The 72,089-nt window shown below is 36.3% G+C and overlaps 3 protein-coding genes across 3 annotated transcripts; 1 reads left to right on the top strand and 2 right to left on the bottom strand.

Annotated features, from left to right (window-relative positions):
• Positions 1 to 35,044: 35,044 nt before the first annotated feature.
• Positions 35,045 to 35,707, bottom strand: LOC141660441 (uncharacterized). The gene has a single exon (XM_074467423.1). The coding sequence runs from the start codon at positions 35,705 to 35,707 to the stop codon at positions 35,045 to 35,047; it is 663 nt and encodes a 220-aa protein (XP_074323524.1).
• Positions 35,708 to 38,475: 2,768 nt separating this feature from the next.
• Positions 38,476 to 39,366, top strand: LOC141660440 (uncharacterized). Its single transcript, XM_074467421.1, has one exon. It carries the CDS (start codon positions 38,476 to 38,478, stop codon positions 39,364 to 39,366), a length of 891 nt encoding a protein of 296 aa, XP_074323522.1.
• A 16,817-nt stretch (positions 39,367 to 56,183) lies between these two features.
• Positions 56,184 to 60,837, bottom strand: LOC141724577 (pre-rRNA-processing protein esf1). Its single transcript, XM_074526768.1, has 7 exons — positions 60,072 to 60,837; positions 59,906 to 59,980; positions 59,224 to 59,459; positions 58,718 to 58,880; positions 57,876 to 58,004; positions 56,827 to 57,530; positions 56,184 to 56,714 (listed from the first exon to the last, which is right to left on the bottom strand). Exons 1-7 carry the CDS (start codon positions 60,744 to 60,746, stop codon positions 56,414 to 56,416), a joined length of 2,283 nt encoding a protein of 760 aa, XP_074382869.1. The 5' UTR covers positions 60,747 to 60,837; the 3' UTR covers positions 56,184 to 56,413.
• Positions 60,838 to 72,089: the final 11,252 nt, after the last annotated feature.

Genomic DNA, 72,089 nt, shown 5'->3' with positions numbered 1-72,089 from the left:
CTCATCTATGTGATGAACTTTTGAAACTGATTATACCTTGAACGGTGGTAGTTCAAGTAGTATTCGGAAAAGATATAAGTATAGTGGAGTATCTTGTAACTTCATCTTTTAAACTTATATCTAGTAAATGATTATCTTATGCATGTCAAAGATTTTCAGAAAAACGTTGAGACAAGGTTAGATATATGAGATCACCTTGCAACGATATTTTTATACAGTTATAAACTGGAACTCTGTGTATATTATACATGTCAGAGGATTTCAAAGATTGTGAAAAGTATATATATACATATATACTGAATATTTTTTGACTTGGTCGCGTTAAGATATCAAAATTGGTTCATTTCTTCTTGACCAAGACTTTCATGAGTACTATGAGAATGCTCATATATAGTTAATCATTATACATATTATTTTGGTGGGCTTGTTGCTCACCCTTGCTTTCTTCTTTCATCACACAACAACAGATAGAAAAGATGAACATGACCAAGCTCCCAATTCGCGAGCGGATAGGAAACGTTCTGCAGTTTCCTATAGGCGCTGATGTCGCTGTAGCTGAGGTAGGAACTACCAATAGGCTAGGCTTTCAACTTTTGATGTACCAGACTTATGTATCTTTATCAATTGTAATAATGGAAAAGAAATGTAAATCTATTCAGAAACCCTTCTAAGGTGTAATGGCATATAATTTTGGAATAAAATGACTTGTGTTATTTTTGGTATTCATCTCTGAGACTATAACTTGTGATGTGTGTTTGTATATTGTGGGGTCACAGTAGCAGTAGTTGGTTGACTGTTAAGGTTAAGTATTGATAAGGGAAATGGAACTCGTGACAACCCGAATCCCCGACCCCGGATTTGGGGGTGTTACAGAAATGGTATCAGAGCTAAGCGTTATAAACCTCAGAGATGATATGACGTTAAAATAATAAGTTCAGTAAGATAATAAGAACTCTTGCCAAGTTCATAGTCGGGCTATCTAACGTAGTACTGACAGTTAAAACCCTTATGGGAACCCTTATAAATATCGTGATAGAAGCGTAGTTCGTTATCGTATATGGTAGCGGGACTCCGAACCCTAAGGTTGAGGAGCAACAACGCGATGATGTTTTATTACTTATTGGAGATCAGATTATGGATCCGATAGAGCGTCCTAACGCGAGATCGGATGATGTTCATATTGAGAATGTAGCGGTTGAGGATGTTGTCTTAAAAGGGATAGTTGCTGAGGAGGATCCCATGGAGGATCCTGAAAAGAATGAATAAAGGACCATTGATGAATTGATGACCATGGTTAGGTCGACTACCAGAGGTAGGATTGGTCGGTCACTACCGGAGGTTCGTTCAAGTTTGTAAAGATAGTAGCCCCCTTTAACGCGGCTTACTCGTAAGACTGAGAAGTTTGAATGGACAGAGAAATGCGAGAACAGCTTTCAAGAACTGAAGCAAAGATTGTTGATGGCCCCTATGTTGGCATTGCCGGATGGAAAAAGGAGATTTTGTGATTTGTATTGACGCTTCGCATTAGGAATTAAGGTGCTTCTTATACAGCATATCAAGGTAATCATGTACGCGTCAAGACAATTAAGGGAATATAAAATTTGATATCCTCACCCATGAGCTTGGGCTCGTGGCAATAGTTTTGCCCTAAAGATTGGAGGCACTACTTGTATGGAGAGAAGTGCGAGATTTACCTAAGCCATAAGTGCTCTAGTGCATTTTCACGTAGAAAGAGCTCATCATACGCCAGAGGAGGCGGTTAGAGCTAATCAAGAATTATGATTGAGAGATTCTTTATCATTCGGGGAAAGCCAATGTGGTGGTTGATGCCCTTATTAAAAAGGAGAGACTCAAGATGATAATGTCTTTGGGAGAGTTCATAAGAGATTTTGAGAAAAAGGAAATAGAAGTGAAGGTAACCGGAGCCGGTACCGAAAAGCTGTTTGAGATTGCAATATAGCCTGAATTATTGGAAAAGAACATATTGTGCCAGAAAAAGTGATGAATGAAGGCAGAGAGCCAACAAATAGATAAGAGATTAATACCGAGAAAGATGATAAGGGAATAATGAGGTATTCCTACAGAATTTCGGTTCAAAATGTTCAAGAGCTTAAAGATGAGATCTTAGATGAAAGCTAGTTTGAGGAATAAGATTTAGAGCAAACCCTGAACGTGATAGTCAGGGAGGTCGCCATCAAGATAGAAGGAACCCATAACATAATGAAGTGGAAAATGAGGATTTAAAACATGTAGGATGACCCCGATTATGGGGAGGAGGAGGGAACGTTCAGACTAAGGACACAGAAGTCGAGTAAGGAAAGGAGACCCGAGACAGTACTCCTATACGACAATTTATGGACCTTTCTAGACAGAATTTAGACTATTATCCCCAACCACCACCCTGAGGAAACAATGCGGTGAGAAATTCTTTCAGGACCTTTAAGTCGCTAAGCTCTCAGAGTTCCAAGGAACAAGCTGACCCAGTCGAGGCAAGAGCTTGGCTAAAGGAAATATAGGAATCATTTGAGTTTCTAAATGATTGACGAATCACAAAAGACTGTTTTTGTCATTTACCCTCCTAAGAGAGAGGCCACCCGCTGGTGAAAGGCCAGGGAAGGCACGGAGCAAGAGATTATAATAAACTGATTTAAGTTCAGTCAATTGTTTTCAGGAAAGTACTTCCCAAGGTTATGGAGATAGTGTAAAAGCTTTAGAGCCAGAATAAAGGCAGACGAGTATGATGAATTATGAATCTAAGTTGTAAAAGTTGTCAAGATTCGTTCTGAGGACACGAATCCAGAATGACGGGATGTTTGAAATCAATGCTTATATTGTGTTGGTTCATGAAATAATGATAAGAGAAAGGAAAATAAAAAGAAACTGAAGTGGAAAGGAATATAAAGGCAATAGAGTTTGAGGAATGATAAGGGAGTTGGGTATGAGGAAGCCCTAAAGACTCGTAGCAATAGAAATAGAAAAGTATGTAATCGTCAGGATGAGGGTGATTCACCATGAGTTAAAGTTGATGATTGAAGGAATAAGAGAAACATATATTTTATCCCCTGTAAGTTGGGAGGATTCAAGGAAACCTTGAGATAGTTCGAAGGATAAATAATGAGACGCGGATAGACTGAGGAGGCAAGGAATTAAGAAATTAGGAAAATTGGATGAAGGAAGTGACCTTCAAGAATGTGAAGTGTAAGACCGGTGGCTCGATACCCAGAAAGGGAGACGCCAGGTATGAAAGATATCCCAACATTGAGGTGACTGTTGAGATAAACAACAAAAGTGAATAAGGAATTATTAAGAAGAAGTTCACGTTGAACACGACCAATATCTTCCAGAATATCCTGGTTATCGTTACCAAATTAGGCAAGAAAAGCGGATAACCGTTGTTATCTTTTGGAGACCATATTGATTGACCTCATTTTGAATACAGATGTTATTGTGAAATTAGGCATATACTATCGAGGTGGGAATGATTGAATAAGACACCCTTATCAGGGATATATGACTTGATTTATCCATGGAAGGATGCATGTACCTTTTTAAAGGTGGAATTAAGGATAGGACATCGGTAACTTAAAACGAATCCTAGGGGAATGCATAAAGGTTGGCATTTTACCCTTAATAGGGATAGTATGAGTTTTGACAGTATGAATTGGAAAGGATTAAGGTAATAACAACCTTTAAGAATAAGTGGAGAAATTTTTTTTCAGAAGTATATAGACAATGATTCTGGTATTAATAAATGGTATCTTGATATGCCCTGTATCTAGGGAATACAGGAGGAACGATTCAAGGATAACCTTAGAGGTTTTACAAGGAGAAAGGTAATATTCAAAATTCTCAAGAATAGAAATGTTGATAAAGGAAATGTGACGTAATTATAATGATGCCAAGTGGGGCACGTGTTAAACCACGAGAAAGTATGGATCGAACCAGTAATGGTCGAAATTGTTTAGGGCAATTAGGACTTAAGATAAAAGATGTTCTAAGTATGATTGTCATGACAGTGATTAACCTCTAAAGACTGAGGCAATAACTTATGGAAAAATGGTGATATTTTTTTTTACTCATCAGATTTTAAGGAAAACATCTTCACATAAGCTGTGATTGAAATGAGGTAGAAAATTTATTTGGAGGTGGTTAAAATGACATTGACTGTAAGGAAATTTTACTATCAGGAAAGGCCAAAGAGGTGGTCGACACTTTAAAGGTAAGAGGATAATTATAGGCGCTTGTGCCAAAGGAATACAGTGATGAAGGTTAAAGCTATGAAGGTTGTATTATGGTTTGGAAGATTGACATTCCTTCTGATGACTGTGCAATACCCAACCGTAATAGTAGTTGGTAAAGGTTTAATTCGTGTAATCGCCATGAGCGGGCTATCTATCTCAGAAGATACTATCTTGAGATAAGCCAGGACCATGTTTCAAAAAGGACTAGATGAACCCTTGAGTTAAGTCTTCTATTTAAGGCATACGATTGAGAATGGTATTAACCTGCTATCGTTGCTTTGACTGAAACTCTTCTGCAATTTTATCTACTTCATGTCATGAAAGTACGTCAGAGTTTGGAGTGTTCTTCATGAATTATGATTGGTGATTATGTTAACTCCTTAGAAGTATTCTATACGACATGTATGGACTCCGTATGGTTAGATATTAAGATTCCATGGAAAGTGAATGATGACAGTAGGTCAGTGGTGGACCATAGTAATGCAGCAATGATTCTGCGAGTAATGAGCTGATTACAACCGTGAGAGTTGTATTGGAATGGATGTTGAGATTGAGTACCACTAATTGGGTCGTGGTAGTGTATAAGTTATCATTGATAGACTAATTAAGTAGAGTATCTACCTATTGAATATTTATTCCCTCTTATGAAAAGAGAGTCGTATTACTATATGAGGAAGGTTGCGGTGCAAGCATAGAATTCTAGTAACGATGATGTCTAGAATGAGATCCCAGATTCGATTTTCGATATCAAGGGAGTTTCAAAGGTGATTGTGTATAAACTCGAGGAAGAGCATGGGTCCATAGAATGATGGACAGAATAGCAAAAATATTTAGGCATGTGAAATACGATGCTATAATACTCGATGTTGATATAAATACATATATGTTTTGTTCTCCTATGACAAACCTCTATAGTTCAGAGGTAGATTCCAAGCCAGATATTTTATGGCAATAAATTTTTTTTTTTACGAATATACAATTCTCTTCAGTTCGTTCTTTTCTCTTCTTTTCATTTCATGTAAGCTGAGAAGAACAACCCTTCCAGAAGGGGAGGTATTACCGAATGACTATCTATCTGTGTGATAGAAGCCTAGTAGGATACCATCTATTGTTTAATTGCTTGTCAAGTACTAAAGGCTGGCCACCTTCTGTACTAACTATGCGATATAACAAGTGTTCATGATCATAGTGATCTCTCAACAAATTCCTTTACTTCTATATGATTGATCAAACTTTGGGAAATAGAAACAGCTGAAAAAGGAGTAGTAAAGTTATGGCGTTATTCGGAATGGAAACACATTCGTGATACTAAGGTTGACGTGGTTATTAAAAGGTTATAGAACGCTAACGAGCAAAAGTATAACCAGTATAATATTAGGAACGGAAGGTAGTAGCGATTACGAACTGGAAAAGAATGGGTATTGAGAAGCAAAAGCTCTAATGCTAAAAGCTATAATGAGAGTCTGTGCAATATACTTGAAAGAAATTGGAATGATCACTTAACACGGATTGAGTTTTCTTACGACAATAGATCTTATGTCATTATCAAGATGTCGCCTTATGAGATCCTTGAGGGAAGACAATGTTGATCTCCCTTATGTTAGGATGAAGTTGTAGAGCGCAAGATGCTCGGACTCGCAGTAGTCCAAAGGACCAAGGATATAATAGATCTAATCAGAGGACGGCTGGGAGTAGCTCAAGATGGACATAAGAACTATGCTGATTTGAAAAATGAAAGGACAAAGAGTATGAAGGAGGGAACCTTGTATTGTTAAAAGTATTCCCTTAAAAAGGAATTGATGAGGGTTGGAAAGAAAGGAAAGTTTAAGTCCACGAATTTTTGGACCCTTGGAAATATTAAGACGTATTGGGAAGATAGCATATGAGCTAGCCCTACCCCCGAACATGTAGCAAGTCATAACATGTTTCGTGTATCAATATTAAGGAAGTGTAATTCAGATGCCAGATAAATAGGGGCATATGAGCGCCTAGACATGCAACCAGACGTAACCTATATGGAGCAACCAGGAAGGGTTATAGAGTGAAAAGGAACAAGTGCTTAGGAGAAGGGTTATCAAACTAGGCAGAGTTTAGTGGTAGGACCACAATGTGGGAAAATTTACTCGAGAGTTAGAAAGTGCAATGCTAAGAGAGTATCCCTATTCATTTTTCTATCTGATTCCGGGACAGAATCCTTTTAAGGAGGGGAGACTGTAATAACCCCAATTTTTGGAAATTTTTGAAACCCTTATGAATAGTGATTTTGCAGATTATGCTGAATAAGAAAACTTTTCATGCCACACTATGTAGGGGTTCTGTTATTGATATTCTGAGATTTTATTAGTACTCTATATGGTATATAAGTGTATGTAAAGATCGTCAGAATCCAATTCCGAACACTTTGATTTTTTTCGAAAATCCACCAGATACCGAAAGAATTTAGTATAAGGTAACATGATTAAAAGGATTTAAATTCAAGGATTATAAGAGAGGATCATAAAAGGATAAAATGTATTGAGAAAGGTTAAGGGAACCCAAGTAATAAGATCCCGGGTATGATCCCTCAAACGATAAACGAAAACGAAAGTTAAGCGAACCGTATAACAGATCAGCGGTCATTAGCCAAATAATTAAAATCTAATCAAAGAGATTAGTGGGGATGATGTCATCAAACCAATAAGAAGAGGGCAAGTAAGGGATGATGACATCACAAGGTGACATAAGCATGACATAGGGGGGAAGGAGGTGTGGATGAATGATAACCACACAAAGTTCAAGGTTAATAAGGTAATTAACCAAAATCTAATCAAAAACAACCAAGCTAAGCAAAACAAATCACAAACATAAAATCATTTCATTTCTTCAACCATTGCTCTCGGCTTTTCTCTCCATTTCAAGAAGAAGAATTTCAAAATTCAAGTTCCAAGCTTCCTTAATTGGTAAGATAATTATCTAGTACTCCTTATGCATAGATATAGCTATCCTATAAGTTTAAGCCTCCAAATCATTCACAATCGTCTCCAAGAAATCAATGAAGAAGATAATGAATAGTGATTTCAAGATTTTTAACTTGATTTTTCTTGTTTTTCCTTTAAGATCCAAGCATCCCTAAGACATCTCAAGGCTTCTTAAGTCTTCCTGCTACTCCAATCACTTCAAGGAAGGTATAACATCTCCAAACCCTAGCTTTACTTTGTATATTAGGATGATTTTGGTTGTTATGGTAAAAGAGTAGCTTGATGCTTGTAGGTTTAGAGTTTGGGTTGGAGTTGTAGTGAATTGAATGTTGAATCTTGTTGATTAGTAAAGGACTTAAGTATAGTTTTAAATTCATGTTGAGAATAACATAAATTGGAGAACTTGAGGTGTTGGGGCTGTTGTAGTGTGATATGGATGGATTTTGGTTGTATGAATAAATGGGGGTTGATTGGTGGTTGATTTGGAATGGTATAAATTTGGGAAATCGCGTAAACATAGCCGTCGTAATGTCCGATTTACTTTAGATTTCTTTTGTTCATAACATTAGGACCCGAGAACTCCCTGCTAGGTTTTGACCATTACCATGTTTAGATAGTTCATGTTACGAGCTTCGTTTTGATATGTGGTTCGTTTGATTCCGATGTACGGTTTAGGATAAACGGTCGTTTTAAGTAACGACGTTTCCCGAACGAACCATTACCCCTTGCCTTACTTTGAAACATAGGTTAAAGATCTTAAAGGACTAATTGGAGTATGAAACAATTATGTTAAGTGTATTAGGCAGTTGGTAAGGTACTCGCGAAAGAATCGCCTTAAAACTCGTAATGGTTAATTTATTAAAAATGGTGGAGCCGAGGGTACTCGAGCGACTTAAGAGAATCAGTAAGCGCGAAAGCGAACTTTAGGACTCTAAATGGTTAAAGTCTAGTTTCTTAAGCGACCGGGGTTTAATTTCGACTTATGTTGTTGTTCATAGGTTATCGGACCCACTCTAAGCTTAAGTCTATCCGGGAGCACTCAGGCAAGTTTTCTACCCGTATAACTGTTGTTGTGATGTATATGTGTATATGCATGATCTTGTGATAAATGCATATTTGTTATTAGCAAATTCTTGCGATATATTGTAGCATGTGATATGGTATATATGCATGCCTGTTTCGTATTCTTGATTTATATATCTGTTGGTTTAAATGCTTATTAGTTGCATAATACCTATGCTAGAGATAAGTGGTATTTGAGTATACCCTTAGTATAGGGGATCAAAAGGTGAACATTTTCTAAACCGGGAGTCGATGTTCCCGAGTATAATATATATATTAATATATATATATATTGATATAGTTTTCAAAACTATTAATCGAATAAGGTTTATTCGATAACTTTATATTATTTAATGAATATTACTTGAATATTCATTCGAGGACTTATGACTCACTTTATATTATTTAATGAATATTACTTGAATATTCATTCGAGGACAGATGACTCAGTTTATATTATTTAATAAATATTATTTGAATATTCATATGAGGACCTATGACTTTGATTATTTTCTGAGATATATTCTTTATTTTATTAAAGAATAAGGTGTCGATAATCAAACTTATTTTTTATTATTCAAATAAAGATAATACTTTCGTATAAGTATATCTTTGGTTATTTAATACTCATTTCAAGTATAAGTTTTACAACTTCTACTTCAATCATTTGTATAAAGATTATTCTTTAAGGGAATATTATTTAAATGATAATATTCAGATATTTTCTAATTTATTGGGACTGATTTACTTTATTAAATCAGCATTACTCCAAACACTCTTTAAAGTGTTTTCGAGTCTTTAAAATGATTTTTAAAAAGTTAGAGCGGATCCCAAAACTCATTTCTTATATATTTAAGATCTTCCTTTTTAAAGGGAATTTAAATACTCGCTCAAAACTAGAGGGATCCGGCTCTGTGGGGTATTTTATATTCGCAACAAGGTTGCGGTTTTGGGTAAATGAATTGATTACTTACCCAACGTTCGGGAAGTAAGTCCATCTATTGAGTCGGCATAAGCAACATGGGCTCAGTGGGCGTCCATGAAAGTGTAAATAGCTCAGTGGGAGTCCATCAAATGCGTAAGTGGCTGAGTGGCAGTCCAGCATAAGGTCCTATTACGACCAGGGTGATGACCAGTGGGGAATTCGTCCATCTACTAGTAGAAAAGGTTACTTATTGGTATCTTTGCCTGATCAGCAAGATATCAGGTTTATGCTAAGGTTTTCTCCTTTCCAAATTCATTGGATATTGCAACTCTGTTTATTATTTTTATAACAGAGCTTTTAAAGGAGTGTATGAATGTATATATATAGGTGTATATATATATATCGGGACTTAATAAAGTATCTCGTAACTTCATTATTTATAATGATATTTCAAGGATTGAATCTATTCAAGTCTTATCTTGTAGTCTCATCTATGTGATGAACTTTTGAAACTGATTATACCTTGAACGGTGGTAGTTCAAGTAGTATTCGGAATAGATATAAGTATAGTGGAGTATCTTGTAACTTCATCTTTTAAACTTATATCTAGTAAATGATTATCTTATGCATGTCAAAGATTTTCAGAAAAACGTTGAGACAAGGTTAGATATATGAGATCACCTTGCAACGATATTTTTATACAGTTATAAACTGGAACTCTGTGTATATTATACATGTCAGAGGATTTCAAAGATTGCGAAAAATATATATATACATATATACTGAATATTTTGCGACTTGGTCGCGTTAAGATATCAAACTTGGTTCATTTCTTCTTGACCAAGACTTTCATGAGTACTATGAGAATGCTCATATATAGTTAATCATTATACATATTATTTTGGTGGGCTTGTTGCTCACCCTTGCTTTCTTCTTTCATCACACAACAACAGATAGAAAAGATGAACAGGACCAAGCTCCCAATTCGCGAGCGGATAGGAAACGTTCCGCAGTTTCCTATAGGCGCTGATGTCGTTGTAGCTGAGGTAGGAACTACCAATAGGCTAGACTTTCAACTTTTGATGTACCAGACTTATGTATCTTTATCAATTGTAATAATGGCAAAGAAATGTAAATCTATTCAGAAACCCTTCTAAGGTGTAATGGCATATAATTTTGGAATAAAATGACTTGTGTTATTTTTGGTATTCATCTCTAAGACTATAACTTGTGGTGTGTGTGTGTATATTGTGGGGTCACAGTAGCAGTAGTTGGTTGACTGTTAAGATTAAGTATTGATAAGGGAAATGGAACTCGTGACAACCCGAATCCCCGACCCCGGATTTGGGGGTGTTATATTCAGCCAGGCTTTTTTCGGAAGACTTATACGATAAGCGACGTCCTGCATCGCTTTTCTCGTTTATTATGTCATCATTTCTTACCTTTTGATCACTCTTCTTTTTCATTTTCGGTGTTCTTTTAGCGAGGTACTTGCTAGCGCGAACCAGGTAGACTCACGACCTGGTGTGGCAGGTGACCTTTTTCCAATAAAAGAATATGAGAAGTGCTCAGTTTCATTCACATCTTCATTTCTCAACTTCTCAAATTCTCAAACTCTCTCAAGCTTTTATCTTTCTCCAAGCACTTCAAGAATTTCTGGAGGACAAGGTCCTAGTAAGTCCTCTTTTTCTCAGAAGGAAGCTCTGCACAAGAGGGCCACTATCCGCTCCCTCCAAGGTATAGCTCTTGTTTCCCCTTCTCAATTAACCGTTATTCGAACAGTCTGAAGAGTATGTTGGATGAGAGGGCGGACGAATACCCTAGTACCGTCTATTTTGATGCGTTTCATCACAGAAGTATGCTCCGTGAGAGGGATGTCGAGGAGATTAAGTCGATTTACTCCTGGCCCGACTGCTTGCGGGTTCGTAAGGCTAAACCAAGCGAGGGGGCTTGTAACCTTTACCACCAAAGGCTATTGTGTTCAAGGGGGCCCTTAAGTCTGGGCTAAGGTTTCCCCTGCACCCTTTCATTCCGAGGCTTCTAGCTAAACTCAAGATTCATCCATGCCAGATTTACCCTAACGGGTGGTCTTTCATCATTCTATTCATAGTGAGATGTCATGACTTAGGCATCCCCTTGAGTGTGACGATGTTCCGTAGTATCTTCATGATGAAGGCTTCTCCTTTGAATCGACCTGGTTGGGTTGTGATACAACACAGAGCCCATGTTCCTCATATGTTGAACACCAGTTCTCTCAATGACTCAAACCATAAGTGGAACAAGAAGTTTGTGGTTGTTGAGTGGAAGGATGGAGATTGAGGGCATACTTCAGATGTGACTTTAGTAGCCCAGTTGATAGTTCTCACTTCATTCTCAACCTTTATAATGCCAGCTTCTTGCCCGAGATCTCCTTATTGATGACGATGAGAGGACCCCTTATTGGTAGTTCGTGACAGAAGTCAAACTTGTCGAGGTTGGCCTTAGCTGCCTCTCTATAGGGGGTATTTATCTTTGTTTCCCTGTACTTTGCGCAAGTTTATTCTTATATCTATTTTCTTTCCTTCTAATTTCAGCTGTTGAGGCTCTTGATGCCAAAGCCAAGTCGAGCGATGCTGTTACGGGCAGGATGGCCAGATATGTGACTAAAAAGGCCAACCATATTCCCAAGGTTCCTGCCTTCCTTGAGGCGTCAGGATCTGGTCAGAAGAGGACCAAAGACTTTTACGGGAGTGCTAGGACCCCTTTCGAGCCGGGATGAGGTATCTCTTCCAATGACTCCGTATTCGGCAGCCCGAGCATCACCCTTGAGTGGTCAAGGACTTGCATTCTATAAATGCTCGTACTTCGAGACTTTGGTCCTTCGGGACTTGCATTCTATAAATGCTCGTACTTAAATAAATTGGTAGACAAGATGATAGAAATAAACTTGCATAAATAGATAATATCTCTAAGAAAAGGGTTCAACCCTTACATAAGATGGTTTCGTCAACCTTATTTATAAACTTAATACTAAATACTAGGAACATGTAGTGAATGTCCTAAACATAATAAACCTTCAGGTTCGAAGCATGCCAAGTGTGGGGCACTTCATCACCATTTAGGGTCTCTAACTTGTAGGATCCTCATCCCAATGTCCTCCTGACCTTATAAGGTCCTTCCCAGTTAGGGGCTAGCTTTCCTCTCTCCCCCACTCCTGATGCCTCAATCTTCCTCAGAACCAAATCTCCCTATTGAAAGAACCTTTCTTTAACCCGTCTATTGTAATAGATGGAGGCTCTTCGTTGATGCTCTCCATTACGGGCGTTGGCCTCATCCCGGACCTCATAAATGAGATCAAGAGCGAGCCTCATGCCTTCTTCGTTGGTCTCTGGCTCGTAAGCTTCGATCCTAGGGGATCCATGAGTGATTTCAAGGGGCACCACTGCCTCGGCTCCGTAAGCCAACATGAAAGGGGTAGCTTTACTTGTCACTTTGCAGGTGGTACGATATGCCCATAGTATAGGCAGCAACTCATCTGCCCAAGTGTTTCTCGAGTGTTCAACCCTTTTCTTAAGTCCATGAAGGATGATTCTGTTAGCAACTTCCACTTGCCCGTTTTCCCGAGGATGTGCAACCAAGGTGAAGCGAAGTTTTATGTTGTTATCGTCGCAGTACTCCCTGAACTTTGTATTATCAAATTGTTTCCCATTATCTGTGATAAGGATTCGTGGGATTCCATATCGGCATATCACATTCTCCCAGAAGAATTAGGTAATTTGCTTGTGGTTATCTTGGATAGTGCCTTAGCCTCAATCCACTTTATAAATTAGTATATGGCTATGAACTTCCTTTATCCCTGTGCTACAGGAAATGGTCCAAGTATGTCCATTCCTCATATTGCAAAAGGGATGGGTGTGTTGATCGACGTAAGCCTCTCTAGGGGATGTCGTACTATTGGAGTGTGCCTATGGCATCTGTCACATTTCTTCACATAAGCCTTTGCATCGGCTAGCATAGTTGGCCAGTAGAATCCCAACCGAGTTATCTTGTGAGCGAGGGCCCTGCCCCCCAAGTGTTGTCCATAAATCCCTTCATGGGCTTCTTTAAGTGCCTGCTCTGCTTCAAGAGGTCTTAAGCACTTCAAGTACGGAATAACAAATGACCTTTTATAAAGAAGGCCTTCAATCAATGAATACCTCAATGCTCTAACCGACAGCTTGCGTGCCTCTTGGGCATTGTTGGGGAGCCACCCAATTTCTAAGTGGGTTTTGATCGGGTCTATCCAACAGCTTGCCACACCAATCGGTGTTATCAGATTTATGACATGAATAGTAGGGGTCTTCAAGACCTGGAAGTAAATACTTCTCGGATAGTTCTCGATTTCAGACGGGGCGAACTGAGACAAGGCATCCGCCGTAGTGTTCTCCTCTCTCGGAACATGTTCTGCGTACCATTCATCAAACTGAGTCAGTATTCCCCTTACGACTCTCAGGTACTTGGCCATAGTATCATCCTTGACCTCAAACTCTCCATTAACTTGAGCAACTACAAGTCTTTAATCTCCACAGACCTTTAGGTATGTGGCCCTCATGGCTTTAGCCAAGCCCAAGCAAGCTATCAATGCTTCATATTCTGCTTCATTGTTCGTAGTTGGGAAATATAACTTCAAAGCATACTCAATCATAAACCCATCAGGGCTTTGCAATACTAGGCCTGCGTCACTAGATTTTATTTTGGAAGCTCCGTCAAAATGGAGAACCCAATATTCTTTCAGGGTTGTTTCCTTTTCCTTCTCTCCTTCTTCCGGGGTTACTATCTCTTGCCCCCCGACTTCTTGGTCGTTAATGGTGCATTCGACCACGAAGTCTGCTAAGGCCTGAGCCTTGATGGCCGTTCGAGACTTGTACTTGATATCAAGTTCTCCTAACTCAATCGCCCACTTGATGAGCCTTCCACTGGCCTTCAGGCTATGAAGAATATTCCTCAAGGGTTGGTCCGTCAGGACTTCAATCTTGTGATCCTCAAAGTATGATCTCAACTTCCTCGAGGCTGTGATGAGAGCAAGCGCGAACTTCTCTGTGGTGGAGTAATTTAACTCTACTCCATGGAGCACCTTGCTTACATAGTATACAGGTTTCTGGAGTTTCTGCTTTTCCTTCACGAGGACCACACTCACGGCTTGTTTAGATACCATGAGGTACAAATAAAGAGTGTCCTCCGGACTTGGTTTAGCCAACAATGGGGCTTTATTCATGTACTTCTTCAGCTGTTCAAATGCCTCTCTGAGGTGGCTAATATGATCGGGCTTACTTAGACTTTTGACTAACATGTCATCAACATAGACCTCCATGGTCTTCCCAATTAGATGGGAAATATCTTGTTTACCGGTCTTTGGTAAGTAGCTCATGCATTCTTAAGTCCAAAAGCCATAACAAGATAACAAAATACACCAAAGTCAGTTATGAAAGATACCTTGGGGGTGTCATCCTTATGCATTCTAAGCTGATTGTAACCACTAAAGCCATCCATGAAGCTTAGCATCTCGTGTCTGAAGGGTTTTTAGCATCAAAACGCAACGAAAACATAAATTTAAATCTTAAAAAAAAACAAAACCCTCCGCAGGATTCATGCGAAAAATAATATTTAATTCGTAGTTCAGTATGTTTACCTTAAGAAGCTTTACGTTAATGGAAAGATGGAGGTCTTTAATGGCGATCCAAAAATGATGAACGGAGATCCTTAACAGCTGCTCCTCAAGTGTGAAGCACTCAACTGGTATCCACCAAGAAAACGATGTAATGAAGGAGGAGGAGATGGAGAGAATTAGGGTTTTGTAAATCTTTTTGGTTGAGGCAAAAATGGGGTCTATAATAGTATATTTATAGGCAAAATTTTCAGCTGAAAATTTTCCCATAAAATATTATTATTAATAACCCTTTATTATTCTCACTAATAATTAAAACACCTTTTAATTATTAATCCTTTTTCTAAACACTTTAGAAATAATTCTCTCACTTGATTTAATTTCCAAAAATTAAATTCTTAATTAATAATATTAAGAACTTTTTCTAAATTAATTTATAATCAATTAAATCTCATTTAATCAATTATTAAATTTGCCAATTAATTATTTATTTCATAAATAAATAATTATCAGCCATTATTAATTAATTTCTCCAACATTAAATCATTCTCTTTTATGGTGTGACCCTGTAGGTTCAATATTAAGTCGGTAGTAGAAATAAATAATAATAAAACTATTTTATCATTATTTATATAAATTCTCTAATTCATTAAATATGATTAATTAATTAATCATATTTATTCTACATCGTGAGGGATACTTCTCAGCATATCGCGACTATCCGGATAATACGAATTCACTGCTTAGAATACCAAGAACCTATTCAGTGAGTAGTTACCGTACAATTAATTCCTTCTACCCTGCAATGTCATGATTAAATACAAAGCATGGAACTTGTGTCAAGCCTATCTTATTTAATCACTTGCTTTCCCATTCACTATGCTTAGTTCTATTTAATGTAAATTAGAAACTCCTTTCTAATTTCATTCACTCTGGCCAGAGATTCCTGAACTAACATAAGTGGATCAGCATTGAACATTCTCTTCCTACACTGGAAGGGGTAGATCCTTTATTGATCATACACTATCTTCGTGTACAAATTCCTATACCCAGTAGAGCCCTTATAATTGTCCCTTGAGACTAAGAACTAAACCAAAGCATAGTTCAGTGTACACAAGATGACTATGATGACCTCAAGTCTTAGGATACTTGTACAACTATCACTATGTGAACAACTGCTAACACGTGAGTGAACTCCATCAGCTGTTCAGCTGTGTGAGTCATGTTCAGTGAACTTATTCTATAATAAGCACCTACATACTAGCTATAGTGTCACCACACAAATGTCTATGAGAACAGACATCCTTCATAATGAAGCAAGCATAGTATGTACCGATCTTTGCGGATTATTAATTACCAGTTAGTAATCCTGCGACCAGGAACTATTTAAATTTAGAGTTATCATCTTTTAGGTCTCATTATTATGATCTCATCACAATCCATAAAAAACTTTACTCTAAATTATGGTATATCTTATTTAAACATTTAAATAGATAGAGCCCGCAATAAAAACAAAATAAGTCTTTTATTAATATCAATGAAATCAAAACAGATTACATAAAAGTTATTCCTAAATCCCCATACATGATTCGACTTAGGACATATCTCTTTCAATCTCCCACTTGTACTAAAGCCAATCACTTCGGTATCTAATACCCATCTTGTCTTTATGACGATCAAAGTGACTCTGAGAAAGTGGCTTTGTGAGTGGGTCTGCTACGTTGTTGACTGTTTGGAACTCTTCCAACTAATTGCACCACCATTCAGAGTAAACACGTACCCTGACATGGATTTGCTATCACTTTCTGATTGAAAACTAGACTCAGTATAACCCTCTATTTTCAACTCAGATTCACCACCAAAAACAAGAAAAATGTCCTGAGTCCTTCGTAAGTACTTAAGGATGTTTTTCACTGCTTTTCAGTGGTCTTCACCTGGATTGGACTGATATATGCTCATCACACTAATTGAAGAAGCAACATCAGGCCTTATACACAACATCGCGTACATGATAGATCCTATTGCTGAAGCATAAGGAATCTTACTCATACGCTCTCTTTCCTCAGGTGTCTTAGGAGACATTTTTTCGGAAAGGGACACTCCATGGCTCATCGGTATGAGACCTCTTTTAAAGTTTTCCATGCTAAACCTTTTAAGCACTTTCTGGATGTATGTACCCTGGGTAAGACCTTTCATTCTTCTCGATCTATCTCTATAGATCTTCATACTGAGAATGTAGGATGCTTCTCCCAAGTCCTTCATGGTGAAGTTCTTTGATAGCCATACTTTGACTGATTGTAGCATCGGTATATCATTTCCTATAAGAAGTATGTCATCCACATACAATACAAGAAATGTTACCGCGCTCCCACTAACCTTCTTGTAGACACATGGTTCATCTATATTTTAGATAAAACCAAACTCATTGATTGTCTCATCAAAATGGATGTTCCATCTACGAGAAGCTTGCCTTAAACCATATATGGTTCGCAGCAGCTTACACACTATGTGTTCATTTCTCTTGGAAAGAAAACCCTCTGGCTGTGTCATATACACTTCCTCCTCAAGTTCCCCATTGAGGAAGGCCGTTTTCACGTCCATTTTCTAGATCTCATAGTCGTAGTAAGAAGTAATCGCAAGCAAAATCCGAATTGATTTTAACAGGGCGACAGGCGAAAAAGTTTCATCAAAGTCAATCCCTTGCCTTTGTTTGAATCCTTTTGCCACGAGCCTGGCCTTATAGGTCTCCACCTGGCCATCTGCTCCAATCTTTCTTTTGAATACCCACTTGCACCCAATAGGCTTAAAACCTTCAGGCGCCTCAACCAGAGTCCATACTTGGTTGAAGCCACGATACGTTGGACCATTTGAGATTTTGAATAAAATTGGGAAGGTTGCGTACGAGTTAGCTCTACCACCCCATATGCAGCACATTCACAACGTATTTCATGTATCTATGCTTAAGAGGTATAATCCGGATACAAGACATGTAATAGAGTATGAACCAGTAGAACTTCAGGTAGATTTGTCATATGTAGAACAGCCAATAAGAATTCTAGATAGGCAAGAGAGGGTATTAAGAAATAAGTCTGTGTCATTAGTGAGAGTTTTATGGAGAAACCCAGTGGTTGAAGAATCAACCTGGGAGCTTGAAAGTGAAATGCTAGAAAAGTATCCTCAGTTATTTGCATAATTAGATTCTGAGGACAGAATCTTGTTAAGGGGGGGAGAATGTAACGACCGAGGAATTACGCTTGTATTATATTATAATAATAATAATTATGAGTATTATTATGTGATTAAATGTGTTAAGTCGTTGAACCTTAACTGCTATGTGTTATGTGTTGGTTGTTTTGATCCAAACGTGTTTTAGATATTTATTGAGCGTTCTATCGTCAGTTATATATATTATATCAAAACCTGTACAGCTCAAAACTATGTTTTAAAAGCCCGTATTTCAAACAAAATCATTGGCCCTATTTTGCCAAAAATGCCCTATACCGTATAGCTATTCTGAACCCCTAGACGTTTTACAAATTGACCTTTTTCGCGAAAAACGACTTTTCCGGACCCCTTCGGGTACCAAAAATCCCACAAAAATCACATTTTTGTTTTTATATGATTATGAAATTATCATATATCATTTTTCTTTGTATTTTTGTATTTTTCACAATTTTTGGGAATTTTTAGTATTTATTTTGTATTTATTGGATATTTAAAAATTCATTATTAATACCCAAAAAATTATAAAAATTGGGGCCAAATATTTTTATTAGGAGTGTAATTAGACCCTTAATTTTACTTAGGGGTATTATTTTCATAAATATAAATACCTGAATTACTATTAATTAAATCAGTTAATTATACTTAAAAATCAGAAAATAAAAAGAAAAAGAAAAAGGGAATTAGGGTTAGGGTTTTTGTGAAGAACAGCAGCAGAATCAATCGGACTTTTGAACGTGATTCCGGTGTCAGAAATCGAAGTGTAAGTAGTCAAATTGAAGCCCAAGAATCGTAGTTTCTGATTATGTACATGATTTTGTTGTTGGATTACTTGAATTTAATTTTATTATTTTCGGGTTTATTCTTGAATTCGGGTTTTTGTGATTGAGTAGTTGTTTGATGATTCTGTTAGTATAGACGTTTAGATCGTCGGATAGGGAGTCGAACGGCACAGGTTTCATGCGATTTGGTGTTGTCTTTGACGTCGCCGGAGAACCGCCGCCGCGGCGGTCTTCTTTGTGTTTCCGGCTGTAGAACGATGAAGGGAGAAGGAGGAAGGACGGTACGTTGCTTTGGTGTTGTTCTTGGTCGAAAACGCAAGGAAGCGAGGTCCCTTCATGGTTCGTTTGTTCGATTCAAGGCCGCCGGAATCAAACACCGGCGTCGGGTTCTGGGTTCTTGGCCGGTGTTCTTCCCGACCCGTTTGAGTTGGGGACGACCCGGTTGCAACCCGGTTTCGACCCGGGTTTGATCCCCTCAACCCTGAAACCATTTCCAGATTTTTGTTTCTGGATTTTCTATTATTTAATTTATATTTTATAAATCAGAAAATCATTTTAAAAATTCTAATAATTAATTAAAAATTAGTTTTATATTCTGAAAAATAGTATTATTAATTTCTAAATTATTTTATTGATTTATAAATTCGAATTTAATTATTTAATTAATTATTTAATTATTTATCTAATTATTTATTAGTTATCTAATTAATTAATAATTAGGTAATTAATTAATAATTAGGTAATTAATTAATAATTAGGTAATTAATTAATAAATAAGGATTAAAAATAATTAAATAATATTATTAATAATTCGATAATTAGTTATTATTACGAGTAATAATTCGATAATGAGAATTATTATTCGAGCGATGGTTATTCGAATAATATTGTAGTGATTATTTGTATCGTATAATTAAATACCGATAATTAATGGATTAACGAATCGTATAAGTTTCAGTAATAATGTAATAAGTTCGATAATTATATGAGGATTGCGAGTAGCTCGTATTTATACGAGTAATTAATCGTTGAGTTAGATTATAATTCGAGCACATAGTAGATATTCGATAAATAGCGTATCCGTTAATAAAATCGATTGATTATTTGTAAATAATCGATCTAATCGAATAAATATCGATAAGTTATAAATATTATAATAAATTGTGATTAATCCTAATAATTAGGGATTAATTATTTTAAATTAGTAAATAATTATCTATTAATTATTTATTAGTTATTTATTTATTAAATGATTAATTATTTCAATAATTAATCACATAATTTTCAATAAATCGTAACTTCTTCATTTTAACTCAAAAAATTATAAAAAAATTATTTTTGACTTTGATTTTTCTTAAATAATTATGTAAAAATTATTTTAGGATTTAAAAGGTTGTAATAATTATTTATAATGAATAATAAATTAAATTATCAGTGTTTAATTCATAACAATTCAACCGTTAGTCCGATTTGAGTGAAACGAAGACCTCTAGACTCAGAAAAATGAGACGAATCCAATAAAAATAGTTGTAAGTTATAATTTCTTCTGAAAAAGAGTGGTTTGGTGATAATTGATAGTTCATAGGTCCTAGTAGGGATATAATTGAGCCGAATAAATCCCGAAAAATTATAATAAAATCAGATACGACTAGTAATGCAGGTATAAGCCCGGAATTGATTCTAAAAATAATTATAAATATAGAAATTAATTATGTGCTTTATGTGTTACGTGTTATATGTGATTATGTGCATAAATGTGTTGTGTAAATATATGTATATATATGCGAGTCAGATAGAAACGCATGGGTAGACTGATAAGGTTGCGTGATATCAATTCAAGATACACGTATGTAGTAAATTATCTAAACACCTATCTTTCCATGATTTGTTCAGTGTTAGCAAGGCAGAGCAAGCTAGGGTCAGAAGGCAGTAAGTTAAACCAGGTTAAGTACGCGCAAGGCAAGTTTTTCCCCTATTCTAAATTCAGAATAGTGATTTATATTTCCTTTCTATCGTATCAATTCTCTTTGATAATTATTGTTCATATACACTGTTACCCATTTATCATCACTTGTTCCATTTCATTTCAATTCTTGATTTACCCAATTTATTGAAATTCCCTGTTCATATTTCAATTCCTTTACCCTTGTTACATATATTCTGGTATATCCTGGTGTTGGGATATATCAATAGCATACCGATTGTTCCGGATGCTCAGCCTTGGACTGGATGGTTACTATAAAGGCTGGGTTTTTCCCAGACCATTAATTAATAGGCCATAGTTTCCTGAGTACTCCTTATGTTGGTTGGGTCTATGCAGTTGGGTATAGATCCGCACTATATTCTGACTGATCAGCAGATTATAGTGCATATGTTGGTTCTTGTTTCCAGTCTTGTTCATTTGGCACTCGCCAGTATTGGCAAATTATTATCATATACAGATACAGATGGTTGTTCAAACCAGCAGCTTCTTGGTTCATTTATTTCTCTCTCTTTATAATATATATATATATATATATATATTGTTGCAGGCTTGTTGAGCAATTTTGGCTCATTTCTTTTATTGTCACTCCTATTGTTTTACAGTTAAGGTAGAGAATGAAACCCATCAGGACCCGCATAGTCAAGAAGCGAGTCAAGCAGCGGGACCCTCTTATACCAAGAGTGTTCCTTCCTATTCCCGAAGAGAGCTTTGAATTGCCAGATCAGGTGTAGCAGGATAAGTAGTAATGTTGGGTTGAATAAAAGTTTTGTGTAGTTTGAATAAAAGATTGCGTAGTGAAACTGTAGATAGAATAAAGTTTTGTAATAAAGAGAGTTCTTGAGACAGGTTTTATTTAGTTGGGTTTGTAATAAAGTATAGTGCATGATTCTTGTTTCCAACCTCAACCCTTAAAAGATCCTGAGTAGTGATAGTTCGGGGTAATTATTATATTAATATTCCGCTTGTGCAGGTATAGTTGGTAATTGTTGTTAATAATGCCCCAAATCTATACCCCGGATTTGGAGGGTGTTATAGTTGGCATCAGAGCTTAGGATTGACCTTAGAAAACAAGAATGTTAGGGTTAAGATAAGATAGGAAAATAAGATAGGATGAGAGTGAGAGTGTTAGGACTGTTTGTCTATGTGATTAGAAGTTATGAGTTATAGGATTGTGATTTGATTGTTTTTGTGTTATTATTTTCATGTATATTAGATGGCTTCTTTATCATCGTCTACGGAGAGGACCGAGACAGATCCAGTGGATGCACAGGTAGTAGCCCCAGTGTCAGAGCAGATCTTACCTCCATTACCACCTGAGCCAGCACCAGAGATACCACTTCCCCCGGAGGTACCAGGTTTTGCAGATTATTTTCCATACGTTGAGCCAGAGATACCAGATATTCCACCATTAGAGTTTCCGATGTTTGATATTCCTGATATGGTTGATCTTCCGCAGTGGGAGGATTTAGAGCCTCAGATTCCTATGCCACCAGTTGAGATTCCAGAGATGCCACCGATGGAGCTAGAGGCAGAACCGCCTGTGTATGCGCCTATGGAGCAGCCTGTCTTATTTCCTGCCCCATTAGCCATTTATGCACCTGTTCCTGGAGTGTATCAGTTTCCTCAGCCAGAGTTTATGGATGAGATCGTGGTAGATGGACCATTACCTTCTCGAGGTTCCAGCACTGATCTTCATGAGCATCATACCGTGACTTACCAGCGCTTTCAGGCAGAGAGGGAGGAGAGGATTAGATGGCAGAACCAGTGTAGAGAGATCCTTGGATTGTATGAGACACAGACGGATGGTCCTGTCAGAGCATTACGACCGGATTATATACTGAGAGAGAGACTACATCATATTCACCGGGTTAGTTCGCAGCAGCTTACTGATTTGAGACAGCAGGATCTTAGTGCGGAGACAGCATATCGCAGAGCATTGGGACTTACCGAGGCAGTGCTAGAGGCAGTGCAGGAGGAGTTGAGCCACGTACCACCAGGATTTTGAGACCAGCAGATCGATGAGTCTTGTATTATGTATATTTTGTAGATAGAGGCAGCATAGTATTGTATGACTAGTTTGTATGAGTGTAGCTACTGACTCTGACTGATAGTAGTAGCAGTACGACTGTTATATCATAGGGTTTTGTATCAAGCACTGACACCTGTAGCTGGTGTTCTACCTATATATATATATATGAGATAATCTTTTGCACATTTTCTTTATTTTATTTCCAGTCATTTAAGCATTTACATTTATTTCAGTACCATTGCATATTTACAAATGTAGTTTTATTCACGATCATGTTGTAAAAAAAAAAAAAAAAAATTTTTTTTTTTTTAAAACTATCATACTGTTTTATCTATTCAGTTATTTAATAAGTTATTTTATTTTCTCGAATCGACTGTTTTAATATATGTTTAATATACTGTTATTAAATAAGGTCCATTATTTAATTATCAGAAAAATGGCACCTAAGCGAAAAGCGCAGCCCGACTCATCGAATGGAAACACCGATGGCCAAAACAATAATAAACAGATGGATCAGATGTTTAATCTCATGCAACAGCAGATGTTGATGATGCAACAACAAATGCAGCAGCAGCAACAGCAGTTCCAGCAACAGATGTTACAGCAAGCCGCTCATCCAGGACATCAAATACCACCAGCAGCACCTACGACTACTTTCAAGCAATTTCAGTCGGTGAAGCCACCGGAATTTATGGGTTCCACAGATCCTACGAAAGCGAGAGCTTGGCTGAAAGAGATGGAAAAGGCTTTTTCATTGGTAAAGGTTGAGGAAGAGCAGAAGACAGATTTCGCTAGCTATTTTCTAAAAGATGAAGCCAATTACTGGTGGGAATCGAAGAAAGCTTTGGAAGAAGGTGTGGTGACCTGGAACAGATTCACTGATCTTTTCTTGGAGAAATATTTTCCTCGTTTTATGAAGAACCAGATGGAGATCAAGTTCCTGGAGCTGAAACAAGACAACTTATCGGTTGCGGATTATGAGACTAAGTTTACTGAATTGGCATGGTTTGTTCCAGAGCAGGTGGATACGGACGAAAAGCGGGCCAAGAGATTTCAGCAAGGACTAAAACCATGGATTCGTAGCAGGGTAGCTGTGTTTGAATTGACAACTTATACGGCTGTTGTTCAGAAGGCTATGATTATTGAAGGAGAAAGCGAAGCAGCTCAGAAAGAGAAAGGACCAGGGAAATTTCAGAATCGTTTCAACAAAAGGCCGGGATTTCAAGCTCGGGGAAAAGTAAATTTCAAAAGGCCAGAGCAAAACAACCAGAGGATGGGTAATCGACTACCTGCCCCAACTCAGCAAAGGCTTATTCGACCGCCTATACCTGATTGCAGAACGTGTGGTAGAAAGCATACAGGAGTTTGCAACAAGCTAAATGTTACGTGTTTCAAGTGCAAGCAAAGGGGACACTATTCTGGAGAATGTCCAATGGGAAAAGCAGAAGTTACTTGTTTCCAATGTGGGAGAAAAGGACATATCGCCAAAGACTGCAGAGGAATTGCAATGGCTGCCAGTATTCCAAGAGTTTTAGCATTACCTCCACCTCCACTACCACAGCAAAATCAGCCCAGAGCAAGGACTTTCAACATGTCAATGAAGGAAGCGGTACAAAGTCCGAATGTGGTTGCAGGTACACTTCCTGTAAATTCCGTAAATGCTTTGGTATTGATTGATTCAGGAGCTACTAGATCTTTTATTTCTGAAGCTTTTATCTCTAAGATAGATTGTGAGATTCAGTGGTTGGATGAAGTGTTAGTCATAAAATTAGCGAATAATGATCAGGTTGCAGTAGATCGAGTATGTCCGAGCTGTGATATTGAGATAGGGAGATGTCATTTTTCAGTTGATTTGATACCTTTTAGGTTAGGGGAGTTTGATATTATTTTAGGAATGGATTGGCTGTCTAGTAATAATGCTCAAATTGACTGTGCGAATAAGAGAGTGAAATTGCAAACTGAAGAAAATGAAACGGTAATATTTAAAGGTGAGAAGCAAAAGCAGAAATTCCTATCAATAATGCAGACGAGAAGATTGCTACGTCAAGGATGTCAAGCTTATTTAGCCTATGTACGGGATGTTGATAAGGGAGATTTGAAGATTGAAGATATTCCTGTAGTTTGTGAATTTCTTGATGTTTTTCCGGACGAATTACCAGGACTTCCACCAGATCGAGAAATCGAATTCACTATTGACTTGACGCCAGGGACTGAACCAATTTCGAAAGCTCCATATAGAATGGCACCTGTTGAAATGAGGGAATTAGCAAAGCAGTTGCAAGAACTTCTTGACAAAGGAATTATAAGACCAAGTGTATCCCCATGGGGTGCGCCAGTATTGTTCGTGAAAAAGAAGGATGGTAGTATGCGACTGTGTATCGATTATCGTGAGCTGAACAAGTTAACTATCAAGAATAAATATCCTTTACCTCGCATTGATGATTTATTTGATCAACTAAAAGGAGCAGCATGGTTTTCGAAAATCGACTTACGATCAGGCTATCATCAGTTAAAGATCAAGGCCGAAGATATTCCAAAGACAGCGTTTAGAACAAGGTACGGACACTATGAATTTCTTGTGATGGCTTTTGGATTGACGAATGCACCTGCAGCGTTTATGGATTTGATGAATCGAATATTCAAGAAGTATTTGGATAAGTTTATCATTATATTTATTGATGACATCTTTATCTATTCAAAGACGGAAGAAGAGCATGCAGAGCATTTAATAACGACATTGGAAATATTACGGAAGGAGCAGCTTTATGCAAAATTTTCCAAATGCGAATTTTGGTTGAAAGAAGTGCAGTTTTTAGGGCACATCATCAGCAGAGAAGGCATTCAAGTTGATCCAGCAAAGATTGAAGCTGTGTTGAATTGGGAAAGACCAAAGACGCCGACAGAGGTTCGAAGTTTCTTAGGTTTGGCAGGATATTATCGAAGATTTGTCAAAGATTTTGCGAAGATAGCTACACCGCTGACCAAGTTAACTCGACAAAGTGAAAAGTTTGAATGGAATAGTAAGTGTGAAGAAAGTTTTCAAGAGTTGAAGAATCGGTTGATGACGGCACCAGTATTAGTATTGCCAGACGAGCAAGGAAATTTTGTTATCTACAGTGACGCTTCATATCGTGGTTTAGGATGTGTGTTAATGCAACATGGTAACGTCATTGCATATGCGTCGAGACAACTTAAACCCCATGAACAGAAATATCCTACGCATGATCTGGAATTAGCAGCAATTGTATTTGCATTGAAGCTGTGGAGACATTATCTGTACGGTGAAAAATGTGGAATCTACACGGATCATAAAAGTCTGAAGTATATCTTCACGCAAAAGGAACTAAACATGCGACAACGTCGATGGTTGGAATTGATTAAAGATTACGATGTTACAATCAGTTATCATCCAGGAAAAGCAAATGTTGTAGCAGATGCGCTAAGCAGAAAAGAAAGATTGAATCGGTTGACTTCATGCGAAGAATTGGCCAGGGAATTCGACAAATTGGAAATCGAAATTCGTATTCCTAATGAATCGGTAGAAACTATCTACGCTATGACTTTCCAACCAGAATTGCTGGAAAAGATTCGCCATTGTCAAGAAGAAGTGATGAGTCAAGACGACAACTTAACAGGAGAAGAGATTACAACTCAGAAAGATAATGAAGGAATTTTACGTTTTGCGTCAAGAATCTGGATCCCTAACGTGGCAGAATTAAAAGAAGAAGTTATGCGAGATGCGCACAATTTGAAGTATTCCATTCATCCAGGAAGCACGAAAATGTATCACGATTTGAAGAAAAACTTTTGGTGGCCGAATATGAAGAAGGAGATAGCAGAATGGGTGAGTAAATGCTACACATGCCAGCGAGTTAAAGCAGAACACCAACGTTCGAGTGGGTTATTGCAACCATTAGACATTCCAGAATGGAAATGGGAACATCTAGCGATGGATTTTGTGGTAGGACTACCGAGGACTAGGGCAAATCATGATGCGATATGGGTAATCATTGACAGACTTACGAAGTCGGCACATTTTCTACCAATTAATGAAAGATTTTCGCTCGACAAATTAGTGCACATGTATCTCAAAGAAATTGTGATGCATCATGGAGTACCAGTATCAATTGTATCGGATCGAGATCCTCGTTTCAATTCAAGATTTTGGAGACAATTCCAAGAATGTCTAGGAACGAAGTTGAATATGAGTACAGCTTATCATCCGCAAACTGAAGGCCAAAGTGAAAGGACAATTCAAACGATTGAAGACATGCTACGAGTTTGTGCGATCGATTTTGAAGGCAGTTGGGATGAACATTTACCCCTAGTGGAATTTTCTTATAATAATAGCTATCACGCCAGTATTGGAATGCCACCGTATGAAGCATTATATGGGAGGAAATGCAGATCACCCGTGCACTGGGATGAAGTTGGAGAACGCAAGATTTTGGGTCCAGAATTAATTCAGCAGACAAAAGAAAAGATTAATCTTATTCGAAAACGAATCGAGGCAGCACAAAACAGACAAAGCAGATATGCAAACCAAGCCAGGAAGGATATGGACTATCAGGAAGGAGAACACGTATTGCTCAAAATATCGCCATGGAAAGGATTGACCAGATTTGGCAATAAAGGGAAATTGAAGCCACGATACGTTGGACCATTTGAGATTTTGAAGAAAATTGGGAAGGTTGCGTACGAGTTAGCTCTACCACCCCATATGCAGCACATTCACAACGTATTTCATGTATCTATGCTTAAGAGGTATAATCCGGATACAAGACATGTAATAGAGTATGAACCAGTAGAACTTCAGGTAGATTTGTCATATGTAGAACAGCCAATAAGAATTCTAGATAGGCAAGAGAGGGTATTAAGAAATAAGTCTGTGTCATTAGTGAGAGTTTTATGGAGAAACCCAGTGGTTGAAGAATCAACCTGGGAGCTTGAAAGTGAAATGCTAGAAAAGTATCCTCAGTTATTTGCATAATTAGATTCTGAGGACAGAATCTTGTTAAGGGGGGGAGAATGTAACGACCGAGGAATTACGCTTGTATTATATTATAATAATAATAATTATGAGTATTATTATGTGATTAAATGTGTTAAGTCGTTGAACCTTAACTGCTATGTGTTATGTGTTGGTTGTTTTGATCCAAACGTGTTTTAGATATTTATTGAGCGTTCTATCGTCAGTTATATATATTATATCAAAACCTGTACAGCTCAAAACTATGTTTTAAAAGCCCGTATTTCAAACAAAATCATTGGCCCTATTTTGCCAAAAATGCCCTATACCGTATAGCTATTCTGAACCCCTAGACGTTTTACAAATTGACCTTTTTCGCGAAAAACGACTTTTCCGGACCCCTTCGGGTACCAAAAACCCCACAAAAATCACATTTTTGTTTTTATATGATTATGAAATTATCATATATCATTTTTCTTTGTATTTTTGTATTTTTCACAATTTTTGGGAATTTTTAGTATTTATTTTGTATTTATTGGATATTTAAAAATTCATTATTAATACCCAAAAAATTATAAAAATTGGGGCCAAATATTTTTATTAGGAGTGTAATTAGACCCTTAATTTTACTTAGGGGTATTATTTTCATAAATATAAATACCTGAATTACTATTAATTAAATCAGTTAATTATACTTAAAAATCAGAAAATAAAAAGAAAAAGAAAAAGGGAATTAGGGTTAGGGTTTTTGTGAAGAACAGCAGCAGAATCAATCGGACTTTTGAACGTGATTCCGGTGTCAGAAATCGAAGTGTAAGTAGTCAAATTGAAGCCCAAGAATCGTAGTTTCTGATTATGTACATGATTTTGTTGTTGGATTACTTGAATTTAATTTTATTATTTTCGGGTTTATTCTTGAATTCGGGTTTTTGTGATTGAGTAGTTGTTTGATGATTCTGTTAGTATAGACGTTTAGATCGTCGGATAGGGAGTCGAACGGCACAGGTTTCATGCGATTTGGTGTTGTCTTTGACGTCGCCGGAGAACCGCCGCCGCGGCGGTCTTCTTTGTGTTTCCGGCTGTAGAACGATGAAGGGAGAAGGAGGAAGGACGGTACGTTGCTTTGGTGTTGTTCTTGGTCGAAAACGCAAGGAAGCGAGGTCCCTTCATGGTTCGTTTGTTCGATTCAAGGCCGCCGGAATCAAACACCGGCGTCGGGTTCTGGGTTCTTGGCCGGTGTTCTTCCCGACCCGTTTGGGTTGGGGACGACCCGGTTGCAACCCGGTTTCGACCCGGGTTTGATCCCCTCAACCCTGAAACCATTTCCAGATTTTTGTTTCTGGATTTTCTATTATTTAATTTATATTTTATAAATCAGAAAATCATTTTAAAAATTCTAATAATTAATTAAAAATTAGTTTTATATTCTGAAAAATAGTATTATTAATTTCTAAATTATTTTATTGATTTATAAATTCGAATTTAATTATTTAATTAATTATTTAATTATTTATCTAATTATTTATTAGTTATCTAATTAATTAATAATTAGGTAATTAATTAATAATTAGGTAATTAATTAATAAATAAGGATTAAAAATAATTAAATAATATTATTAATAATTCGATAATTAGTTATTATTACGAGTAATAATTCGATAATGAGAATTATTATTCGAGCGATAGTTATTCGAATAATATTGTAGTGATTATTTGTATCGTATAATTAAATACCGATAATTAATGGATTAACGAATCGTATAAGTTTCAGTAATAATGTAATAAGTTCGATAATTATATGAGGATTGCGAGTAGCTCGTATTTATACGAGTAATTAATCGTTGAGTTAGATTATAATTCGAGCACATAGTAGATATTCGATAAATAGCGTATCCGTTAATAAAATCGATTGATTATTTGTAAATAATCGATCTAATCGAATAAATATCGATAAGTTATAAATATTATAATAAATTGTGATTAATCCTAATAATTAGGGATTAATTATTTTAAATTAGTAAATAATTATCTATTAATTATTTATTAGTTATTTATTTATTAAATGATTAATTATTTCAATAATTAATCACATAATTTTCAATAAATCGTAACTTCTTCATTTTAACTCAAAAAATTATAAAAAAATTATTTTTGACTTTGATTTTTCTTAAATAATTATGTAAAAATTATTTTAGGATTTAAAAGGTTGTAATAATTATTTATAATGAATAATAAATTAAATTATCAGTGTTTAATTCATAACAATTCAACCGTTAGTCCGATTTGAGTGAAACGAAGACCTCTAGACTCAGAAAAATGAGACGAATCCAATAAAAATAGTTGTAAGTTATAATTTCTTCTGAAAAAGAGTGGTTTGGTGATAATTGATAGTTCATAGGTCCTAGTAGGGATATAATTGAGCCGAATAAATCCCGAAAAATTATAATAAAATCAGATACGACTAGTAATGCAGGTATAAGCCCGGAATTGATTCTAAAAATAATTATAAATATAGAAATTAATTATGTGCTTTATGTGTTACGTGTTATATGTGATTATGTGCATAAATGTGTTGTGTAAATATATGTATATATATGCGAGTCAGATAGAAACGCATGGGTAGACTGATAAGGTTGCGTGATATCAATTCAAGATACACGTATGTAGTAAATTATCTAAACACCTATCTTTCCATGATTTGTTCAGTGTTAGCAAGGCAGAGCAAGCTAGGGTCAGAAGGCAGTAAGTTAAACCAGGTTAAGTACGCGCAAGGCAAGTTTTTCCCCTATTCTAAATTCAGAATAGTGATTTATATTTCCTTTCTATCGTATCAATTCTCTTTGATAATTATTGTTCATATACACTGTTACCCATTTATCATCACTTGTTCCATTTCATTTCAATTCTTGATTTACCCAATTTATTGAAATTCCCTGTTCATATTTCAATTCCTTTACCCTTGTTACATATATTCTGGTATATCCTGGTGTTGGGATATATCAATAGCATACCGATTGTTCCGGATGCTCAGCCTTGGACTGGATGGTTACTATAAAGGCTGGGTTTTTCCCAGACCATTAATTAATAGGCCATAGTTTCCTGAGTACTCCTTATGTTGGTTGGGTCTATGCAGTTGGGTATAGATCCGCACTATATTCTGACTGATCAGCAGATTATAGTGCATATGTTGGTTCTTGTTTCCAGTCTTGTTCATTTGGTACTCGCCAGTATTGGCAAATTATTATCATATACAGATACAGATGGTTGTTCAAACCAGCAGCTTCTTGGTTCATTTATTTCTCTCTCTTTATAATATATATATATATTGTTGCAGGCTTGTTGAGCAATTTTGGCTCATTTCTTTTATTGTCACTCCTATTGTTTTACAGTTAAGGTAGAGAATGAAACCCATCAGGACCCGCATAGTCAAGAAGCGAGTCAAGCAGCGGGACCCTCTTATACCAAGAGTGTTCCTTCCTATTCCCGAAGAGAGCTTTGAATTGCCAGATCAGGTGTAGCAGGATAAGTAGTAATGTTGGGTTGAATAAAAGTTTTGTGTAGTTTGAATAAAAGATTGCGTAGTGAAACTGTAGATAGAATAAAGTTTTGTAATAAAGAGAGTTCTTGAGACAGGTTTTATTTAGTTGGGTTTGTAATAAAGTGTAGTGCATGATTCTTATTTCCAACCTCAACCCTTAAAAGATCCTGAGTAGTGATAGTTCGGGGTAATTATTATATTAATATTCCGCTTGTGCAGGTATAGTTGGTAATTGTTGTTAATAATGCCCCAAATCTATACCCCGGATTTGGAGGGTGTTATATAAGTTCACCTAAATCTATCATCGCATGGTAAACATAGGCATATATCTCATATATAAAATTAAATAAACAAGTAAATGTAAAGTGCAATAAAGTAAATGTGTTTGGTTCTGGCCCCATCCTATGTGATCTTTATCAAGCTCATGATAAAGATCAAGGTCAATCTAATATGGTGATGGAAATAAATACAACTACTTATTACATAAGTCTTCTTCTTTGTTTAGACTTCTTGTATGCCTCGTCTTCTTCTTTGTATCAACTCCATTGGATAGCCTTCTTGAGTCTTCAATTACATTACATGATTGAAAGTAAAACTAATCTAATGAACTTACAAGAATAACTCGAGTTACATTCGAGATTTATGATTACAAAGATTGACGTCATGCAAGTCGTATTTAAAACCAAAACCAAAACCATTACACTAAGGTCGAAAGGCCATAACCATCCACCATGCTCATACAACACATAAAAGCATGTTAAAACACATAATCTGATCTTAACATATCATATTATCCATGATCTAATTATAAAAAGAAAATATGACAAAAATCAAAAAAATCAGAATCAAATCAGAATAAAAAGAATCACTGTTTACGGGCAGTAAACGACGTCAAACGCCTTACAGACGAGTCGTTGATAGCTTTAGCTATCAGTTTTGTTCAGACGCTCGTTTACCTATGGAATAGGGTGTTTGCGTAAATCGGACATCAGACCCAGATTTCAGCAAATTTGCAGCAGCCAATTCAGAATCCGTATCTAATATGATTCTCATAATTAGAACAAATATAAATCATGTATATATCAGTATATATACAGATTACATAATCATCTTATGATTATACAATTCACATGAATATCATATATTAAAAACCATATATATATAAGCATATTATATCAACATCAAATCTTGGCGAATCACGAACATGCTCATATATCGAAAACAGTTAAACACATAAATGAATTAAAAACTTTTCGCAAGTAGCTCTGATGCCATTGAAGGGTTTTTAGCACATAAATGCAACGAAAACGTAAATTTAAATCTTAAAAACAAAACGAAACCCTCCGCAGGATCCATGCGAAAAATAATATTTAATTCGTAGTTCAGTATGTTTACCTTAAGAAGCTTTACGTTAATGGAAAGATGGAGGTCTTTAATGGCGATCCAAAAATGATGAACGGAGATCCTTAGCAGCTGCTCCTCAAGTGTGAAGCACTCCACCGGTATCCACCAAGAAAACGATGTAATGAAGGAGGAGGAGATGGAGAGAATTAGGGTTTTGTAAATCTTTTTGGTTGAGGCAAAAATAGGGTCTATAATAGTATATTTATAGGCAAAATTTTTAGCTGAAAATTTTCCCATAAAATATTATTATTATTAACCCTTTATTATTCTCACTAATAATTAAAATACATTTTAATTATTAATCCTTTTTCTAAACACTTTAGAAATAATTCTCTCACTTGATTTAATTTCCAAAAATTAAATTCTTAATTAATAATATTAAGAACTTTTTCTTAATTAATTTATAATCAATTAAATATCATTTAATCAATTATTAAATTTGCCAATTAATTATTTATTTCATAAATAAATAATTATCAGTCATTATTAATTAATTTCTCCACCATTAAATCATTCTCTTTTATGGTGTGACCCTGTGGGTTCAATATTAAGCCGGTAGTAGAAATAAATAATAATAAAACTATTTTATCATTATTTATATAAATTCTCTAATTCATTAAATATGATTAATTAATTAATCATATTTATTCTACATCTTGAGGGATACTTCTCAGCATATCGCGACTATCCGGATAATACGAATTCACTGCTTAGAATACCAAGAACATATTCAGTGAGTAGTTACCGTACAATTAATTCCTTCTACCCTGCAATGTCACGATTAAATACAAGGCATGGAACTTGTGTCAAGCCTATCTTATTTAATCACTTGCTTTCCCATTCACTATGCTTAGTTCTATTTAATGTAAATTAGAAACTCCTTTCTAATTTCATTCACTCTGGCCAGAGATTCCTGAACTAACATAAGTGGATCAGCATTGAACATTCTCTTCCTACACTAGAAGGGTTAGATCCTTTATTGATCATACACTATCTTCATGTACAAATTCCTATACCCAGTAGAGCCCTTATAATTATCCCTTGAGACTAAGAACTAAACCAAAGCATAGTTCAGTGTACACAAGATGACTATGATGACATCAAGTGTAAGGATATTTGTACAACTATCACTATGTGAAGAACTGCTGACACGTGAGTGAACTCCATCAGTTGTTTAGCTGTGTGAGTCATGTTCAGTGAACTTATTCTATAATAAGCACCTACATACTAGCTATAGTGTCACCACACAAATGTCTATGAGAACATACATCCTTCATAATGAAGCAAGCATAGTATGTACCGATCTTTGTGGATTATTAATTACCAGTTAGTAATCCTACGACCAGGAACTATTTAAGTTTAGAGTTATCATCTTTTACGTCTCATTATTATGATCTCATCACAATCCATAAAAAACTTTACTCTAAATTGTGGTATATCTTATTTAAACATTTAAATAGATAGGGCCCGCAATAAAAACAAAATAAGTCTTTTATTAATATCAATGAAATCAAAACATATTACATAAAAGTTATTCTTAAATCCTCATACATGATTGGACTTAGGACATATCTCTTTCAGTGTCCAGCAGTGGCATCGATCAGGGTATCAATCCTCGATAGGGGGTAACAGTCCTTGGGAAAAGCATCATTCAAGTTAGTGAAGTCAATGCACATCATCCACTTCCCATTGGCCTTCTTAACCATTACGGGGTTGGCCAACCATTCAGGGAATTGCATTTCCTTGATAAATCCAGCTTCTAATAAAATTCTCTACCTCGTGCTTAATGGCTTCCATCCTATCAAGGGCATAAATTCTCTTCTTTTGCTTTACAGCCTTCCGAGTTGGATCATCGTTCAACCTATGAGTTATAAAATTGGGTCAATCCCAGGCATATCAGCTGCTGTCCAAGCAAGTACATCATTGTTTTCTTGGAGGAAAGTTGTCATTCGGCCCTTCAAGGGCTTGTCCAGAGATGGCCCAATGTACGTGACCTTCTCTGGGTCTAAGATATCTAAGGGAATTGGGACCAATTCCTCAGCTGGCTTCCCTCGTAGTTCATCATTCTCTCTGACATCCATGTCTTCTATGGGGAGGACCTTCCCCCAGTTCCATCGGGCCTAAGTACTGCAACATAGCAACTGCGGGCCATTTTCTGATCTCCTTTCACTTCTCCAACACCATTCCTAGTTGGAAACTTCAGTACCATGTGGTAGGTTGAGGGTATAGCCTTAAAAGCACGGATCCCTGTTCTACCCATGATAGTATTATAAGTAGAGGCTTCCTTGACAACCTGAAAATTCAACATCTACGTGGCCTCCCTGGGCTCCTCCCCGATAGTTACGGGAAGTTGTATTGCTCCTTTGACTTTGCATTTTACATAGTTAAACCCGTAGATAGGTGCGTCGTATGGAGTTAGCTGAGAATCATTATAGCCCATCCTTATGAATGTGTCATGGAACTGAATGTCCACGGAAGCTCTATTGTCCACTAGGACCCTCATAACAGGACAATTTCTAATTATTGGAGTGATAACCAGAGGATCATCCTGAGAAAATTTCAAACCTTCAAGGTCTGGGTCACCAAATTCAAGCGTCATCTCTGACTTAGAACGCTTAGATGGCTCTCCAACTATGCTCATTACTTCTCTTGCATAAGCTTTTCGGGAGTTCCTTGTAGTACCAGCTGTTGTAGGTCCTCCTAAGATCATATTCATTACTGGCCCTCGGGGCTGTGGGTTGCGATCTCTGTCGTTACCCCTCCGATCGCCATCTCTTCGATCATTATCTCTCTTTTGGCCTTCGGCCTCTTCACCCTTGGTGAAACATCCAAACTTTCCCCTTCGGATCAGATACTCAATCTTATCCTTGAGTTGCCTATAATCGTCAGTATCATGACTGACATCCTTGTGAAACCTGCAGTACCAACTCTTATCTCTTTTCTCGGGGTCCCCCTTAATGGCTTCCGCCATTTGAACTCTTTGTCCTTCTCAATTTCCATAAGGATTTGGCTCCTTGGAGCGTTCAACCTCGCATACTCAGCAAACCTTGGTTGCTGATTCTTCTTAAAAGACGAAGAGTCGGAACTTTTTCCAATTCGTGGATACTTATCCTTAACGTCATACTCCTGATCCGTCTTCCTCTTCTTGTTCCCAGTGGGTTCATTATTCACAGCTGTCTTCTTTATACTCTCCTCCACCTTGATATACTTTCTGGCTCTATCCTGGAGCTGCAACATACTTTCGGGAGAGCGCTTAGCTAGTGACATCTTAAAGAACTCGTCTCTAGTCCCTTGTTGTAGGGTTATCATAGCTACCTTATCATCAAGATCAGGGACCTTCAAAGCCTCCTTCGTAAATCAATTCAGATACTCTCTCAAGGACTCCTTTGCTCCTTGGATTATGCCCATGAGAGAGGCTGAACTCTTCTCGTGCACTCTGCCACTTATGAATTACTTGATAAAAGCTTGGCTCAAGTCCTTAAAGGATCCAATAGAGTCTAGGGGCAGATGACTGTACCACCTTTGAGCCATACCCGATAGGGTTTGAGGGAAGTCCCGATACTTAATAGCGTCATTCACGGGCTGTAGCAACAGGGCGTTAGAGAACGTCCTAACATGATTAGCAGTGTCTCCAGTACCATCGTATGCTTTGATGGTGGGCATCTTGAACTTCCTTGAGATGTGAGCATTCATTATCTCATCAGTGACTGGTGGGTTTGGATCATCAAGATCTCCTAGAGGCATAAGATCACTTGAATCAGCCCTTGGGGAAACTGCCATTCTTGGTATTGGACCATCCAGGTTTATGATTGGGGGAGGACCTTTCCGTCTTGGAGCAGTGGGGGTCTTAAATTCAGTTGTGTCTCCAAGTCACGCTTCAGCCTTTGGATCTCAGCTTCATGAGCCCTGATCCTCTCTTGAACATCTTGGGGATTCACCCTTTGAGTGCTCCTGGAGCGTTGTTCAGTATCAGCCATCGGCTCTTTTCCAACACGCCTCCTTCTTGGAGCAACATCATCATCCGATGATTCGGAGTCTCTTTCAGTATAAGGTCCACAAAATTCTTGATCCTATGGAATAGGATCCAAGCCACGTATGTATTGGGGCATCCTCCCTTGTGCTTCACCCTTATTAGAGTGCCCACTCCCTCCAACTTCGGGGTATAGAGGCATCCCATAAAGGGGGGTTAGTAGTCACAATTGTCGAGTACTCATACCCAAGGGGTTGAGAGTTTACAGGTGCATATAGCTGCTGAAGTTGGGGATTCGTCCCTTGAGGAGCCGGGGGATTTGTCCCTTGTGGCTGAGCCTCGGTTGCCCCTACCAGGGTTCTTCCTTGGGTGGAGGCATAAGTTGAGTGTGGTGGTACTTCCACCACTGATTCGATTGCTCGCGGTGGAACAGGAGTTTATATTCCACTAATGTTTCTGCTCCGTGTATTCACCATGGTTGTTGTAGCCTTCCCATAGACGGCGCCAAATATTATGGAATAAAAACTTGACTACTTTAGTATTTAATGCTAGGGTTGGTGAGCTTCGAGCTTTAATGGCTACTCTTGCGTTCGGGACTATCGGTCCTTGCAAGATGCCTACGTATCTCTGTGTTGTAGAGAATCAAGCCAAAAATATAGTTCTAGGTTGAGGGTTAGAGCCTTTTATATAGAAGTGAGTCTAGGGATAGACTTTTGTTGGGAGACTTGGTGGACAAGTCTCCAACTTAGATGGTGATTAGGAGTCCTATTGAGGAAGGAGTTCCAGAACCTTCTGAGTAGGACTTTGAGTTTGTTTAGAACACACATCTCTGCTCTTCCATCCGTATTGGGCCTAGTCCGTGAACAGCTTGTGTTCGTTGACCTTGGCGATCTCAACAACCTCAACTAGTGGGCCTTGTCTACATGGGCCAACTTGAGCCTACTATGAGTTCGGACCAGACAGGCCTGTACTGGACTTTTAGACAAGAAGGCCTAGTGTAATTAATGCGACATTTAATGTGTCTTTAGGATATATTTTCTATCCATATCACTACTATTATTTTGCTTGTTGTATGAATTCACCTTGCAGAAACCGATTTATGTTAAAAATAGTCTCCATAACCTTCTAGTCAAATCAAGATGTTGCGAAGTTGCAAGTTTTCATATAGCAAATGCTGCAGTAAATTCTTTAGTCCTTCAAATGCTGATATATTTTCCATCTAATTTTACTCCTTGTCCAAATATTGGTCATATTTACGCAGCATGGAGCATTTGTCCTTTATTATCCTAGCTCATTGCAACTTATTCACTGATTGCTCTTTTGAGTTGGATTCCCATGTTCAGAATTTTGAGTTAATTATATGTATAGGCCGAGAACTGCATTAATCAGTTGAGAAGATGTGGCAATAGCCAGAAGATAACAGATAACATTAGCTGTTGCAGATAATAGCTGGTTGGAAATTAAACTAGGCATATAATTAGTTGTACCTTGTTGACAAATTTATTCCTAGGAGATTAGTTACCTGTGATATAGATTAATTATATTATGAAAGATTTGTAATCATTTAGATCCTGATTTTGAGGAGCCTGTCAAGGCACTGATGTATAGGAACTATTGTATATATGTTTGTATTCAGCCTCTCATAAGAAATGAAGCATTTCTCAATACATCTCATAAAGCTTCATGGTATCTGTAGGTTAAAAGAACCCATCCTTTCTATCTTTTCAACCTAATACTCATATCCTTATCATTACTGAAGTGAGCTCTTTATGGGTGAATTCGATCAAACCTCAGGGAATTCATTTATGTCTACTCCCTCTCCTAACAGGCTCACATCCTCTCAACTTACCCCTGCCACCACAGAAACGAACCTCGTCCCAATCACCTCTCACGAACTAAATGGCCATAACTACCTGCAATGGTCTCAGTCAATGATGATGTTCATAAGCGGACAAGACAAAGATGAATATCTTACTGGTGATATACAGAAACCAGATTCAAAAGATGTTGAATACAGAACCTGGAGGTCAGAAAACAACCTGGTTATGTCCTGGTTAATTAGTTCCATGACAACTGAGATTGGAGAAAAAATTTTGTTGTACACCACTGCAAAAGATATATGGGAAGCAGCAAAAGAAACATTCTCAAGTAGCGAAAACACAGCAGAGCTTTTTCAAATGGAGAATACTCTTCGAGATCTTTGTCAAAGAGAAAACTCGATGACGATCTATTTTACAACTCTTACTCATTACTGGCAACAACTAGACTTATTCGAGGTCCATGAATGGAAGTGTGTTGAAGATCGTGCATATTTTAAGAAGATCGTGGAGACCAAACGGGTCTTCAAATTTTTTATGGGACTTGACAAATCCCACGATAAAGTAAGGGGTAGAATTCTTGGTACTAAGCCTTTACCAAATCTGCGGGAGGTTTTTTCAGAAGTGCGTAGAGAAGAGAGCCGCAAGTGGGTTATGTTGGGTCATCAAGCTTCTTTGATTCTTGAAATCCCAGCTTTTGCAACGATCAAGGATGCCCATCTACATTCAGGTGCTTTTGTTGTTCGGAGTAATTCTCAGAACTATAATGAGAATAGGAGCAGAAAAGGTCACCCTTGGTATGATCATTGTCGAAGACCGGGACATTTAAAGGAAATATGCTAAAAATTGCACGGAAAACCTGTTGATTGGAAGCCAAACAAGGATCAGAGGTAAGGGGAAATCTTGTTATTTCTAGAGCATCTCAACATAGTAAATCTGCTCCTTTTAGTAAGGAACAGTTAGTAGTTCTTCAGCAACTCATACAAAAGGGAAATTATCACACTCAAACCTCCAACAGTTCTGCACTTCATGCAGCCAAGTCATCCTCATCATCTTGGATTGTAGATTCGGGAGCCCCCGACCATATGACAGGTGACCGATCATTTTTCACAACTTACTCCCCTTGTACCAGCCTTCAAACAGTATGTATTTCTTATGGTACCCACACCAAAGTGGTAGGGACAGGAAACGTTTGTCTCTCAAATATTCTTACTCTCAATATAGTCTTATTTGTACTTGAACTTGATTGCAATCTTATATCTGTTAGTAAACTGAATCATGATCTCAATTGTACCACTAAGTTCCTTTCTTCGTCTTGTATTTTTTAGGACTTGAGCTCAGGGAGAATTATTGGCAATGCAGATTTTTGTGCGGGCCTTTATGTCTTATATATCAATACTCCTTCAATACATCCAGCCAGTCATCAAGGTTCACTGAGTCATAGTTTCAAGTATGTCGGTCCATCGAATAAAGAAAGTGAGATTATGATGTTGCATTTTCGCCTAGGTCATCCTAATTTTCTGTATCTGAAACGTTTGTATCCATCTTTATTCATCAATAAAAATCCGTATTTGTTTCATTGTGAAATATGTCAATTTGCAAAGCACACTCGAAACACATATTCACCAAGATCATACAAACCAAGTCACCCTTTTTCTCTTATTCACGGTGACATTTGGGGGCCATTCCATATCCCTAGTGTGACTGGTGCTCGATGGTTTTTATTGTTAGTTGATGACCATGCTCGATTTTGTTGGACTATTTTTATGAAAGAAAAATCTGAAACAAAACATATATTTCCAAATTTTCATGCCATGATTCAAAATCAATTCAAGACGAATATTCAAATCCTTAAAACTGACAATGCCAAAGACTTTTTTAATCAAACCATGGTCCTTATCTCAGATCCCATGGAATTGTTCAACAGAGTTCTTGTGTCGACACACCACAACAAAATGGTATGGCTGAACGTAAAAATCGTCATTTACTTGAGGTTTCCCGATCTTTGCTATTTCAAACCAATGTTCCAAAGAAATTCTGGGGTGAGGCCATTCTCACTACAACATATTTGATCAACCGTATGCCTTCTTGTGTTTTCAACTTTAGATCACCCATACAAATGTTTCAAGGTCTATATCGCACCTCACATCTAATGTCACAAATTCCTTTCAAACTATTCGGTTGCACTGCTTTTGTTCATGTTCATTCTCAATTTCGTAGCAAACTTGATGCTCGTGCACTTAAGTGTATCCTCCCCGGATATTCAGCTAATCAAAAAGGTTACAAGTGTTTCTCTCCAGCTACTAAAATTTTTTATAATACAATGGGTGTTACTTTGTTTGAAAATATTCCATTTTACTCCAATTCTGGAATTCAGGGGGAGAGCAACAAAAATGAATTTCAGAATTGGGATTGGTCATCAATTATTGAACCGAATTTGATATCACAGTCCTCCAATATATATTCTCCTGCTATTCCAACTTTGGTTCCAAATTCAGACCTGGACAAACATATGTCTCCATCAAATTCCGTTATTGATCGATCTTCAGTTGCATATCCCAAACATCTCCTTCTTCCTAATGATGCTATAAAAGTTTATGAAAGAAGGAAAACCCGTGACATACCTGTACAAAATCAGCAAGGTCAAGAAACTCCTATATGCCAAGTCGAACCTGAAAATATACAAAATAAGGTAAGTGTTAATTCAAAAGTAGTTTCAGATTGTCAATAGATTACTCAATCAAGTCTAGGTTTTGACCCGGAGTTGGATCTCCCTATTGCACAAAGAAAAGGGGTTTGATCATGCACTCAACATCCACTTCGCAGTTTTATATCCTACAACAATTTGTCTCCAAAATTTCAGGCATTTGTGACATCCTTAGACAACATCACCATTCCTAAATCAGTTTATGAGGCCCTAAAGATTCTAGAGTGTGACGGCCTCAACCCCAGGTCAGGAGTTGACGTCACCAACAACATGACACCACAATTATAATACAACTAACTTACTTTATTTTAATATAAACAACTCTCCACAAGATCTTTTCCAGGTTCAAGTCTAATTTAGGTTACACACTTATTACAAACCATCTTATTAAAAACAACCTGTCATGACTATTATTCTACAGCAACTCACAGACCACACTTCGCTAGACACAACCTATTCAGAGGAGCTCGACACAGGAGGAATTGGAAACTGGCCCTTAGCAAAACAGTAACATCTCCTAGGCATCTGCAATGCGAAAATATACAAACACACTTGCAAGAGTGAGCGATCAACCGCTCAACAGTACCACTATATGAATACTAACTAAAACAGTTTATAATAAACAATTGTAGGAACAGAAATTACATCTTGTTAGTAGAAAACAACTAAAACAAGTGTAAACAGATAAAAACTGATAAACTGTTGAAACTGGATCTTTAATAGCTAGCATGCTCTCTAATCATTTTATTAATAGTGTTGTGTAAATAGTAAGGTTAAATTTTAGCATGCTACTTCCATTTTCAAATCATTCGTCCCATCGTGGGACCTATAAAACTAATTGTTCCGTTACGGGAACCATAAAATCACTTGCTCAAATATAAAAGCATTGGATGATCCCTGGTGAGACAGCTGATCAGGCTATCCTATGAAACTTGTTCCGGAACTCAGAGACTAGCTATGTCTCTGTCACGTTGGGCTGGTGGTTATAACAGGGTGCGCAACCACTTCGCCTCTTACGCTAACTTCCAGGCCGTTACGGGCCTTCTGCGCACACTCATCCAATTATCTGATCATTTTTATCCAGTTTTCCAAATCACTTACCTATCTCTTATCAAAACAATTATAACACAGCACATTTTCCATAACATTTTCATTTTATTCAGAACTTAGAGATAGGTATTTTAGAAGTTACTTTTCCCCCAAAACACAAGTTAAGAAAACCATTTAAAACCCATGGAATACGTAACTTAAATCATTCTGTTCCACTATGAGAATAAAACAACATTATATTTATATATGCTGAATCATAAAGATATGGTCAGGGATACTTGCCTTAATACGCTTTAACACTAATTTCTGACTGGCTTTGCACTGACCGGGATGCTAAGGATTTCAACTGGAACCTACAGGAACCAAAATAACCTAAATTAGACGTCCGAATATGCTTGACTGTCCTCGCTAACAACCTACCCATACGTTAATAAACCCGACTCGTAACATTCTCAATATAATAATATACGTATCAATTAGGGTTCACGTCTTCAAAAGTCGGTTCAGTGTTCGTTTTCATAATATAGGTATATTTGTCCTTTTATGAAATTAGGTTATCGGTTTCACAAAGTATTCCATCGCAACACATAATCAGGTTTTGTACAAAATAGTTACATATAATCGATCAACGTTCCGATAGCCACTGAGTACGTCCTCGTATTTCTGTAATTAAATTTTTCCGGAAATCGGGCAGCACCACCTTTGATTATCAGCTAACCCGTCGAACATCCCGACGTCAAAACAAACACAACCACTATCAATCACAATTAAAACCCAACCACCGATTTCAGTCATCAATATTAGTCCAAAATTCTCAGTTACCAATTAAATACAATTATTAATTATTAGCCATGTTTTTATGTTTTAATCGTATTTTATTCGCAATTCGCACCTTAAATCGTATTTTGTATTTTAAATTGTAGGACTCAGAAATATTCATCATAGTCCACCGTCGGCTCGCTGAAGCTCATCGCCGACGGCGATAAAATTTACGGGTACCCGATTACTTTCGGGTTCCAACATAAATTTCATCGATTATTCAAATTATTTTCCGTACGAGAAATATATTTTATATCACGAATGCTACTCGAGTAATTTCTGCATAAAATAATAATTAAGAAAAATCAACTTGAATTAACCAAGACACAGCAGGGCAATGTAAGGCAACACGGATACACGCAACAGGAACACGGGCGCGTGCATCACACGCACGCCGGCCACCACGTCGGAAAACATACGGCGGCGGCCGGGGAAATAAAAGAACACTAAAAACGGCAACGATTCCACCACACACACGAAGATACACACATATATATGTATATGCACAACCAGAAATTAATCGAAACCACAACAATCAAAACATATATGGTCGGGAAGAACAGGGCGGCCGGGAAGCACGCCACCGTCGCCGCCTTACCGAACAGCCGGCGGCAACAGGGCGGCGAGGACAGGTACGGAAGCAAAAGAATCAGACAAGAAAAAGAAATTACCAGGATGATTAATCGAGCGAAAGAAAAGGAAGAGAGGTGAGGAAAAACGAGAGAGAGAGAGAGGAGAGATTGAATTAGGGCTCGCAAGAAAACTGTTTGGGGAAATTTTTGTTTATAAGCTGTATTAATATTATTTAGCCCCTGCAACCCTTTTCTGAAATACTTGTAAAAACACGAAACACGTATATTTAAACGGCAAATTACGAGTAAAATAATTTTAACATTTTACCGAAATAATTTTAAAATTAGCACAATAATTAATAATTAACTAAACAAAATTTTTAAGGATTTTTAAATCATTTTTACAGCACACATTGGATCTGTGTTTTATAATTAAACGGAATCACGTGCGAGTCAAATAAATACCAAAAATTTCCGAACAAATTTTAAAATTCTCGGAATATTCTGAAGTTAATAAAGTGCAAATTTCATAATTTCATAATTTTTGAAACACTTCTGAATTTAATACTGAATTTACAATATAATGCCATCAGAAAAATCATTTAAAGATTAATAATTAATAAAATATTGATTTTTAAATTTCATAAAGTCCTAAAAATAATAAATAAAATTGTAAAGTGATAAGAACAATTTTAGAGTCAACCCAAATATTTATGGAAATATATTTTGAATAAAATCACCTATAACCATGAAACAAATAACATAACGTCACCGCTAATTACACAAACGCTCCACGAACACCAATAATCACACATAATTAATAAAATATAAACAAAATAATATCCAACTGATAGAACCCATATACATAATTTATTTATTTAATTATTTAGTAATCACACCTTTAAATATTATAAAAATGTACGAGTCGTTATATCCTTCCCCCCTTAAAAAGATTCTGTCCTCAGAATCTGATCTAATTAAACAAATGAGGATATTTGTCAAGCATATCTGACTCTAATTCCCAAGTGGACTCTTCTACTCGAGGATTCCGCCACAGTACTTTAACTATGGGAATAGACTTATTTCTAAGAACTCTCTCTTTACGATCTAGGATCTGGATCGGCCGTTCCTCGTAGGATAAATCTGGCTGAAGATTAATTGGTTCATATTCAATAATTTGATTTGAATCAGGGATATAACGCTTCAGCATGGACACATGGAATACATTGTGGATATGTTGTAATTGCGGTGGCAATGCCAATTCATAGGCAACCTTACCAACTTTCCTCAGTATTTCAAAAGGTCCGATATATCTAGGACTTAAATTGCCCTTCTGTCCAAATCAAACCAATCCTTTCCAGGGCGACACTTTTAGCAATACCAACGATCCTATTTCCATCTCCACGTCTTTTCGATGAAGGTCTGCGTTCTTTTTCTGTCTATCTTGAGCTGCCTCTAACCTTTTTCGAATCAATATAATTGCGTCCTTAGTCTGTTGAACCAATTCAGGGCCTAATAATTTCTTTTCTCCTACTTTATCCCAATAAAGAGGGGACCTACACTTACGTCCATACAAGGCTTCGTAGGGCGGCATTCCTATACTGGCATGATAACTGTTATTATAAGAAAACTCAATCAGCGGCAAGTGCTCGTCCCAATTTCCTTTAAAATCCAAAGCACAAACCCTTAACATGTCTTCTATCGTCTGAATGGTTCTTTCACTTTGGCCATCTGTCTGGGGATGGTAGGCGGTACTCATTTTCAATTTAGTCCCTAAACATTCCTGGAATATCATCCAGAATCTGGAATTAAATCTTGGATCTCGATCCGATACGATTGAATCAGGAACTCCATGTTTGGTAACAATTTCATCCAAATATAATTTAACTAGCCTGTCCAAAGAATAATTTTCATTGATTGGGAGAAAATATGCAGACTTGGTCAACCTATCAATAATTACCCAAATCGCATCATGGCTCGATTTTGTCTTTGGCAGTCCTACTACAAAATCCATCGCGATTTCCTCCCATTTCCACTGTGGAATCTCCAAAGATTGCAACAATCCACTTGGTCTTTGATGTTCCGCCTTCACTGTCTGGCATACATGGCATTTGTTAACCCAACTTGCAATTTCCTTTTTAATTCCTGGCCACCAAAAGTTCGTCTTTAAATCTTGATACATTTTAGTGCTCCCCGGGTGAATGGAAAATTTGGAATTATGAGCTTCCCGCAATATCTCATTCCTTAGTTCAGTTATATTGGGAATCCATATCCTCGAGGAAAACCTATACATACCCTTGCTATCCTTTTGTGTGCAAAGTTCTTCTCCAGTTAAACTCTCTAACCCTTGATCCATCATTTCTTCCTGACACTTCTGAATCTTGTCCATCAATTCTGGCCGAAAAGTGATCTCATAAAATTGTCCTTGATTCCCTTCCATCACTCGAACCTCAATTTCCAGCTTCTCCAATTCCCTAGTGAGTTCCTTGGAAACTTTGATCGCATTCAACATTTCCTTCCGGCTTAGGGCATCTGCCACTACATTGGCCTTGCCTGGGTGGTAATTAATGGAGCAATCGTAATCCTTAATCAGTTCTAGCCATCTCCGTTGTCACATGTTCAGATCCTTCTGAGTAAATATATACTTTAAACTTTTATGATCTGTATAAATTTCACATTTTTCTCCGTATAAGTAATGTCTCCACAGCTTCAACGCGAACACAATTGTTGCTAATTCCAAATCATGCACTGGATACTTTTTCTCATGAGGCTTTAACTGTCTAGAAGCATAGGCAATGGCTTTATCATGTTGCATTAATACACAACTCAAACCTTTCAAGGAAGCGTCACTATAGATCACGAAGTTTCCTGTCTCATCTGATAATGCTAATACTGGGGCTGTTACTAACCTCTTTTTCAATTCTTGGAAGCTTTCCTCGCACTTCTCTGTCCAATTAAACTTCTCATTCTTCCGGGTCAACCTGGTCAATGGAGTTGCAATCTTGGAGAAATCCTTTACGAATCTTCGATAATAACCTGCTAACCCAAGAAAGCTTCTGATTTCCGTCGGAGTCTTTGGTTGTTCCCACTTGGATACCGCTTCAATATTTACAGGATCCACTTTAATTCCATCTTTTCCTACTACATGACCTAAGAATTGAACTTCCTCCAACCAAAATTCGCACTTCGAAAACTTTGCGTACAACTGCTTCTCTCTTAGCCTTTGCAGGGAAATCTTCAAATGATTAGCATGATCTTCTCTAGTCTTCGAATAAATGAGGATGTCATCAATAAATACAATCACAAACTTATCCAAGTATTCTTTATACACCCGATTCATTAAATCCATGAAGGCAGCTAGTGCATTGGTCAATCCAAATGACATTACTAAGAACTCATAATGTCCATATCGGGTCCTGAATGCAGTCTTTGGTATGTCTTCAGGCTTGATCTTTAACTGATGGTATCCTGATCTCAAGTCAATCTTCGAGAAACAACACGCTCCCTTAAGTTGGTCAAACAGGTCATCTATCCTTGGTAGGGGATACTTGTTTTTAATGGTTAACTTGTTTAATTCCCGATAATCAATACACAATCTCATACTTCCATCCTTCTTCTTTACGAATAATACTGGAGCACCCCACGGAGATACACTTGGCCTAATCACGCCTTTGTCCAATAATTCCAGGAGTTGCTTAGCTAGTTCTTTCATTTCAACTGGAGTCATGCGATAAGGAGCCTTTGAAACTGGTTCTGCTCCGGGAACTAAGTCTATGGAAAACTCAATTTCACGATCTGGTGGCAATCCGGGCAATTCATCTGGAAAAACGTCTGGGAATTCCCTTACTACGGGAATCTGGTCCAAGTCAAATACTCCTTTCTCCATATCTATTACGTGTGCTAAGTAAGCTTCGCATCCTTGTCTTAACAATCTCTTTGTCTGGAATATCGAGAGAAATTTCTTTTCTTGCCTTTGTCCTTGATAAGTCACCTTAATATTATCCTCAGTAACCATCAGAATTTTCTTCTTCTTACAATCAATGTTAGCCTTATACTGGGACAACCAATCCATTCCTAAAATCACGTCGAACTCTCCTAGCTCGAAGGGTATTATATCAGCCGAAAAAGAGTATCCGTGGATTTCCAATTAACACTTAGGGCAAAACTGACTCACTGAAACTCTATCATGATTGGCTACTTCTATAGTCAAAAGTTCAGCCAAATCTTCTAACATTAAGTCCATCTTAACCACACAATTCCTTGATATAAAAGACTTAGATGCTCCTGAATCAAATAAAACTTTAACATGTACAGAGTTGAGAGAGAGCGTATCTGCCACTACGTCCGAGTCCTGAGCATTGGACCTTTTTGTCATTTTGAAAGTTCTGGCTTTAGCTGTGCTGGATGCCGGTCCTTGAGATGCAGTACCTTGAGTAGCTGTCTTACAATACCGAGCAACATGTCCCACCTTCCCGCAGTTGTAGCAAGTAATTGCGGGTTTCTCTATATTGCATTCGGATGCGTAATGACCCTTTTGATGACATTTGAAGCACTGAAAATCCCTTTTGCACGGGCCACTATGTCTCTTCCCACATACCTTACAATCCTATATGGAATTTGATGACTGAGCTGGAGTGGAGGCAACTGAGGTGGCAGCAGGCCTAGCCTGAGGAAATTCTGTCTTCTAAATCTTTTATTTCTGTTCTGGCCAAACCTCTTCTGAAACCTCTGACTGGATCCCCCTGGATTCGTTTCACCAGTGATGCTTTCAGATTTCCTTTTCTTATCGCCCTTTTCCTTGGCAGCCAACTTCTGGTCACTTTCAATTACCAGCGCGGCCTGAACTACGGAGGGATATGTCTTGAGCTGCAAGGCTACAAACCCACTGCGAATTTCTGGCTTCAGTCCCAGCTGGAACCTCTTCGCTTTCTGAGCTTCAGTATTCACATGCACAGGAACCAGTCGAGCCAATTCCGTAAACTTGGCCTCATACTCGGCTACACTCTTTTCATCCTGCTTCAATTCCAAGAACTCAACTTCTAACTGGTTCTGCAAACAGTCCGGAAAATATTTTTCCAAGAACAACTCTGTAAACCTGGCCCAAGAGACAGGGCCTTCTCCTTCTACGGCACGGGTGGATTCCCACCAATAATTCGCTTCACCCTTGAGAAAATAGCTCGCATAGTCTGATCTAAGATTATCACTTACTTGCGTGAGGGTGAAAGCTTTTTCTATTTCCTTTAGCCAAATTCTAGCAGCCACTGGGTCCACCTCACCCTTAAACTCTGGGGGCTTTACCGACTGAAAAGATTTAAAACTCACAGTTTGGTTCACTTCTCTTTGCTGAGGTTGCTGCTGAATTTGTAGCTGTTGCTGTTGAATTTGTTGTTGTTGCTGCTGTATGAACTACTGTTGTTGTTGTTGTTGTAGAAATTGTTGCAGCTGCTGAAATTGTTCTTGCTGCTGAGCCATTTGATTAGACTGTTGGCGCAGCAAATCTAGAAACTCACCCATAACTGGGCCCCCTTCAGTAGCTCTGCTAGAGGAATTGGATGGGATATTCTTCTTGGGCGGCATTCTCCTGAAACATAGCAAATGATTTTTAGTTTAAAAGAATTTCCCCCGGGTAGCAACATTTTCATGTGCCAAGAGAATACTGCCGCAATAAAATATTCCCACCCTCATTGAGCTGGGGTCCGACTGTAATGAGTGGCTAGATTTAACAAAATCAGCAACAATTGCAACAATAAAATAACAACAGTAATAACAACACGATACCAGCAGCATACAACAATACCTATAATATAACACTGACTAAATTCACATGGTCGGACTCGTTCTCGAGGAAAAACTATCTAGGAATCCCTATCGGCCATTACCAATGGCATCTGAACCAGGGAAATACACTAAAGATCAGGGCAGTTCCAAAATCCTCAAAATATGCCAGGGTTACGCCTTCGAACCCTCGACTAGACTCTTAAACTTACTCCTCTAGATGTGAGTTGCTGATTCACTCCCTATATACCAATATTACCCCTTTCCAACTCCACTCCTAACCTAAATCAAGGACTCAAACCTATAGCTCTGATACCAACCTGTGACGGCCTCAACCCCAGGTCAGGAGTTGACGTCACCAACAACATAACACCACAATTATAATACAACTAACTTACTTTATTTTAATATAAACAACTCTCCACAAGATCTTTTCCAGGTTCAAGTCTAATTTAGGTTACACACTTATTACAAACCATCTTATTAAAAACAACCTGCCATGACTATTATTCTACAGCAACTCACAGACCACACTTCGCCAGACATAACCTATTCAGAGGAGCTCGACACAGGAGGAATTGGAAACTGGCCCTTAGCAAAACAGCAACATCTCCTAGGCATCTGTAATGCGAAAATATACAAACACACTTGCAAGAGTGAGCGATCAACCGCTCAGCAGTACCACTATATGAATACTAACTAAAACAGTTTATAATAAACAATTGTAAGAACAGAAATTACATCTTGTTAGTAGAAAACAACTAAAACAAGTGTAAACAGATAAAAACTGATAAACTGTTGAAACTGGATCTTTAATAGCTAGCATGCTCTCTAATCATTTTATTAATAGTGTTGTGTAAATAGTAAGGTTAAATTTTAGCATGCTACTTCCATTTTCAAATCATTTGTCCCATCGCGGGACCTATAAAACTAATTGTTCCGTTACGGGAACCATAAAATCACTTGCTCAAATATAAAAGTATTGGATGATCCCTGGTGAGACAGCTGATCAGGCTATCCTATGAAACTTGTTCCGGAACTCAGAGACTAGCTAGGTCTCTGTCACGCTGGGCTGGTGGTTATAACAGGGTGCGCAACCACTTCGCCTCTTACGCTAACTTCCAGGCAGTTACGGGCCTTCTGCGCACACTCATCCAATTATCTGATCATTTTTATCCAGCTTTCCAAATCACTTACCTATCTCTTATCAAAATAATTATAACACAGCACATTTTCCAAAACATTTTCATTTTATTCAGAACTTAGAGATAGGTATTTCAGAAGTTACTTTTCCCCCAAAACACAAGTTAGCAAAACCATTTAAAACCCAGGGAATACGTAACTTAAATCATTATATTCCACTATGAGAATAAAACAACATTATATTCATATATGCTCAATCATAAAGATATGGTCAGGGATACTTGCCTTAATACGCTTTAACACTAATTTCTGACTGGCTTTGCACTGACCGGGATGCTAAGGATTTCAACTGGAACCTACGGGAACCAAAATACCCTAAATTAGACGTCCGAATATGTTTGACTGTCCTCGCTAACAACCTACCCATACGTTAATAAACCCGAATCGTAACATTCTCAATATAATAAAATACGTATCAATTAGGGTTCACGTCTTCAAAAGTCGGTTCCGTGTTCGTTTTCATAATATAGGTATATTTGTCCTTTTACGAAATTAGGGTTATCGGTTTCACAAAGTATTCCATCGCAACACATAATCAGGTTTTGTACAAAATAGTTACATATAATCGATCAACGTTCCGATAGCCACTGGGTACGTCCTCGTATTTCCGTAATTATTTTTTTCCGGAAATCGGGCAGCACCTCCTTTGATTATCCGCTAACCCGTCGAACATCCCGATGTCAAAACAATCACAACCTTAATCAATCACTATTAAAACCCAACCACCGATTTCAGTCATCAATATCAGTCCAAAATTCTCAGTTACCAATTAAATACAATTATTAATTATTAGCCGTGTTTTTATGTTTTAATCGTATTTTATTCGCAATTCGCACCTTAAATCGTATTTTGTATTTTAAATTGTAGGACTCGGAAATATTCATCATAGTCCACCGTCGGCTCGCCGAAGCTCATCGCCGACGGCGATAAAATTTACGGGTACCCGATTACTTTCGGGTTCCAACATAAATTTCATCGATTATTCAAATTATTTTCCGCACGAGAAATATATTTTATATCACGAATGCTTCTCGAGTAATTTCTACAGAAAATAATAATTAAGAAAAAATCAACTCGAATTAACCAAGACACAGCAGGGCAACATAAGGCAACACAGATACACGCAACAGGAACACGGGCGCGTGCATCACACGCACGCCGGCCACCACGCCGGAAAACATACGGCGGCAGCCGGGGAAATAAAAGAACACTAGAAACGGCAGCGATTCCACCACACACACGAAGATACACACATATATATGTATATGCACAACCAGAAATTAATCGAAACCACAACAATCAGAACAGATATGGCCGGGAAGAACAGGGCGGACGGGAAACACGCCACCGCCGCCGCCTTACCGAACAGCCGGCGGCAACAGGGCGGCGAGGACAGGTACGGAAGCAAAAGAATCAGACAGGAAAAAGAAATTACCAAGATGATTAATCGAGCGAAAGAAAAGGAAGAGAGGTGAGGAAAAACGAGAGAGAGAGAGAGAGAGAGAGAGAGGAGAGATTGAATTAGGGCTCGCAAGAAAACTGTTTGGGGAAATTTTTGTTTATAAGTTGTTTTAATATTATTTAGCCCCTGCAACCCTTTTCTGAAATACCCGCAAAAACACGAAACACGTATATTTAAACGGCAAATTACGAGTAAAATAATTTTAACATTTTATCGAAATAATTTTAAAATTAGCACAATGATTAATAATTAACTAAACAAAATTTTTAAAGATTTTTAAATCATTTTTACAGCACACATTGGATCCGTGTTTTATAATTAAACGGAACCACGCGCGAGTCAAATAAATCCCAAAATTTTCCGAACAAATTTTAAAATTCTCGAAATATTCCAAACTTAATAAAGTGCAAATTTCATAATTTTTAAAACACTTCTGAATTTAATACTGAATTTACAATATAATGCCATCAGAAAAATCATTTAAAGATTAATAATCAATAAAATATTAATTTCTAAATTTCATAAAGTCCTAAAAATAATAAATAAAATTTTAAAGTGATAAGAACAATTTTAGAGTCAACTCAAATATTTATGGAAATATATTTTGAATAAAATCACCTCTAACCATGAAACAAATAACGTAACGTCACCGCTAATTACACAAACGCTCCACGAACACCAATAATCACACATAATTAATAAAATATAAATAAAATAATATCCAACTGATAGAACCCATATACATAATTTATTTATTTAATTATTTAGTAATCACACCTTTAAATATTACAAAAATGTACGAATCGTTATATAGAGTGGCGCAAGGCAACCTTAGAAGAGTATAATGCACTTGAAACAAATGGCACATGGGTATTAACAACATTACCTCCTGAAAAGAGGACAGTAGGTTATAAATGGATATTCTCAGTCAAACAAAAGGCAGATGGATGTGTGGATAGATATATAGCTCGATTAGTGGCTAAAGGGTTTACGCAAACATATGGAATTGATTATCAGGAGACCTTTGCTCCTGTCGCAAAACTTAACACAATTCTAGTTATATTATCCATTGCAGTCAACAAAGATTGGCCATTATTTCAGCTTGACGTCAAAAATGCTATTTTAAATGGAGTCCTAGTGGAGGAAGTTTATATGGATATATCTTGTGGCTTTGAGACTGAATATACACAAGGTAAAGTTTGCAAGCTGAGAAAAACTATATACGGACTTAGATAGTCTTCGAGAACATGGTTTGATAAGTTTGCCAAGTTCCTTATATGTGATTGATACTCCAAAACATAAGCTGATGATACTTTATTTTTCAAACACTTTACAGATGAAAGAATCGTGGTTCTAATTGTATATGTTAATGATATAGTTCTCACTGGAAATCATGGAGAAGAAATAAAGAGGCTTAAGATGCTACTATCCCAGAAATTTGAGATTACAGACTTAGGTTTTTTAAAATATTTTCTTGAAATGGAAGTGGCACGAAGCAGTCAAGGAATCTCAGTATCTCAATGCAAGTATACCCTAGATCTCCTACATGAGACGGGAAAGATTGGGTGCAAACCTGTTGTAACTCTTATGGATCCTAACACCAAATTAATGTCTCGCACTAATGAACTAGCAGGTGACAAAGGACGATACCAAAGCCTAGTAGGTAAGATAATATATTTAACGCATGTATAAGTTTTGTTGTTAGCATTGTAAGCCAATTTCTTGCCAACATGTCAGTAGATCACATGGAGGCAGTACACCGCATCCTTAAATACTTGAAGAAAGATCCTGGTAAAGGACTTATGTTCAGAAAATCAGCAGACCAATCCTTGAAAGTTTATATTGATGCAGATTGGGATGGTTTCCCTTTAAATGTAAATCTACATCTGGGTATTGCTCATTTATTTGTGGAAATCTAGTGACTTAGCATAGTAAAAAACAGAAAGTGGTGGCACGCAGTAGTGCGGAGGCTGAGTTTCATGCTTTAGCCTTAGGCATATGTGAAGGAATCTGGTTACGAAGATTACTTAAAGATCTTAGGACTGGAACTTCAATCAAGATCATGTGTGACAATCAATCCGCAATTGCAATTGCCAAAAATCCAGTCCATCATGATCGAACTGAGCATGTAGAGATCGACAGGCATTTTATCAATGAGAAAATTGAGAACAAGATAATTTCACTCAATTATGTTCCATCTAAAAAACAAGCCATCTTGGCTAAGGCATTGTTTCGACGCAATCTCAATGAACTAAGTATTATGCTTGGTTTGAAAAACATAGATCGCCTAACTTGAGGGGGAGTGTTAGAAATCAATCTAGGCATATAATTAGTTGTACTTTGGTGTCGAATTTATTCCTAGGAGATTACTTACCTGTGATTTAGATTAATTATATTAGGAAAGACTAGCTTTGCACGGCATGATTATTATTTTTTTATATAATTTTTTTTTTGAAATATTTATTCTTTATTTAACCAATTTTTAATAAGGTAATTTTATTTCCTAAATAAATTTTATATTTTTCATGAATAATGTATTTTTCAAAAAATTGTACTTTTTATACTTATATATTTAGTTATTATTGTATTCTTATATTTGACATTGATAACCTAAATATAACATATATGTTATAATTTATTTTATTTCTTTCATTGTTAGATTTTTTTTCACATTATAAATTTGTAAATGGAATATTTTAATCATATCATATAATATGTTTACGTAATTATTTTTTTATTTATATATATTTTTTCTTAATCTTATGGAATTTGATCAAAAATTAGAAAGTTTTTTGGATTCGTATCTTACGGCGTTTGTAAAAATATTTTATAATTTGTCGTTCCTAGTAATGATTTTGAAAAAATGCTTTACACTTAATTGTCATAGTACTTTTAAATATATTTTATTAGATTTCTATTTCAATTTTGAATTGTAATAATTTTTTTATTATTATTATATTTTTTTCTAATTTTTATGTTTTATAGCATTCATGTGCTATAAATTTTTTAAAAGGCAAACTGTAATTTTTCCTTGAATTTTATAAGATTCATGTGCTCTAAATTTTTTAAAAGACAAACTTATACATTCCATTTTTTAAAAAAATGATCTAATTTAAACCGATTAACAAATAATTTGTTAATTCATACTTAAATTTATTTTTATTAAGATAGTTGTTGCTTGTATTATATGTAAAATATTTTTAATATAATTTTATATCATTTAAGAATATGTAATTATAATTTAATTTCTTAATTAATTACGTATTGTGTTTGTTATACAGATTATTAAGTATTATAATCGAATATTAGAATAAATTAAATAAATATAGTATATAGTGTATTTTATTAAATTTGCATTTAATTTTGAAATTACAATAGTTTTATTATTATTATCATCATCACCATTATTATTATTATTATTATTCCTAGTTTTTATGTTTTATTGGATTGATGTACTCTAAATTGTTTAAAACAAATAAAATACATGTAATATTTATACTTAAATATAATCTGAATGTGTTTCTTATTTTATAAGATAAAAATAAAATTATCTTTTCGAAAATATTTTAAATCAAACTAACATATTTCAATTTTTTATAAAAAATGATTCTACTTTATCTTGATTAACAGATGATTTCTTAATTATTACTTATATTTATTTTTATTAAGATAATTGTTGCTTGTATTAGATATTTATATATAATATAATATTTTTATTATTATTTTATGTCATTTAAGTATATTTATTTATAGTTCAATTTGTTAATTAGTTATCTATTTTATTTATCATACAAATTATTAGCTATTATAATGGTATATTAGAATAAATGAAAAATCCTACCTACACTTTAGCATGTGCAACAAGTCCAAACATATCACCAAAACTCCCACTAGGAACTATATATGTTTGTATTCAGCCTCTCATAAGAAATGAAGCATTTCTCAATACATCTCACAAAACTTCATAGCTTGTAAGATACGGTACTTTCTAATGAATAATCACCTGAAACATAGAAGTAATAGTATCATATCGAAGTGAAAGGAAAAAAAAATCCCTAAACGCAATAGAATATGTTTATATATGGAATAATTTATTAAATTCTGTCTCAAATGTCATTTGACCTTGAGAATCACTAATACATTATGACATAATATAAAAAATTCAGTATAAATTCTGATACTGTAACATGAAACACTGTTCTTGGACAATTGCTTGTAATTTTAGCATTACTCTGCCAAGTAATTCCTAGGCCTCTCAGAAAAAAGAGTGAAACTCTCTGTTTAACTTTATGGTGATTGCTTTTACAGAACTCTGGCCCTCTTTGCCTGTTTATCTGTAGAAGTTCCTTTCTTCCTTGATATCTTGTCACCAGAGGGCACTGGTAGTTGTTTAGACTTCATCTTGATTGACTTCACTAGTGAAGATATTTCATGCTTATCTTTCCTTGTGTGCGTTTCAGGAAGTACATGCTCATCCCTACCTGTCCCTAGGTCATCAGAAAAAGGCGCTCGCTCGTGCAATCTTGTTGGTTCATTTCTTCCTGTTTCCTCGTGGTTATCCTTCTTATGCTTCTGTGCGACTTGTCGAGCAAAGGCTGCACTCCTGTAACACCAAAAGTGTTACTTCAAACAAATGAGATACAAAAGCTAAAGATTATCATCAGATAACAAAGATTGAAACCATTATGACATGCCAACAATATCAGATCAATTACCTTTTATATTGAGGATCTGTTGGGTCCAAAGCATATAAGGGATTACTATTAAGAAGAGTGGAAAATCGTTTCCGATCATCGTCATCAATCATTGGTAGTTTTTCCTCGTCAGGAATTTCTTTGCCCTTCTTACCCTTGGACTTTTTAGGCTTCAAGTTGTATCCCTTTAAGTTTGTATTTCCAGTTTCATCAGCAAGCAATAATTCAAGCTCTGCTCTGCTTGCTTCCGCTTCTTTTGTTGTTTCTTGGGTCTGCTTTCCTTTCCTGGTGCTTTTGCCTTGGGCCTCCTTAGTTCGTTTAGCATGAGTTTCTTCAACAAAGAAGTCATCGGTTTCTTCTACTGATTCTCCATCTGAGTCACTACTCTCATCCTCTGATGAATACTTGGACCTATTCTTACTTGCCTTCTTTTTCTCTTTTCTTTTTCTAAGATAAGCTTCCCAGACTGTTTCAGATTGTCTATCTTTCTTTTCCAAAATTTGTTTGCTAATATCCTCCAGGCCAGTATTGAAAGTGACTTCCATATCTTGTGCACCCTGCTCGTCATCTTCATCTGAAGCATCACCAGATTCAATTAGAGCACGGTACATATGTTGTTTCTTACTCTTTTTGTCCTCCCCGTCCTCTACATCATCATTTTTTTCATTTTCATCAGATTCACTTCCATCAGAAGCCAAAAACTCCTTTAACTCCAATTCAGCTAGCTGTATGAAAGCACACAAGCACAATCAGAGAAAAGGGGGCAGCTGCTAAAAGTTAAAGCACAGTCCAAAATAATTTATATTATCTTATCCCTAGACTGCTCAGGAGTATATTACACAACCCAAGATATTTATATAATTAGGTTTTTCTCAACATAGCAACGTACGTATATATCTAGAAGAAATAATGTAACATCATCTCCAACAAGTAATATCCTGAGGTGCCGAAGAGAGAAACAGCTGTGATTCCCCCAGTTACTCATAAGTCAAAGGTAGCTTTTGCAATTATTATACACCAGTCATACATATATATTAAGCTTGAGAGACTGCACGATGAAAGTTACAAACCTGTTCGGCAGTATATTTTCTTTTCAAGGTCTTAGAACGCTGTGGCTCATCTTCATCCCACGTAAGACGAACTTTGGTCTGCTGCAGAGCTCTTGTTTCAAAATTGTTGCCATCATAGCTTCCTGGTGCCTGAACGGGAGTGAGAAAATGAAAAGTTAAATGCATTACCACTGCTGCTCCAGAAAACATTAGACTAGTAAAATAATTGATAAATTAGCAGTCTACCGATCTATATAATTTGTATTACAAAGAAAATAGACTCAAATCTTAACCTAGTCAGACCCAACCCAAATCAACAACAGGTAACTCAAACCCCAAACCTTGCCTCCCCATCTCCCGCCATAATTACAAGTGAGTAGTGAGTAGCCAATCTTTCCCAAGAACTACAACCGCCTTTATTCCCTCAGTACATGTCACCACACTCCTATCTAGACTCTCGCCATCAAAAGCCCACGGTCCATATCTCGAGTGCATCAGGTATGTGGAATGGATATTCACAAGCATGCTAATTCTCTTTAGATACTTGTTCCTTTCTGGAGTACCTCAATAGTGTAATCTTTTACCTATCATATTTTTAATGTGCTTCTGTATTTTCAAAATTCATCTTCCATATTACACAACTAAAAAAAAACTAATAGGCACCTTACTGTAAGCCTAGTTATCAAAAATCCTCCAGCTGTCACCAAGCGCCTAGGCTCGCATCCAGACGTTTCACTTGAAAAAAGCTACTTATCGGCCAACACGCACCTATGCATCCACCTTACTGCCTAGGCTTCGACTAGACAGCTTAACAACTACAATCTTATTAACCATATTATATAGATTTCTTGCATCTTAAATACCTCAGTAGCAACATCACGAGGAGCATGCTTGAATTCCATAGAATCCGGAATAAACCTCAAGTCCAGCTTATTTGATGATCTTTCAACCTCAACTCCATCACAGTTTTTGTAGATGTGATCTGCTGTAGCAATTGAATCACACTCCACCACAGCATAATAGTATCTGCCGAGACAAAAGCACACCCAAAAAAGTAGAATAGTGAGAGAACTTTTTTAAACATAAACTAGAAGATATTAAAGCCATTGTTGCATTTTACATATTCATATATTGTACTTGTGATCAGTACAATCTGACAGAATATTAGGACAATGATAAAACAACGGATAGGCCATTTCAAATCAACATGAAACTTACCGCTTATATTTTTAATTTTCATCTTGAAACTTAAAAGCTATGTGAATTTCCATATTAAGATCGTTATCTTTCCTAATACTAATAACTGTAAACTGTGTACTTTCTCATGGGAAAATTCAATAAATGCAGAAGTGAAATCAGAATGACTTGCCTTAACCTACTTAATTCATAAGCCCTCAATTTTTCAATGTCAATCTCCTCATTGACATCGTCACGTTCGTCATCACTTGCATTCTTGTCCTTATCATCATCAAACAATCCAACTGGACCATGCACTGCCTCCTCTTCCATTCTCTTGAGTCCAAACTCGGAGGGGTATACAGATACTGAGATAATTTCTCCTCCTTTAGGTAAGAAAGAGCTAAACAAAACATACAAGTCAACTGCCTGCATAAAGAAACTGACTCTCAACATGGGAATATTGCTAAAGGCAGGAAATTACATCATAGAAAAGTGAAAGATACTGATATATGAATAATTTTCTCAAAGTTTAAGCAAAACAAAGTAGAAAACAACATTGTTAATAAAATAACACAATGGCATATCATTACAAGCATACACAAACACCAATTCAGATAGTTGAATTTATTTGCATGAGCAACTTCAATACTTTTAACTGATTCTCAATTGACTAGCATTCTAATCAGTTGTGAAAAGCAGATCGAATTCTCAATTTTAGGAAAATATTTTGGGTTCTTGTAGAATCTTAGCATGCTGTCACGTTATTATGCCTCATGACATAATTTCGAAGTCAAACCCTATAATCCTCTAGCTAAATAAGTCTCAACTATTTTATTCGAACAAAATGCAAAAAAGTATTAAAAAAAACTCACCTTCACTTGATTCCAATCCATATTGACAACTGCAAGCCTACGAGTTTCATTCTCAATTTCCGGTACATTCTCCTCCTGATTAAAAAAAAGTTCAAATCTTTAAGCCATTTACAATTTCAAGTCTAATATTTAAGCTACTAAAACATAAAAAACCTCAAAATCTTACCAACGCAAGATTATTTTCTTCCTCGGATAAATATTCCGCCTCAGAACCGGTCGAAGAACTATCCTCATCACCATCCTCCTCCTCTTCGTCTTCCTGTTCCTCATCACTCTCCATTTCCTCGTCAGACGACCCCACTTGCACTTTCTTCGATTTAACATTCTTCAATTTCACAATTTCACCATCACTATCATCTCCCTCCTCACTCTCAACACCTTCACCCTCCAAATCTCCAACATCGCTCCCACTCTCATCGCTCTCCTCGTCTTCACTTCCCACATTTCCTGTCCTTTTCTTCAATTTCGCAATTCCACCGTCACTTTCATCCTCTCCCTTATCCGAACCCTCAATATGACTCTCACTTTTCTCACTGCCTCCATCCTCATTATCCACCTCCTCTTTCCCCTTGTTCTCCTCTTGGTCGAGACGATAATAATGCTTAAGCGGATTCTTGGCAACAGAATCCTCCTTCTTAACCTTGCCTCTCTTATCAATCCGCGTAGAGGACGACGTGAAGTTCTTATCAGTGAACATCCGATTAAAACGAGAATCAATTGTAACCTTAGACTTATGCTGAGGTGGATTTTGAAACCTAGGATCAGAATGTACGGACGCAAACCTGGGGTCAGTTATCACCTTCTGGAAGCTTCCGTTGCTTTTCTTCTTCTTCGAATCCATTGATGTGTGCGTGTGTGTTTCTTTAGGCGCAAATTACCAGATTAAATGGCAGATGGAGAATAGGGGTTTAGAAGTGTGTAAATACCATAAACCCTAGGCTTCACAAAAATTCAATTTGTTTGGGTTGTGTTGGGCCGGGTTATAATTTTAGGGTACTTCTTCCCAATATACGAACTGGGCCGTAATAACCACCCGCTATTATACAGAAGCCCGATTATTATGTTTCTAAATTCTATGTACTGTATTTTGTTTTAATTATTGTTAAACAAAATGAAACATTTTTTATCAACATTCATCGCACCAATTAAGATTCTTCATTTATCATATCACCATTATAACGTTATTTTATAAAAATATTAAGTTTCCTAGGATAATCGTACTTGTTTACAACTTGCCCCTATCGGTCTTTATTAACATATATAATATTTTATTTATATTTAATAAATATAATTTTTAAGAAATTCAAATGTATATAACACACCATATTTTATTCCATTTCCAATTACTAAACTTAAATTTTGTCAAAAAAATATGTATAATTTTTAATCTATTTCAAAGTGTAAATATTTAATTGTGATCAAATAAAATAGGATAATAAGTTTTAAATTACTGTTGACAAAATTTGAAACTGAAATTTTGATCGTATTTTTTTAAATATGAGATATAACTGAGTAATTCATATTGTTCACATAATCATCAATATCTTCTTAATCTTAATCTTAATATATATAAAGGAAAACTCCCATAGTTCTACAATCGCTCGAATCATATTTATCTATTTTTCTAGAGTTTCTTTATTTTAATTTAATAAAATTAAATTTTATTTGAATAAATAAAAAATAAAATAAATATTTAAAAATTAATCATATTTAGAATTTGTATATAATTCAATAAAATAAATTTTCTTATTTACATTCAAATAAATAGGAAAGACAATAAATATTTAAAAGTCAATACTACTTAGAATTTGTATGTAAATATTTAAAATTCAAACCTATTTAAAATTTGTATAAACTAATATTACCTTCTTTTTCAGTTTTCAATTAACAGAAATAATAAAATTCTATTCAAATTTTAAGTTCAATCCCATTATCCTTATCTTTATATTTATATACATATATATAACCCCGAGAGCTCTAAAATCGCTTCAATCATATTTATCTTTTTTTTGGGCTTCTAAATTTTAATTCAAGAAATTGAAACTTCCTTATTTGGGTGATATATTTTAGAAAATAAAATTAAAGTTCATATAGAATAAAATTCAAGTTTATATAGGATAGAAAACTTCCTTATTTCGGTCCTATATTTTAGAAAATAATATTCAAGTTTATATATAAATAGAAATAAAATCCAAGGTTATATAGAAGTAGAATTTTAATTATATATTGTTCAAGAAAAAGGTTTTATTAAAATCTCAATATAGAAGTTGAATTTTAATTATATGCTATTTAAGAAAAAGGTTTTATTATATAGAAGTTGAATGTCACTGCACAACTTGATATCTCCAAATCTATTATAGATGATTTAGTAGTTGTCTAATCATTCTTAGGTTTGAGGAAAGGGAGTGAATTGAGTTAGAGACCGGGTTGCTCCCAGACAAAAGGAGAGGAAAAAAGTAAAATTATGCATGCTATTTCTTCCAGCATAGTAAAAGAGAGTGAGAGGAGTACCACCTTAGATGGGGTAAGTAAGGGTGTGAGGGGTAGTGAGCCAAGGGGAGCCCTTGATGCAAGAAAAAAAGAAAGTGAGAGAAAAGTAAATACAGAGAGATAAGGATAGAAGCCATTGCAAGTGATTCAATGAATGTCAATGAGGCTGAAAGGAAAAGACTATATCATCAAGAATACAGAGTTGTTATAGACTCTATTTCCCTAGATGTTGAGACACTTACTCACCCTGTTACTGCCTACCAAACATTGGTTGTTCAGGGAAATAAGGAAGCAGAAAGGACACTCAATCTAGTACACACAATAAAATCTATGCAAAGGGCTAAAGATGTTTTGTCCTCTCTACCTCCTACATCTGATGATGTGGACTCAAACTTTGGAGTTCATGGTGATTCTTGAGTTTGAAGATGATTTTGATGATGAAGCTGGCACCAACTTAGGGGTAGATGAAGGCCTTTGTTCTCCTACACAAACTCCAGACTGGATGCTCAGTAAATAATGCAACTATCATCACTTCGCATCCACAATGTTCAAATTAATAAACCAAACTCAGCCAGTCATTCAAGCCACTATAGATGCCAGCACCAAAGCTCTCCTAGAAACCCATCATGAGTCTCTTCAATTGCACAAAATTCAAAATCTCAAACAGACTCAAGATATGGATGACATGAATAATGCAGTTGAGGTAGTTAAGAAAGAGTTAAATGAGAAGATTGAACAGAAGCTTCCAGAGTCAACTATGAGAGAAGTGCAGCTCAAGCTCAAGAAAGAAAATGATTTGGAAAGGAAGATTGAGGCCCTCACTGATAAACTATCTAAAGTTGAAAACTCTTTGGCCAAGATATTGGAAGGTCAAGACAAACAGACTCAACTCCTTCAACAGTTGGTGGCTGCTCAAACTTCAACCCCTGCTCTACTTGATGATAACAAAAAGGGAGAGAATAATGTGCATATTCAAGTCAGTAAAGTGATAGTTCCCGCTATTACTATCTCAAAGCCACCAGCCTTGGACAACATTGATCTAATCAATCTTACAGCAGCTGAGCTCAAGATAAAAGAACAGAGAAAACAGATTGATGATAGAATTACACAAGTAACTGTGAAGCACTCCACACATTTGAAGCCAATTACCATGGATGCAATGAAGCTAGGAAAAGGAGAAAAGGGTGAATCTTCAATGAAGAATGAATTCAAGAACTTTATGGTATTAAAGCCTAAACAAGCAAGTGTCACAATGTCAACAAAGCACCCAATGTTGGTTGATTACTCTCCACCTAGGCCTGATGAAGAAAAGCTAATGGGTGCATCTATTATAAGCTTCAAAACAACCAATGATGCGATCCTCAGGTCAAGAATAACAAGATTTTATAGATATGGAAAAATGCTATGTGTCATGACTGGGCACCCTCAGTTTGGGAATCTAAAGATGAATAAAAGAAAAGGCTAGGAGCTCAAAAAAGAGAAAGAAGCAGGTCACTAAAGGTGATAAAAGAAAATTGGAAATGCATGCAACTTCAACTAAAACTGAGAAATTTTTATCTGAAGAAAAGCAAGCACCAAATAAGTCAGTAAAAGGGTACTGGAAGGCTAGATCCAAGAGGAAGATCAATAAAGATGAAGAAATGGAAGCTGAGCCAATACAATCTACAACCTCAAGTCAACCAATTGTGCCTGCTGTGGATCTAGTTAAATTCAAGATTCATCCAGGTGTCAATTTCCATGGTGAACGAATAATACCTAAGGATGAACCCATAGATTGGGACAGTTTACCTATTCCTGATCTAAAACTACCTCTATCAGTCTAAATGAAGACTCCAAGAAGGAAACACATTGGAATCAAGTCCAACCCACCTCAATTCAAAGCCATCTCCATGCCAAAGCCCATAGTCAATAAGGAGGATCAACTCTTCATATGTGACATCAAAGAATTCCCAGACATAAATCTTTATCTGTATGAGCTAGAGAAAATTAGAGGGATTGATGATTCATACAAGCTTCCAGAAAGATTGTTGTTAAGATATAAGGGTGGCAAGGAGATTACATGCCCTCTCTACAGAATTCTCAATGAAGGCTACAATATTCTAGTAAAGGTGTTCTCTGTAATGAAGAAAGATTTTGGATTTACTAAGGTGGCCAAATCAGAAGTACTCAACAAGATCAGCCAAATCAAACAAAGCTAGAGAGATCCAAATGTACTACCTAGAGTTTTGACTATCTCATACACTGGTGATAGAGTGCAGTTGAGATCCTACTGGATGATGGAGTTTAGAGATAAAAAGTTTGTCAAGAGATTTTTCAAACTTGAAGATAAGCTGTGAATATCAAGTAATGATACACTCAAAGAAATGTAGGAGATGCTGGATATCAAGAATGAAAATGAAGCTGAATTCTTTAGACAACTTCAAAACCAGATTAAGAAGAATGATAAGAGGTTGGGAAAGAGGACAAGGGATTCAAGGAAAAAGAGATGATATGCTCAGTGTAGAGGAGCACCTTGAAAATAACATGTAAATATTCATTACCTTCTTGATTCAATTTTTTAATAGAAGCATTTTACATTTTATGAGTATTTACTGTAATATTTTGTAATTATAGTTTTTTTGTTATCATCAAGTTAACCTGAATTTATGCTTATAATTCTATTAGACATAAATTGGGGGAGATTGTAAGGAATATGTTATAGGCTTGATGTTAACTTACCAAAAAAACTCTAAGTACATAAGTTAAATGATTTTGTAGCTTTCAACGGATGATCACATTATTTATCTGTTAAAAGAGCAGCTCACTTGAAATAAGTTTGTAACACATTTTATATACTATAGTAGCTAGGGGATTTGAGAGTTTTAGTTATATCTAAGTCATGTTGACTACTAGCAAGATATACAAAATATGTGGGCTAATTGTATAAAGAAGATGCCTTGTAATTTTGTATAAGTGAAAGAGTATCAACTGCTATGAAACAATTTCAACTACTAATCTACAAAGCTTCAACCAATGACCCTATAAAGGTCAACAGATAATTCAGCATACTTTTAACGGATGAGCTATTTAAGTTTCAACGAATAACAGATGAAGCTTCAACGGATAACTCCTATGAAGCCTCAATGGATGATCAACCAAAATAGCAGTTGAAAGGGACTTGACAGTGACTTGACATTCACATGGGTTGATTGTATACAAAAGGAATGCGGCGGCCTGGAGTTAGTCTTTAGAAGAAAATGAAGCATTTCCATTTGCATGCAAAACAGGGACGTTTAAAGATGCAGTATCTAACTGGATTGCATTGGATGGAGAAATAAAGAAATATGTGATTGGACCTAGCTGATAAGTTGTACATTTTGTCCTATTTTCACATGTTACTTACTAATATATAAACCAAGAGTAGCTAGTAACAAAAGACTAAAAAAAATTAGAGAGTATTCAAGCACATCAACTAGAGAGTCTTTGTAAGCTGTATTCTTAGTACTCTCAAGTTCTTAGTTGTGTTACTTGTAAGCAGTTGTGTACAACTTTATATCTCATAGATTTTTTCACATATATATATATATCTCTGGTGGAAAGTTGAATCCACCAGAAAGTTTTTAAACATTTATTTATTTACTTTGTATTCTTGAATACTATTATTGTTAATCCGCACTCAAGCATATTCAAGCATAATTATATTTGTGTAAAAAGTTTTTCAAAGTTTCAAAAAGTAACCAAAATTCCATGTAACCCCCTTCTATAATTCTGTTGATAGATTGTTAGGGAATAACAAGTAGAGATATCATTAATAACATCATTGCTTTCATCTTTAGAAAGCAGTGAAAGATTGTTGTGCAAGATATGCATGTACTTTAACAAGACTATGTCAAATTGACAGCCCTTAGTAAGTTGTATGATAATCTAAGTTTGCATTTTGTATTGTATTTCTTGAGTCTGTAAAAGTGTCAATAGATTGGACTGGAGTATTTTTCTGTAAACAGTCTCAAGCCTAAGAATAAAATCTGGAAGAAGATCATGCCTCAGAGACAGTGTGAAGAATCTTGGAGTTGAATAAATCTGTTTTGAGAAAAACATTCTAAGTCAATAAATCTACAAGTCACAGATCAAGTCATATAGAAAAGTCATTCGAAAACTCCAAAATGACTTATCGAGAAGTCAAAAATAACTTATCGAGAAGTCTTAGAGATATGACAAGCCAAAGTGAAGATATGAAGATTGGAGATATCGATAAATCAATTTTCTCATTAGAGATCTCAGAGATATCGACAAGTCAAAATTCCTATAGAGATCTCAGAGATATCGACAAATCAATTCTACATGCAGAGATTTGGAGACCTCGACAAGTCCATTTCACATTCGAGAACTCAAAGTCTTCGACAAGTCAAAATACTTATAGACAACTAAGAGATCTCGATAAGCCATTATACTTATCGAGATGTCAGTTCTCTATAGTTCAAACTGGAGATCTCGATATAAATATCAAGTACATAATGCAAACCAGTTAAAGATCCAAGATTGTCAATCAACAATCAAATTAATCAATGATTTGAAAAGTCTACAAAAGCAGCTTGAAGAGTTCAAGATCAAAGGCCAAAATTAACTGACAAAGAAAAGTCACAGACATGCATGATTTACAAAGATACACTAAGCCAAAAATGGAAAGCTTTAGAGATTACTTTTAGTAGGGTTTAGTACAGTCTATTGTATGATGTGTAAGCCAGTCTTTACCAATCTATAAAGTAAACATCGGTCCTTTGTTTTAGATGTAACATATAGATCTAAAAATTTTTATAACTCTCTTAAGAAAGAAGCTAAGTTCTTTATCAACAAGGAACCCAGAAATTTGAAACAAGACATACTTGATTTTAATATAAAATTAAGTAAGTTTTGAAGATAGTGTGTTAATTGCATGTTTTATTATTTCTGTTAAAACACTTTATCTCTACAAATTAGACTACCTTGTTCACCATATCCATAACAGTTCAAAAAGCTTAAAAATAATCTAAAACACATTCACCCCCCGTGTTGTATTCATTACCTAACAAGTGGTATCAGAGCAAAATCTGAAAGCAAACTGATCAAAGATCTTGGAAGAATGATTACACAGAAGCTTAGGAGTATCAAGATCCCTACTTTTGACAGATCTAACTACACATTATGGAAAAAGAAAATGATGTTGTTCATAAGGATGGCCAATCCATTATATGTTCTGATTCTCAAGAATGGCCCTTTCACCCCCATAGAAAGAGTTGAGGAATCTACAGATGGAGATATGGTCATCCCAGCACATTATGCTCCTAAGGATCCCTCACAGTACACTGAACCGGAAAAGGAGAAAGTCTCTCTAGATAGTGGCTTGCAACTGATCTTCATAGAGTCACTTCACAATGTAATGGACAATAACATTGTCAACTGTGATACATCCAAACAGATCTGGGAGAAGAGAGAAATTCTACGTGAAGGAACAGAGGAAGTTAGGTCAAACCAAAGAAGGATTTTGGTATCTCAGTACGAAGGTTTTATGGTTAAACCGAAAGAAGGAATTACTGAAGTTTTTGAAAGATTCAATAAACTGATAAATGACTCGTAGCTACATGATATATATTATGAAGCCGAGGAGGTTAACATAAAGTTCCTGCTAGCTCTTCCTCACCATCTTGAACAAAAAATATTAAACATTAGAGAAGGAAGAGATCTAAGCAGAATGGCTTTGGAAGTTCTATATGGAATCTTGAAAACTTATTAACTTGAAATGCTGCAAAGAATGTCATTGACAGCACATCATGGACATGTTGTTGATGGTTCCAGTGATTTGATTGTAAATGACAGGGAAGAAAGTGAAGATGAGCAAGACAATCAAGTTCCAGTTATTCAAGCTGTAGAACCAAAGAACAAAGGATCTCATAAGCAAGTTGTGTTGGAGCTGGATGAAGATGAATACTACACCCTGGATGAGCTAGTGAAATGGACCAATCCATAGCTTACTTGGCTAGGAAATTCTCCAACATAAGAGTCAAGAAGCCAAGTTTTTTCAAAGGTAATGGACAATCTTCCAACAACAACAATTGGAAACCAAAAGCTCAGTATATTTCAGCTAGCAAAGGTGGCTACAAAACAGGATCTGTGGACAGATCAAAAATAAGGTGCTTCAACTGTGATGAGTTGGGTCACTTTGCTACTGGATGCAGAAAGCCCAAAAAGGTGAAAAAAGATAAAGCTTACTTGGAACTGGAAGCAAAAAATGAAGCTCTCTTGAAGAAACAACCTGAAAAAGCCTATATTGTAGAAGGGAAGAGTTGGGATGACACTGATAATGATGATGAGGATGAAGAAGTTGGAAACTATGCACTAATGGCTTTTGAGCATGGAGAAGCATCCACTTCAAAATCATAGGTACCAACTCTAACCACTATTGAATAAAATGCTAGTCAATATAAGGAGATTGTGGAAAATATTAGTGTAGAGATGTTTCATATACACACTAGCATGGTAACAGCTACTGAGGATGTGAGTAGGCTAACAAAAGCTAATGAGAAGTTTGAGAAATGAGAAGTTTGAGAGCGAGAAGCAAAAACTTGACCTGCTGCTTGTGGAGCATGACACAGTCAAGCAAGAAAATGAATATCTGAAAAACAAGCCGAAATGTGCTAATGAAATTGAAGCTGTGTTGAGGGAAAAGTTGGAAAAGAATGAAGTGAGACTAAATTTCAGTGAAGAAAAGTTGATCATAAAACAGGAAATTGCTGATGAAGACAATGAAAAGAAGAATGCAGAAACAACTCCAACTTCTAAAGTTGAAATCAAAAGAAGCCCATGATCAACCAGGATTCCAAGACACATGTCAACGAAGTTAAAAATGAAGACGCAAGAAAGAAGAAGAAGAATAGAAATGGGAAAATTGGGATAAACAAAAGCAACAACTTTGCATTTATTGCAAAATGCTCCAAGAAAACAATGCCAAAAATGTGGCTCTGTGAATCATCTAACTCACCTTTGTAAAAAGGTTGTTAGCAAGCCAGTGTAAGGAGCATGCAAGTACAATGAAGCAAATACAAATGATCCCTACTCATTTTGTGATAAGTCTGACTGCATCCCTTACAACTTGAAAGTAATAAAGAGTTATCATAAGCTGAGAGTAGACCCCAAAGAAGTAAATGTTGGGTATGCATCAAAAAGAGAGAAAGTACAACAGTCCATGAACACTATTCTTTTTGAATTCACTCATTATAATTCTGCACATTCTGTAAACAAGAAGAAAGTACCCAACATTGCTTGGGTTTCTAAACACACTTAATCCTCATTGTGTGCAGGACAAAAGGAAGAAAGTCATATGGATCATAGATAGTGGATGCTCAAGACATATGACAGGTGACATGGCCCTACTATCACAATTTGAGGAGAAGGCTAACCCATTAGTAACTTTTGGAGACAACAACAAAGGTTTCACAATGGGGTATGGCAAATTAATTTCTGGAAATATTGTCATAGAGGATATAGCACTGGTAGCTGGTCTTGAAGTGAATCTTCTTAGTGTCAGTCTTTTTGCAAACAAAGGATTCAAGGTTTCATTTGACAAAGAAGAATGCACTTTTATCAGCAAAAAGACTGGTGAAGTTGCTCAAAAGCAAGGAGGGGAAGCTTATTTGTTGCAGACTTGGACTCAGTAAATGAGGATAAAATTTGTTGCTTCTACACCAAGGCATCTGTAGAGCAAAGCAAGTTGTGGCATAAGAAACTGTCTCACTTAAATTTCAAGGCAATCAACACTCTAGTCAAAAAGGAGTTAGTGAGAGACATGCCCGTGAAGCTTGTCAAAAAGGAATAATGAAGAAATCAAGTCACAAGAGTAAAATTGTGAATTCTATAAGTGCACCTTTGCAACTTATTCACATGGACTTATTTGGACCAGTTAATGTCCTATCAATTTCAAGAAAGAAGTACGCACTTGTGATGGTGGATGACTACTCAAGATACACATAAGTAGAATTTATGCACTCTAAAGAAGAAACTCCACACATCATAATTGAACACATCAAGAAGATTGAGAAGCAGGCTGAAGATCGGGAATGTGTGAAAAGATTGAGGAGTGACAATGGCACAAAATTCAGGAATGCAACCTTAATAAAATTCTGCAAAGACAAGAGCATTGTTCAAGAATTCTCAGCATCCAGGACACCTCAACAAAATGGTGTTGTTGAAAGGATAAATAGAACACTAGTGGAGGCTTCCTGAACAATGCTGCAAGATGCCGACTAGTTTTTAGGAAGAAGCTGTCAACACTGCATGCTACACTCAAAACAGATATCTCATTAACAAGAATCTTGGAAAAACACCCTACTCAATCTTATCTAAAAGAAAACCTACTGTGAAGCATCTTCATGTGTTTGAAAGCTATTGCTATGTTCTAAAGGACAACTCTGAATATTTGGGAAAATTTGACTCTAATGTCTTTGAAGCAATTTTTCTGGGATATTTATTGGAGATAACTTCCTACAAAGTCTATGTTCTTGAACAAAAGAAAATTATGGAAAGCACAGATATTACTTTTGATGATGACAAGTGCCCAGTCTTGGAATGCCGTGATGAAAATGAAGTTGAGGCCCTAAAATTTGAAAATCTCAACATTGATAGTGATTCTAAAGATGAAGCTGAAATTAACACAAATCACAGAATGGATGAAGAGTCAAATGAACAAGTGAATCATGAGAATGGAAGCTCATCTCAAGTACCTGAATTTGATAGCACAAACTCAGGGGGAGAAATAGAAGAAGCTTCTGCAAGTCATGTCAATGGTGAAGAATATGCAAAAAACTCAAGTCAACAAACTCGCACCAGAAAGTGGGATAGAAGTCACACTAGAGAAGCAATTATTGGTGATCCAACTGTTGGAGTGAGGACTAGAAGTGCAACTGCAAATGAATGGTTGCATGCATGTTTTCTTTCACAAGTTGAGCCAAACAAAACTGAAGAAGCTCTACTTGATCCTGATTGGATATCTGCTATGCAAGAGGAGCTAAATCAGTTTGAAAGAAATAAAGTTTGGGAATTGGTTCCTGCACCAAAGAACAGAAGTGTAATTGGAACAAAGTGGGTGTACAGGAGCAAGATGGATGAAAATGAAATTGTCACCAGAAACAAAGCAAGGTTGGTTGCAAAAGGCTACTCACAAGAGGAAGGAATTGACTATGATGAAACTTTTACTCCAGTTCTAAGACTTGAAGCAATAAGAATTTTTCTTGCATTTGCTGCACATTCAAATTTCAAGGTATATCAAATGGATGTCAAAAGTGCTTTTCTTAATGGTGAGTTGGAAGAAGAAGCTTATGTGCAACAGCCACCTGGCTTTGAAAATCCAGAATTTCCAGATTTTGTGTACAAGTTGCTCAAGGCTCTCAATGGACTAAAATAAGCACCTAGAACCTGGTGACATATTGTCAGATTTTCTATTGAAACATGGATTTACTAGAGAAACAATAGACAAAACACTCTTCTACAAGCTACATGATGGTGATATGATCCTAGTTCAGATTTATGTAGATGATATTATTTTTGGATCTACTAATGAAAAGCTTTATCGAAGATTCTCTAAGCTTATGCAGAGTGAATATGAAATGAGTACGATGGGGGGGGAATTGAGTTACTTTCTCGGACTTCAAGTCAGTCAAAGAGGTGATGGAATCTTCATCAGCCA

The sequence above is a fragment of the Apium graveolens genome, chromosome 5, assembly GCF_009905375.1.
Source record: "Apium graveolens cultivar Ventura chromosome 5, ASM990537v1, whole genome shotgun sequence".
Lineage (NCBI taxonomy): Eukaryota > Viridiplantae > Streptophyta > Magnoliopsida > Apiales > Apiaceae > Apium > Apium graveolens.
The sequence above is the reverse complement of the archived record's forward strand: the minus strand, read 5'-3'. Positions and strand labels throughout refer to the sequence as shown.

What these genes read in the sequence shown, in the direction of transcription:
- LOC141660441 (XM_074467423.1), bottom strand. Translation starts at nt 35,707, where the DNA reads ATGGCGGAAGCCATTAAGGGGGACCCCGAGAAAAGAGATAAGAGTTGG.
- LOC141660440 (XM_074467421.1), top strand. Translation starts at nt 38,476, where the DNA reads ATGGGTGAATTCGATCAAACCTCAGGGAATTCATTTATGTCTACTCCC.
- LOC141724577 (XM_074526768.1), bottom strand. Translation starts at nt 60,746, where the DNA reads ATGGATTCGAAGAAGAAGAAAAGCAACGGAAGCTTCCAGAAGGTGATA. An exon ending in TATGAATTAAGTAGGTTAAG is followed by an intron (nt 58,881 to 59,223) that starts GCAAGTCATTCT and finishes TTGTCTCGGCAG; the next exon opens with ATACTATTATGCTGTGGTGG. An exon ending in ACAGATCCTCAATATAAAAG is followed by an intron (nt 56,715 to 56,826) that starts GTAATTGATCTG and finishes TTGGTGTTACAG; the next exon opens with GAGTGCAGCCTTTGCTCGAC.